General features: G+C 31.1%; 4 protein-coding genes and 1 non-coding gene across 6 annotated transcripts; all 5 read left to right on the top strand.

Moving 5' to 3' along the window:
- The first annotated feature begins 13,291 nt into the window (after positions 1 to 13,291).
- On the top strand, positions 13,292 to 15,381 carry LOC137835706 (high affinity nitrate transporter 2.4-like). The gene is made up of 3 exons (XM_068644322.1): positions 13,292 to 14,243; positions 14,361 to 14,476; positions 14,585 to 15,381. Exons 1-3 carry the CDS (start codon positions 13,434 to 13,436, stop codon positions 15,249 to 15,251), a joined length of 1,593 nt encoding a protein of 530 aa, XP_068500423.1. The 5' UTR covers positions 13,292 to 13,433; the 3' UTR covers positions 15,252 to 15,381.
- Positions 15,382 to 27,037: 11,656 nt separating this feature from the next.
- Positions 27,038 to 27,111, top strand: TRNAN-GUU (transfer RNA asparagine (anticodon GUU)). The gene has a single exon. It is a non-coding gene; the product is annotated as a tRNA-Asn (tRNA).
- A 12,667-nt stretch (positions 27,112 to 39,778) lies between these two features.
- On the top strand, positions 39,779 to 45,937 carry LOC137835705 (ABC transporter G family member 3). Of its 2 annotated transcripts, none has more exons than XM_068644320.1 (12): positions 39,779 to 40,043; positions 40,808 to 41,450; positions 41,552 to 41,631; positions 41,738 to 42,024; positions 42,132 to 42,303; positions 42,558 to 42,671; positions 42,777 to 42,905; positions 43,516 to 43,707; positions 43,847 to 43,933; positions 44,784 to 45,056; positions 45,209 to 45,316; positions 45,553 to 45,937. In XM_068644320.1, the coding sequence occupies exons 2-12, from the start codon at positions 40,979 to 40,981 to the stop codon at positions 45,811 to 45,813; spliced, it is 2,175 nt and encodes a 724-aa protein (XP_068500421.1). In that variant the 5' UTR covers positions 39,779 to 40,043; positions 40,808 to 40,978; the 3' UTR covers positions 45,814 to 45,937. The 2 variants fall into 2 exon arrangements, with proteins under 2 accessions (XP_068500421.1, XP_068500422.1); XM_068644321.1 differs by having other exon boundaries at positions 40,804 to 41,450.
- Positions 45,938 to 47,015: 1,078 nt separating this feature from the next.
- Positions 47,016 to 55,309, top strand: LOC137835704 (dolichol kinase EVAN). The gene is made up of 14 exons (XM_068644319.1): positions 47,016 to 48,051; positions 48,132 to 48,244; positions 48,356 to 48,544; positions 48,803 to 48,907; positions 49,367 to 49,437; positions 49,529 to 49,609; positions 49,683 to 49,897; positions 50,563 to 50,752; positions 51,624 to 51,689; positions 52,624 to 52,712; positions 52,822 to 52,936; positions 53,957 to 54,008; positions 54,088 to 54,188; positions 54,901 to 55,309. Exons 1-14 carry the CDS (start codon positions 47,816 to 47,818, stop codon positions 55,012 to 55,014), a joined length of 1,737 nt encoding a protein of 578 aa, XP_068500420.1. The 5' UTR covers positions 47,016 to 47,815; the 3' UTR covers positions 55,015 to 55,309.
- Positions 55,310 to 70,788: 15,479 nt separating this feature from the next.
- LOC137834408 (auxin-induced protein 6B) lies at positions 70,789 to 71,199 on the top strand. Its single transcript, XM_068642464.1, has one exon. The coding sequence runs from the start codon at positions 70,789 to 70,791 to the stop codon at positions 71,197 to 71,199; it is 411 nt and encodes a 136-aa protein (XP_068498565.1).
- Positions 71,200 to 72,089: the final 890 nt, after the last annotated feature.

Below are 72,089 nucleotides of genomic sequence, written 5' to 3'. Positions count from 1 at the left end.
TATAATTTTTTCATAGGAATGTTTTCTGGAAAAAATTATATAATAAACTATTTATGAATTTCGAATTTTTAACTAACTAATTATTATAAAATTATTTTTCTGTTGAATAAATTCCATATTTAAATAAAAATATTTATCGTGAATTTTTATCCAAAATTGGGAGATTTTGTGTGAAATATAAATTTTGTTACGGTGGCAAAAAACATCCGTCTTCTTAATTGTGAATTGAAAGTTCTTCGTGCACCATATTAATTTCAAAAATTTCAAAATGCAAAAAAATACATTCTAAACAAAAAAATCCAGAATATAAAATCTAAAAACTTATTCTGAAAAAAAAAAATCAGAATTAAAAAATGTATTATGGAAAAAAATCTAAATGCAAAAATGTATTAAAAAAAGAGTTCCAAATTTATTTATTTTTATTCACAACCTCCTTTTATTTATGGTCATTTTTGTCATTTTAGAGAACATTTTTATCATTTGAGTGCGGTTGAAATTGATATGGTGCAGAGAGAATTTGCCTTGTGAATTTAGGTGGTTCTTTCGTTAAGCAATTGCTGCAGTCCAAATGATGAAGCGGGCTCGACGGTCCAATCCAATCATGGTACGGGCTGTATGAATTTGGCTAAAACTGGCTTCTTCTTCCTGCACCCCCACAATTTTAAATATTCCGACATTAACCTTGACCTTCACAAGGGGCTACCGGATATCGGGACCCGGTAATATATTCCGGATTCATAAATTCAAAATTGATTAAATTGTATTTTCCGGATGAGGGGGTGTTCCAGAAGGTAAAATGTCATAAATTGTTGTTTTTCGGAGTGTTGAATCCGAAAGCCTAAATTGCATTATGGATTGGTGGATTCAGAATTGTTTTTTTGTGTTATGGATTCCTGAATCTATAATGCATCACTTGCATTATGGATTTATGAATATGGAATTGTTTTTTTTGTGTTATGGATTCTTAAATCCAGAATGGTCTTTTTGAATTATGGATTGTTTGATCCGGAATAATGTTTTTGACTTATGGATTCATGGATCCGAAATGCAATGATTTTGTTTCATTTTTATTTTATTTGTAGAAGTATGGACAATAGTGATGAATTTGAACAAGAATTATATTATGGGGTTGATTTGTGCGATGATGATGATATTGAGAAGTCATTATCCATGTTCTTCATGTTTTTCATCTTCATTAACATGTCTTCTTCTAACAGAGGTTGTGGGACGTAGACGATCACCTTGTGAACCTCCTCCCCTAGTCTTCACCATTACTGTTCAATTACACCATTAAAGTTAAACCAAATTACAAACTAATGAATAAGATGTTGAACCAATACAAACAAAAACCAGCAAATATAAAATTCTATTGAAACCAAGAGAGAGAAAAAAGCATTGTATAAATTCTACTAAACAAATATAAATAAACTATAGACAAAAAAAAATATTAAAAGAAGAAAAAAAAGAAGCTCATTGCAAATCATATTTGAAGATAGAAAAAATCTTTTGATGAAGTTTTATATGTTGAAGAAAGGATGACCATAAAAACACAAATCCGGATCCACAAATTTGGAAGCTTCTCGGATCCACAAATTCGGAACTTTTTTGGATCCACAAATTCATAATCTCCCTGGAACCACGAATTCGGGATTTTATTGGAAGCGAAAATTCGAGATTTTACCGTATTTTTTTATCCAAAATTCTACGGATTCTATAATCTGGAATGGAAGAAAACAATTACAGAAACAAAAATCCATAAAAAAACGGATGTTTAGATCCAAAAGCAAAGAAATTTACTTACCTTTGTCAAGAGCACTCTAAATCACCAACAAAAAATGTGAGATTGAAGGAGAATGATTTGGAGGTGTCGCACTGCTGCTAGAACATGAAAGCGTGTTGCTGCTCGAACATGAAAGACACGACTGCGCAAGAGAGCATCCTTGCCTGCACCTCTTTAGGGTTTTTTAAGGTTAAAGATATTTCTGGAATTTTAAAAACTAATAAGGGCGATTTAGTCTTTTCATAAGAGTGTGGGGGTGCAGGAAGAAAAAATGGGGGTTGCAGGATGAAACTGCCCTAAAACTTTTAGCCTATAACTGCCTGGATTGAACATGGGCTTAAAATTTGAAGGCTATTAGTGGAAAAGTTAAGGCTTCTTCTTCCTGCACCCCCACAAGTTTCTAAATCCCGAAACTGATCCTGAATTTTTATTTAAAAAAGGCCATCGTGGTTACCAAAAATTGGGATCTGGGAGTGTGCTATGGATTCATCAATCCAAAAATTGAATCATTTTTTTTTCGTATGATGGGGTGTTCTAGAAATAAATTTTACATAAATTATTGATTTTTGGATTGCTGAATTCGGAAGCCTAATTTTACGGTTTGGTGGATCAGAATGCTTTTCTTTTTTAATTATGGATTTCTAAATCCGGAATGCATATTTCTGTTACGGATTGGTGGATCCGGAATGCTTTTTCTGAATGATGGATTTTTTAATGTTTTTTTTTAATCAGCAATAAAGATTTAATTAATAGAAGTACTAGGGGTACTCCAACCCATTTACACAATTCCTTATACTAAAGAAATGAGGTTTCCAGATAACATGCCTAAACATAGATATATTCTACACATATATCTGCTAATCTTAACCTCTTTAAAAACAACAAGATGTCAATAAATAAACCAAATTAGCTATCAAGGAATCCTGCAACTTAGTCCAATTCCAGACTATAAGCGTATCGACTCAAAAGAAAGACTTTGTCTCCTTGCTATCTACTGCATTTTCCAAGCATCCATTATAATTATAGTTGTACCCCAAGGACATTCCTCTCATGCAAACCAAGAATCCAACCAAAAGCAAAGAAAGGGCGTTAATCATCAATGTATTGATTTTAAACATTCATATACATTAATACACCAATCAGAATAAGAGAAATTTGACTTTGGAAATTTATAACTTACCCATGCCCACGCCTTTACTTGGGCCAAAGCAAAAATTTCAACAGGATCCACCACTGCATTATTGAAAATTATCCTATTCCTATGATTCTAAATTCCCCAAATAATAGAAATCCACATACATTTCCAAACACAATTTCCCAAGTAGTTTAGACCCGTAAAACCTATTTGTTCGAAATGTTGAATAGCATTATCACAATGTACAAAAGCTCTACCAGCCCAAGCATCAGACATACACCATACTTTAGAAGTCACTTTACATGTGAAGAAAAGATGATTTACTGTTTCAAGCTCAGACCCACACATGACACACATCCCCCTTCCAACCTGAATTCCTCTATGTACTAAATTATCATATGTTGCAATTTTACCAAATAAAACACGCCAGGCAAAGTAATGTGTTGATGGTAGAGCTTTTAAGCTAAAAAAAAAATCAAAATTGAAAGCAGAGCATGAATGTGACTTCAAATTATTTTGTTGGCAAAGGATTTTATAAGCAGAATTAACAGTAAAACAATTTGAGATATCACCTACCCACATCCACTCATAATTTCTACAAGCATCTATTTTAATAGTCTTCAATTCATCCATAAATTCATTTATAATTTCATTTTCCCATAAAAACCACTCTCTTCTCCATTCTATTTGCCATACCCACTAATTTTCTTGCCATACCCTATATTTATCTATAGAGCCCTCTTTAAGCACTGAGTTTGAAAAAATTCTGGGATATCTGTTTTTCAAAGTACCATTCCCTATCCAATGGTCTGTCCAAAACATAATATTACTCCCTGCACCGACCTTCCACCTTCTCTAATTATCAAACCAAAAATTTGAGTTTCCTCTGCACACCTTCTTGATATCTCTCCACCACCAAGATTCAGTATTTGACACAACACTATCATAACTCTCTCCAAGACCCATATTTAGATTCCAATTTTTGAATGTGAAATGCATATTTTGAATTATGGATTGGTGCATCCAAAATTTTACCGCAAGTGCCAATCCAAATATTTTCCTGATTCCATAATCCAGAATGCAAAAAAATGAATACAGTTTAAGTGCATTTTAGGGTTTTTAAAAAAATGATAGGGACAATTTGGTCTTTCCATAACATTCTGGGGGTGCAGAAAGAAAAATGTAGAGGTGAGGAAGAAATTGCCAAAAGTTAATTGCATCCTTTATATATTTTTTTACATTTTCTTATTTTATTTTCATAGATTGAATTATAGTTTTAGTCATTTTTATTTCTGGTCCGTGATTTTGATATTTTTTCGATATTAATGTTTACATTTTTAATATAATGTAATTTTGACTTAATTATCAATTTTGTATATGTTATATTTATTTTATTTTTACATTTGTACCACCTACTATGGAATTATATGGAGTTGAGCTTATCCGTTCTTGAAGATGATTGTGTAAAATCACTTGCCAATACGAATAATTCGGATTGACATAAAAAATCAATATTGTTATAACAAACTAAATCATTCATACATAGTAAAGACTCATATTTAGATATTAATCTAGGTCCAAAAGTCTATAAATATAGTCTAATTATCTAAGAAGTTCCCACTCAATCTTTTTCATTTACTCACTAAGCACATATAAAAACTTCTCTAACCTTTACTAACTTGATCATCAAAGAATCTTCTACAAGTGGATCTCCACTCGATGTTTTTCTAACAAGCTTGACAACCATCTTTCAAAGGATTTAGGTCGACCAAAGCTCAACTTCCTTAAAACCTCTTCAAATCCACCTCAAATGGTTCTTGCTCAATTTTAATGAGAACATTTGATGTCTATCATGGGGCCTAAGTAAAATTATTCTCATACCACAACTCTTATGGTACTCACCAAAAATAAACTATAACATCAACATCATCATTGTCGTGAGATTGACTCATCTTCCCTTTATGTCCTAAAAGCCCATATATACTTTATTCTCCAGAACAAGGAAGAAAATGTCAAGAATGCCATCAGTGGCATGCAGAACAAATTCATCAAGGACTTGGAACTTCTACGGAATCAACACCGTGATGAGTTGCTATCTCTCCAAGAGCAACTAACCATAATACACATAGATTGGATGGACCACACACCGATCCGAGAAAAATTTGCAATCACAAACTTAACATATAGAGAAGGTCGTTGTGTCTCATCCCATTGTCCCTGATAAACTTGCTAAGCATACAGATAGATCGAAACATGGTACTTGACACAAAGGGTACTCATGGACACCATAGATTCAGACTAGAAGTCAATCTTGAGTTGTTGGTAGAACTGTCAACTTAGCACAACCAGTAGGCCAAATCCAAGGTTTCGCTACTCATAGGAAATCACAAGTATATGATTAGTATATGTCCTTTAAATTCGTCTAGACTCCCCCATTGAATGCAGATATGCGAGCCAACCTGGCTAATTTTCACCCATTCACATCTAAACTCATGAAGGACCATGGAAGTGGTAGTGTATTTAAAATACAACGACTCCTCGGACCTAGAGGCAAATGTTAAGGCCTTTCTCACCAGGTCAACCTCTTTTTTCGAAGACTTGGGAGTACAATTCTGATTGTTCCTCAATTCTCTCAAGGGACCAACATTGAAATGGTATTACTATCTTCCTCAGAATTTGACTCATTCGACATACTCTATGTGAGGTTTTTAGCTCGATTTTTCGGTTGCAGACCAATGCTCACTGCTTCAGCCTCACTCTAACACATTGCTCAAGGAGATGTCGAGCCACTATAACAATATATGACTTAATTCGCCAAAGCATGCACTAATATTCCTATTTGCATCTAGTGGTGGCCATGCATGCTCTTATAGTGGGATATCGTCTAGGTGTTTTCCTAGACTCTTTGTATGATGACCCACCCATCAATATGAATACACTTTGTACCTGCACAACCAAGTATATCAATATTGAGGAGAATTCAAATGCCAGAAAAAAAAGAGCGAAGGCTCCATCCACAACTAATGTTCCCAATACACAAACTTTCAAGAAAATGTGTGTCAATAAATATGAAAATTACACTCCTCTCAATGGTAGCCGAGATGTCATCACCCAAAAAACATTTAATCTTGAGTTAGTTCAGCTACTTCAACTTACACCTTCTCCATTTGTCGATCCAGCCAAATGGTGTAGTTGTCATCAAAATCAAGGGCACACCACAAAAGATGTTATAGAGTATGTGATCTAATTGAGAAGTTTGTATGATACGGGGCCTTGAGACATTTCATCCAGAACGCAAGGTTAGGCGAGATCAAGGACACATAGGATGGCGCGATTGAAGTCGAGGCCGAGGCTTTTGCAGCGATCACCAAGGTCAGGGCATAGAAAATCTTCAAAAGCAGATAACAACACCTTAGCCCAAACAAAAACAGAGAGAACAATCTCAAAAAATTCTAAAGAGGTCAGAGGGACCATCAATACTATTGCAGGGGAATTTGTTGGCGATGGCAGCTTGAACTCGACAAAGGAGAAAGTGGAGTATATGCACTAATTTTGAACAAAGTAAGCCTCAAAGACATGTATCCTCTACCAAGCCTAAAACAAATTGTAGACAACACCTCGAGATATGAGTTGCTTAGTTTTCTTTATGCATATTCTAGATATAATCATATCAAATGTATTCACCTGACGAAGACAAAACTGCATTTATGACATAATGACCCAATTTCTGTTGGATAGTCATGTTATTTGGCCTTAAAAATGTTGGTGCCATGTATCAACGCCATATGGATAAGGTTTTTAAATACCTCATTTGTAACACCATGGACATTTATGTTGCTGATGGTGGTCAAATTAACCAAGACAGAAGATCACCATGCCCATTTGGAAAAAGGTTTTAGCAAAAATCATAGCATATAGCATGGCCATACACCACGAATAACGTTTTTCAGAGTTGGCAAAGGAATGTTTCTAAGGTTTATGATAAACTAAAAAAGAAATAGAGATAAATCCAAACAAATGCAAAATCATCCTAAGCATGAGGAGTTTGAGTAAGATGAAAGAAGTTCAACGCCTTAATGGGAAGCTTGCAACTCTTTCAAGATTTCTCCTCAAAATTGTCTAGAAGGCCAAACATTTTTTCAAGTTTGAAAGGAACAAAGAAATTCGAGTGGGAAAAGTGTGAGAAAATATTTCAAAACATCAAGAAAGATATTTTCTCTTTGTCTTTATTAGTAAGTTTGTCATCACACTCCACACTTATAATGTGCTTAGTAGTATCTCACTCGGCGTTGAGCTTGGTTTTAGTCCACGAGGACGGAAAAAAATAGCATCCTATTTATTTCTCAAGTCGAATCTTACAACCAATGGAAGAAAGATACCAAGTCATTGAAAAGTTTGTATTATCACTTATCTTCTTGGCATGTGGATTCAAACAATATTTCTGAAGCTTCAACATTATTGTACGCACAAATTATCCTATCAAGCAAGTGTTGCAAAAACCAGAGCGCACTAGTAGAATGACTGCATGGTTTGTAGATCTATCCGAATTCAGACTTAAATTCGAGAGTTGAGGTCCAATGAAAGTCATCTTCTTAGGAGACTTTCTCATTGAGTTCTTGCAACTTGGAGAAAGACATGAATGGTGGTCTCTCAGTGTGGATGCATCTTCAAACAAGAAAGGAAACATGGTTGGGGTAATCCTCGAAGGCCTTGATGACATTACTTTTGAGCAAGCAGTTCAATTCAACTTTGATATATCCGATAACTAAGTTCTAATCCTGGAGTAAGGCTTGCATGAGAACTTGGAATGAAACAACTGAAGTGTCAAAGTGATTCACGGTTGGTTATAAGACAAATAAATAGCGAAGATCAAGGAAAAGAGCCTCAACTACAAAAATACTATCATATTGCTAAAAACCTCATGAGACAATTTGACCAAATAAGCGTTACTCATGTCTCAAGAGCAATCAATGATCCCCTCGATGTCCTCTCCTAAATATCTGGAGTTAAGATTACTCGCTTGCAAGAATTGTGTATAAAACACCTGCGAATCCGAACAACTCGAATTGACATGAAAAATTGATTTGTTATAACAAACTAAATTGTCCATACCCAATAATTACTCATCTTTGGATATTAACTTAGGCCCAAAAGCCAATAACAGAGCTTGATTCTCTACGAAGTACTTACTCAATCTTTTTTCATTTACTCGTTAAACACTTGTAAGAACTTCTCTATCTCTTACTAGCTTAAGTGTCCAAGAATCTTCTTCATGTTTTTCAACAAGTTGAAAACATTTATTTGATAATTAAGCTCGACCAAAGTTCAACTTCCTCCAAAACTTCGTGCAGTTTGAATAAGAACAATATCTAATTGAATTTTAAAATAAACAAATTAATTAAGGTATCATTGAGTAATTTTTTTTATTAATTTTCAAAAGTAAAAAATAAATATTCATAATTAAATATTAAACTAAAATTACAAATTATTTTGAATCTCGAAACCAAAATCATTAAAAAATAAAGAAAAAATATCGTAAATTAAATGGTTACCGAAGAATGGGAAGAATATAAATTGTAATTTAGTTTTAAAATATTTAAAGAGAATTTTAATCTTGGTAATTGTACAATTTTAGTGTTTTAGATTTCAATTCCACATATTAAGGAGATATAGCATTAGCTTAATAATAAAAGTGGAAAGGATGGAAGAGATAGGGTGTAGATTTGAATACTCTACTTAAAAGAAATTATATATTAATATTAATATTTGTCAATAAAAATTTGCGTAAAATCTATAAGTTAAGTACTTCAAATTTGTATTTTTTGTTCTTTCAATCTTTTTTTTGTCGATTAGACTTGTGTATTCCATGTGATTAGAGTTTAAGAACAAACCACACTTTAATATTGAATAACTCTGTTGAGACAACTAAAACCATTTTTAAAATATCCATATATTCTCTCTCACAAACTGTGCAAAATACATATTTATTTTTAAAAAAATGTCAACCAACAAATGCATTAAATAAGCGTAAGATGACTCTTATGAAATTATTGGCGAATTATATAACTTATTACTATTACCATTTATCTAATTAAAATATATTGTCATAAAATCCTGAAATTATATACCGTTATAATAACTTTAAGTAATATCCAATTATTTATAATAACTAATAATATTTTCAATAAAACTGTATAAAATCAATCTATATTATTAGTATTATAAGAGAAAGGAGTTGTAATATACCAACAATATTATTAGAGATAGAGTATTAGATAAGAACATTTCACATTATATAAGTGGGTGTAAACCTCATCTCATAAATTTATAAGGTTGAGTTATGTTTAAAGTTTACTTCTTAATATGGTATCAGAGTTATTCAAAGTGTGTCATAGCAAGTTTGTTAGTCTTATTAGGTCATTCGTTATCGAATCATTATTGAACCACTCATAATATATATAGTCTCATACATGAATTGACAGTCTCAACATGAAAAAATATATTAAAGATTTCACATCAATTAAAAATAAAAATATTTAATAATATATAAGTAAATATAAATATCACATTAAATTCCAAAGTTCACTTCTTAATCATCGTGCAGTAATATTTTTTACATTAACATGATAAACACAAGTGCTTATAAAATGTAGAAGCTCTTGTATATTCAACTAATATAAAGACAGAAGCAATTAGATTACTATTATTACAGAAAAGTCTACGCCTATAGTAATTATAATATTGCTGAAACTCTAAGAACTCTTGAAAGGGTAAGTTTAGTGTGTAAGTTATAGTTTGTGTTGCTATCAATTGCTACAAATTTCAATTATAGGGCTAATTAAGATATAGTTCATTACCAATTTGATTATTTGTTCAGACTTTTTCATTTTTATTATACATATCAAAGTCAACCCTGAACACGATGCCGACAATAAAATGGATTGAGACGACAAGTAATACATATGTATACATAACATATTATATATAATAATATCATAATATGAAATGATATTTTCCTAAGAATTATGTATGTGAAATCCACTGTCTATAATTAATTAACCTGCATGTTGTTTTGTCAAATCCCAATTTTAATCAAGTTGACCATGATGAACTGTTGTTTTAACACAAATTGCATGCTAAAAACATGGATTATGGATGTTGCATATAAGGGTCTCTTTTTATATAATGCAGACAAAAACCAGAAATTTGACTTTTTAAAATTAATCATTTCAGAAAGGACGTCATCATACACTGTATATGGAAAGAAAACCTATAATAATCTAGAACATAGAATATGTCCCATTGAAAATTAGAATAAATCTAAGATTTAAAATTAATTATAAAATTAATCATTATGAAAGTTTGGTTTTTAAAACTATAAACTATAATAAGATAGTATTATTAATATAACTTTTAAAACATTTATTATAAAGTCAATAAATATAATGTATACACATAATAATTTTTAATTAAATTATTAGGGAATAAAAAATTTAAATTATATTATAGTGTACTTCAAAGGTTTTAATTCATAGTCGTTTTATAGAGAAAGTATGATTTTTATTCAAAAAATAATCACCACTAGACACCAATTTGTGACAAGCATATATATAACCTATCCAGTCAAATATATATTTTTTCATGTGTACATGTTACCCCATTAATAGTAATATTTAAAAGATTTTTTAATATTTATAGATTGTTAAAAATATGTATAAAACAAATATACTTAACATAATTATTTGGTGAATTTATGACACTCAAACGTGACATATACAATTATGAATTTATTATAATTTAAAGACTTGCAAAAAATATTTATTTTTAACAACATTCTGTGTTTTCTATAAACAAGTTATAATTGTGTAAATATATCAAATAAAAACTATAAATAAGGGTTGCATAACAAAATCTACAAAAGTATATATAACTTTATCGTGAGAACATTTCTCTACCTTCTTTTTCTTTATGTACGGAATAGTATTTTGAGAAAACATTCACAATTTCTTTTTCTTTCTGCAAAGCTTATCCACTTATTATCCGCTCTACATGTCTAATGTTAATTAAAGATAATTAAAGTTAGAAACAAATAATAAGATTATAATTTGGCACAGATATTTATTTCCGTATTTTGGTTCCGTACAAATTATTAGAAAAGGAAATAACAAAATATCATTGGTAGTTGACGATACGATGTAGGGTCTTTTAATACTAAGTGCAAAAATTTGTCTCTGACTTTACATATTAAAAGTCAACGTAATAAAAATGAAAGTGGTTGAGAACAAAGAGAGGAATGTGTTGGCTAATCGGATTCAGGGACTAAAATCTTTATAAAAAAATCATTTACTATAATTTTATTATTGTTTAGGTATTTTTCTAGATTTTAAATATTTAATTTATAAATCTATACTGGTCACCAAATTTTGAAATTTTTTTGTGGTATTTTCTTATGCTAAATAGAAATTTATCAAATATTTACATATTAAAAATATCCTACTTTTATGTTCAAAACTTTTTATTATGTAATTATTATGCTCTTGTCAGTCATTTGTGTATGCAAAACAGTATCGTTATAATTGATATTTTTTATATTTTAGGTTGATGTTTAGTCAAAACCAATTAAATTTTAAAAACACCAAAAATTTACTTTGGACTTACTAAAGTCTAATGTAAATTTATGTTGGACCATTCATTTGTTATCATCTATTTTGTCCAACTCCCTTATCCTATTTGTAATATTAAGTCTTTTTTTGTTCTAAAACATTGTTTTGTTCTATTCTTTTAATCACTTGAAGATCCTCATACGCCCCACTAACCTCTTAATTATGTACATATATTCCACAATCTCATATAGCTTCATTATAATCTTTATTAATCCAAAACACTCTATTATAGTTGATAGTATTGTTATCAGATGTAGAATTGCTTAGTGAAAAGATCGCTAAATTTATGACTTAATCACTAAAAAAATTATTGATTTAACAATAGATTATTTTTATCATTAGTTTTTTAATTATCAACGAGTGAAATTACTGAAAATTTTTATTGACGAGTATGAAAATTAAAAAAAATATATTATATTTTTCATATCTATTGGTAATATTCATGCACTAATATTATTCATCAATAAAATTTGTCCATAAATTTTATAATATTAATAATAATTAAGATAATAATAGTAATAATAAATTTAATTATGACAATAATAATATTTTTCTTAATCTTAATTTTTGATAATAATAATAATATTAATAAAATTATTTTATATAGATATATAAAAAATCCAAATATTAATTTAATAAATTATGTAATAATAATATATAATAGTAACAAAATAATATTATATTATTAAATAAAATTATGATAATAATAATAATAATTTATGAGAATTGTAATATTAATAATTTTCTTTTTGTATTAATGTATATTAAAACAAAAGTATTAATTTAATAAATTGATTTAATAAAAGTAATATGTTCCTTTAGTGGATTTAGATTCAATCCCTAAAAATATTATTAATTATTGACAGATTTTTACTATCAGTAAAATCAGTTTTTTTTTAATTAATTAGTTTTAAATTCCAAATAAATTTGAATATTTTCAACTCAATTTTTATTAAATTGTATGTTCTATTAAGTACTTATATTTAATTTTTAATATGTTTGGATTAAATTTTTCTCGTTTTATATTTTTAATTATAGGAGGACATGGTTGTTATCTTTGATTAGTCATCTTATCTTATTTATTTGTCTTCGTAGATTAAAGATGTGAGATTTTGTGGTTAATATAAAATAATATTAATATTAATATAAAAATCATATATGAGTTTTACTATTTTAATTGAAAATATATTGGATAATAAGATTGTTATGTTTAATTTTTTTTAAGAATAACATACAACGATGGATGAATCATGGTCGTTACCTCACTAATATAAATGACTGTGATAATTTATTGTTATCTAACAGGTTCTCATTAAAAAAATAATGAATGTCACACTTATTATGAATTGAAATATCATTTTATATTAACTATAAAACATCATGACAAGTTGAGACAAATAAAAAAGATGATGGAGTAAGATAACAATCATATCACACGCGGTAAATAAAAATAAATAAACAAGAAAAATTTAATTGAAAAATATATATAAAAAAATTGATTCAATATAGAAAGAACTATTCAAAATATACAAATTTAGAAGTATAAAGTTAATTAAGTGTTTATTTATTTATTGATTCATTGAGAATCATGATGAGATTCTTTGCCTTTGGGATCTACCTTTAGGCATTTCCGCGTTCCATGGTGCAATGCGGCGAAATGGATAACGGAATATTAGTTTTCTTTAGAGCTCCACGCCCCTTGGGAATCCACTTGCCTTCAAAACTCTTACACAGTCAACTCCTTCTTCACTATAAAGCCACACCACACTCCTTCCTTCTTCTTCACAACACCACCACTTCAATTCCTATTCTACCTCTTCAATTGTGGTTAATCTTCCACAGTTGACAATATCAAATGGCAGAGATTGAGGGTTCTCCTGGAAGCTCCATGCATGGAGTCACAGGAAGAGAGCAAACATTTGTAGCCTCGGTTGGTTCCCCAATGGTCCCCACGGACACCACAGCCAAATTTGCTCTCCCTGTAGATTCTGAACACAAGGCCAAGGTTTTCAAACTCTTCTCCCTAGCCAATCCCCACATGAGAACCTTCCACCTTTCTTGGATCTCCTTCTTCACCTGCTTTGTCTCCACCTTCGCAGCAGCCCCTCTTGTCCCCATCATCCGCGACAACCTCAACCTCACCAAAAGCGACATTGGAAACGCCGGGGTTGCTTCTGTGTCGGGAAGCATTTTCTCTAGGCTTGCAATGGGTGCAGTTTGCGACCTCTTGGGTCCACGCTATGGCTGCGCCTTCCTCATCATGCTCTCGGCCCCTACCGTCTTCTGCATGTCCTTTGTGAGTGATGCTTCCGGGTACATAGCGGTTCGGTTCTTGATAGGGTTCTCCTTGGCCACGTTTGTGTCGTGCCAGTACTGGATGAGCACCATGTTCAACAGCAAGATCATAGGGCTTGCCAATGGGACTGCGGCGGGGTGGGGAAACATGGGTGGTGGAGCCACTCAGCTCATAATGCCTTTGATGTATGAAATTATCAGAAGAGCTGGGGCTACTCCCTTCACTGCTTGGAGGATTGCATTCTTTATTCCTGGTTGGATGCATGTCATCATGGGGATCCTGGTCCTAACTTTAGGTCAGGACTTGCCTGATGGAAACCTTGGTGCCTTGCAGAAACAGGGAAATGTAGCTAAAGATAAGTTTTCTAAGGTTAGTGATCCAAGAAGATATATTTTTAATATCATTTTATTATAGGAGATATATGCCTTAACAAATTCCAGTGTTTATACTTTTCCATGAAGTAATGAATTTCAACTATTTGTTCAGGTGCTATGGTATGCCATAACAAATTACAGAACATGGATTTTTGCTCTCCTCTATGGGTACTCAATGGGAGTTGAATTGACAACAGACAATGTCATTGCTGAGTATTTCTATGACAGGTTAGTTAAGCACAAAGGCAATACATTTACATGCATTAACTTAATTGCTATTCTACAAAAATTTGTGTTTCAACCTTACATAAGGAATTAATTAATAATATGAAACAGATTTAATCTCAAGCTGCACACTGCTGGAATCATTGCTGCCTCATTTGGAATGGCAAATTTAGTTGCTCGACCTTTTGGTGGGTATGCTTCTGATGTTGCAGCCAGGGTGTTTGGCATGAGGGGAAGATTGTGGACCCTTTGGATCCTCCAAACCCTAGGAGGGGCTTTCTGTATTTGGCTTGGCCGTGCCAATTCTCTTCCTATTGCTGTCTTGGCTATGATTTTGTTCTCTATAGGAGCTCAAGCTGCATGTGGTGCAACTTTTGGTATCATTCCTTTCATCTCAAGAAGGTCTTTGGGGATTATATCAGGTCTCACTGGTGCAGGTGGAAACTTCGGGTCTGGCCTGACCCAATTGATTTTCTTTTCAACCTCAAAATTCTCCACTTCCACAGGTCTTTCCTTAATGGGGGCCATGATAGTGGCTTGCACTCTTCCTGTGACTCTTGTTCACTTCCCACAGTGGGGTAGCATGTTCCTACCTCCCACAAAAGATGTCAACAAATCCACTGAAGAATTCTATTACACCTCTGAATGGAATGAAGAGGAGAAAAAGAAGGGCTTGCACCAGTCAAGTCTCAAGTTCGCTGAGAATAGCCGATCTGAGAGAGGAAAGCGCGTGGGATCAGCCCCAACACCTCCAAATACAACTCCCACTCATGTCTAGCTTCATCAAGACTTCATCAAAGACAACTACAGAACAGTATTGAACTTCAAAATTCCCATATAAGTGAAGCTTTTTCTAATAATTGTATGAGTTGAATATTCCACAATTGAAATAGAAAATTCCCATATAACTGAAGCTTTTTCTAATAATAGTATCAGTTGAATATTCCACAGTTGAAATGGAATCAATCAAAACAAAGTTGATATTATATATCATATTATCCAACTCAATTATTGTTCAGTTTTTAAAGAGAGTTTGACCTGTCTCATTTGATGACGCATAGAATATTCCACGAAACATTTAATAATCTGGTAAACCAGCATGGCAAAATTTATATGAACTATAAACTCTCTTATAGATCTTTCTGTCATTCTCTTTACTTGTTTTGTACGGTAAGTAATAAGTTTCGTATGAACATAATATAGAAATTATTTATTCAAGTCAGGGGTGACTTGTCTTTGGCTATGGGTGAGGGAAAAGAATGGTGGCCAACTAACAAATGTGTCCTTTGCTGTAAGCTACTTTACGCACCTTTCATTTTCAATGTCCAAATATCTGGCGCAAAAAACAAATATTCGCGTTTGACAACGTTAAAATTTATATAAATCTTAGTGACTTAGAATACATAAATTCATATTTCAACAATTAAAATTAAAATTTTGACAAAGAAAAATTAAAATAAATTTAAAGACTGCAAATATCTTTAAGTTAATGTATGCATGTACGTTTCTTTCCTTGCAAATTCTTCCAGCACCCACTACTTCCAAAAATATCAAAATTACCCTATATTTTTATTGACTTTTTTAAAAATCTAAAATGTGTAATCCGAAGACTTCCTTCCTAGATTATATAATTTGGGAGTTTATATTTATATTTTAGATTGTAAAATCCAAAATCCAAATTTATATTTTAGATTGTACAATTTAGAATACAATTTTTTTAGAAATAATTTTATTTTATTTTGGATTATTTAATTTAAAATTTAAATTTTCTGAAAAACTAACCAAGAAGGGTAACTAATATTTTTCGAAGTATAGAGGTGCAGGAAGAAATGCATGGAGGTGCATGAAGAAACACACTTCTTTCTTTCCCTGATTCAAGCCCAAGTTTAAACTGACATTATTGATCTAACATGATTGCCTGCCCAAAGAAAGAAAACCTACACCCCTGAGTAGGACACGTAACATACATATATTTTTTTAAAGTAAAAAATTATTTAATTTAAATATAAATATAATAATAAATTGATTTAAGTATGATAATAATAATTAATTTGAATATAATATCAGTTATGCTTAAATTTAATTCAATTAAAATAATTTAAATTGGATTGAATGGCTCAATTTTGGTTTATTTTTACTTTTGTTCTGTTAATGTTATGTAAAATATTATCTCAGCTCATACAAATTACCCACAGATAGAAAACATAATACTTTGAACAAACAATTCAGAATTCCAACATAAAAAATATATCATACTTTTTAATTAAATATTTGTTAATATAAAACACAAGAGTCATACAATTTTAAAGCCAACACAAACAATTTCCAAATTAATTCAAAACTAATAAACTATAACAATATTATAATAATAATTTGTGATTTAAACAAGGGTTTAATTTTCAATCGCTTTATATATACAAAAAAAAAATATTTTAAATCAATCAAAACTATTTTAAAGTATTTATTGTAAAATTTAACAAACTTGTTATACTATTAGGCACAGGGCAGAGGAGCTAGAGAGAGAAGATATAAAATGTAACTCAATCAATCTTATTAAAGGTATAGAATATGCTTTATATACAAAGGTTAAGGAGGGGATATATCCCTCTGGTTAACACCCCCCGTTAAACTCATGGCTGGATTAGGAACCACCATGAGTTTATCCCTGACATTAAGAAACATAGTTCCAGATATTGGTTTGGTGAGAGGGTCCGCGACTTGGAAGCGTGCAGGCAGATGAAGAAGAGTAATGTTGCCCTTGCAGATGTGGTCACGAACAAAATGTAGGTCCAACTCAAAATGTTTTGTCTTTGAGTGCATGACAGGATTGGCACTTAGAAGGACAGCACCAAGATTATCAGAGTACAACTTCGGTGTGAGAAAGGGAATACGTAATTCTGATAAAAGAGACTGAGTCCATATAACTTCAGTAAGAAGAGCTGCAACAGCACGGTATTCAGCTTCTGTTGAGCTTCTGGAAACAGATTTTTGCTTGTGAGTAGACCATGATACGAGATTGGAGCCAATATAGATGCAGTAGGCAGTTGTCGATTTCCTGTCATCAACATCAGCTCCCCAATCTGCATCCGAGAAGCCAATGATGGAAGATGAAGACTGACGTTTCAGTAAAAGACCAAAGTTGATGGTTCCAGCTAGATAGCGTAAGATGCGTTTCACAGCTTGCCAGTGGTGTAGTTTAGGGTCATGCATAAAATGACAAACACGGTTAACTGAATAGGATAACTCAGGTCGCGTTATAAGAATATATTGCAAAGCACCAACGACTGACCTGTACATAGATGGATCTTGAAAAGGTTCAGAGGAGTCTTGTTGCAGGCGAGTTGATGAAGTCATAGGGGTAGGTTGGGACTTTGCATGAAGCATATTCGTTCGACGAAGCAAGTCTTTGATATATTGAGCCTGAGATAAATGCATATTACCATGTCGTGTAGTTGATACCTGAATCCCAAGAAAATGATGGAGAGGGCCTAAATCTTTAAGAGCAAAGAAAGAGCTAAGAGTGGAAATAAGATCAGTGACAGCAGTAGATGAAGAGCCAGTGATAATTATATCATCAACATAAACAAGCACAAATAAAGTGAAGGAAGTAGTGAATTTGGTGAAAACAGAGGAATCACTGACAGTAGATTGAAAACCAAGATGAATCAAAGTTTGACTAAGTTTAGAAAACCAGGACCTGGGAGCTTGTTTGAGACCATAAATGGCCTTGTGTAATCTGCAGACAAGAGTTGAATCACGAGATACAAACCCAGGAGGTTGTTGCATGTAGACATGCTCAATCAAGTCACCATGAAGGAAGGCGTTATTAATATCAATTTGACGCACAGGCCATTGTTGAGTGACAGCATGAGAGAGCACAATACGGATGGTGTTATGTTTCACCACTGGGCTAAAAGTCTCTGTGTAGTCCACACCTTCAGTTTGATTGAATCCCTTTGCAACCAGTCGGGCCTTACACCGTTGAAAAGTACCATCTGCATGTAGCTTGGTTTTGAAAACCCACTTACAGCCAACAAGAGAGGCTCCCGGTGGAAGTGTGGTAAGAGTCCAAGTTTTGTTGGAGAGGAGAGCATGATATTCATCATTCATTGCTTGAAACCACATAGGTGAAGAAATTGCTTCCTTGACAGACGTAGGAGCAGTAGGTATAGAAATTATGGCATTATATGTCTTAGGTTTGAAAATACCTACCTTGGCACGAGTAACCATGGGATGAGAATTGATAGGGTGAATCTCAGAGCCAGTATTATGATGCATATCAGTGCTGTTATCTAGAGGGACAAGAGCAGAAGAACTATGAATAGGCATATTAGTATTAGCATTAGAATGAATAACAGTAAGTGGAGGAGTTGTAGTCACAGGGGAAGGCACTGGAACAGATGAAATAGGAAAAGAATTTAATTGTTCATGATATGGAAACTCAGTTTCATTAAAGTGCACATGTCTGGAAACAATTGTCTTACCAGAGGGAGTTAGACATATATAACCTTTGTTGGTAACACTATACCCAAGAAACAAGCACTGTTGTGAACGAAAATCAAACTTATTTTTGTTGTAAGGACGTAATAAAGGAAAACAAGCACAACCAAAAACTTTGAAAATAGCGTAATTAGGATTTTTGTTAAACAACATAGTATAAGGATTAGAGTTATGCAATACAGGAGTGGGAAGCACATTGATAATATGAGTTGAGGTAAGAAAGGCTTCAGCCCAGAAACGCCTAGGCAAAGAAGCAGTGGCCAAGAGAGTTAATCCCATGTCAACTATGTGCCTATGCTTACGCTCAACAGCACCATTATGCTCATGAGTGTGAGGACAAATGAGCCTGTGTTGTATACCATGCTGATCAAGAACCTGTTTAAGACAAAGGAATTCACGGGCATTGTCGGTTTGTAAAGAACGCAATTTAGAACACGTTTGATTTTCAGCAAAAGATTTAAATTTGTGAAAAGCAGCAGGAACCTGTGACTTAGCATGAAGAAAATATATCCATGTATACTTACTAAAAGCATCAACAAACGAAATGTAATAACGGGCACCATTGGAAGCTGGTATAGGAGAAGGTCCCCACACATCAGCAAACACAAGTTCTAAAGGTTTTGTGTAAACAGTAGCAGAAGAATGAAAAGGCAATTGCATATGTTTACCAAGCAGACAACTAGAACAGAAACTAATATTATTGGAACATCTGATATCATTATTGTGAAAAATCTGTTTGAGAATATCCATATTACAATGACCCAGTCTTTGATGCCAAACATTAGCAGTCAGTGTATTACGAGTAAAAGAAATATTGTGAACAGAGGATGAAGGAAAATGATTATGAAGCATTGGGAAACTGTATAACCCATCTTTAAGGGTGCCTTGAAGAAGAATCTTTTTCGTAGCCTGATCAACAACATAACAATTGTTAGCAGTAAAAGTAAACAAGACATTGTTATCACGAGCAAAGGAAGACACACTGAGAAGATTTTTTGTAATTAAAGGAACATGTAGAAGATTTTTTAAAACTAAACTTTTATGAGTAGAAGGAGAAGAAAAAGATGTGGAACCAATATTGGCAATAGACAAACCTGATCCATTACCCATTTTGACAGTTTCAGTGCCATGGTAAGGTTGTTTTGAAGAATAGACAGTGGAGTCCTTTGTGACGTGATGAGTGGCGCCACTATCAGGGTACCAGAGAGGATCGTCCATACTGGATTGAACGCCCAACAGAGGTGCCTCATTCGATGCAGGATCAGAATCTGAAAAATGAGAGACATGGGCATGTGGAGGAGGTTGCGGTTGATAATCATACCAGCGCCAGCAATGAAGAGCAGTGTGACCGGGTTTGCCACACACTTGACAAAATATCTTGGAGTTATTCCAAGCACCACGATTGGAAGAGCGAGCCACACGAGCACCGCGACTAAAATTGTTGTTTCTGCCAGAGCCACGGGTACCACGGGAACCAGAAAAATTGTTCTTGTATTTTTCTTGAGATGGATTTGCAGGATGCCAGGACGTGTATGCAGCAGTGGCAGGAAACGTTAATGGATCGACTTGATTGTGCCGCTCAAGACGCTCTTCTTGAACCAGAAGAAGGGCTTCGATCTCAGCAACAGTATAGGGATCCCTTCGTGACAAAACAGAGGCAACAAATGGATCATAATCAGACGAAAGACCATCCAAGATGGCTTCGATATGATCTTCGACGGATATGGGCGCACCGACTGACGCAAGAGCATCCACAGTTCTTTTGATGCCGAGAACATACGTTGAGACAGAGTTATCTTTCTTGAGTTGTTTGAGAGTGAGTTTAAGTTTCTTGACCTGAGATCGAGTATGAGACAAGAAATACGTGTGCAGCGTGGTCCAGATCTGGGTTGCAGAATGGAGACCAACCATTTGCGTTAGCAATGGTGTCGTCATTGACGCCAAAAGCCACGCCACCACCAGATTGTCCTGTTGTTTGTACAGACGATAAGTAGGAGATGCTGGGACAGTGCCATCCGCGGAGGTGGAAGGCGATTCAGGAACGCAAGAACCATCAAGAAAATGCGAGAGCATAAGACCATCAAGCGTGGCCAACACCTGTTGTTTCCATAGAAGAAAGTTTTCTTCATCAAGCTTGAGAAGAATCGGAGTGTGGAAATGGTGTAAAGAAACAGAGGCGGATGCGGTGGAAGAGGTGGAAGAGGTGGAAGCGGTGGAAAAGGTGGAGGAGGTGGGGCCAGAGGCTGCAGAAGTCATGGGTACTCAAAAAAAGAAAAGAAAAGCGAAAAAGCTAATAGCTCTGGATACCATATTAGGCACAGGGCAGAGGAGCTAGAGAGAGAAGATATAAAATGTAACTCAATCAATCTTATTAAAGGTATAGAATATGCTTTATATACAAAGGTTAAGGAGGGGATATATCCCTCTGGTTAACATATACATGACAATATATATTATTATTGGATGATAGTTCAAAAAGCATTTTCATTGTTAATGCATTCTAGTCAGATTCATTAAATAAGAAGACCATAAAAAACTATTACATTAGAATTTCATAAATATACATTTATACGAGTACTATATATATTAAATGGATTGGAATTATGAGAACTACTCAGAAAAGAACTTTCTCAAATAACGTGAGGAAGTAAACAAAGCATCAGTTGATAAATTTAATAAGACATGTCTCTACACAACAACGTTTATAATTGTAGTGGTTGGAAATAATTAAATAGCAATAATAGAAAATTGAGCATAAATTGGAGTTAATTATGTTGGATTTACTTTGGTTACTGGAACCAATGTAAATGGAAAAAAGTGGATGAAAGCTTGAAGTATTACGCCATAAAGATTGCAATGAATTTGCAAGGTGCTTCACCCAACACAACAGAACAACCCTCCAAAAATTACACCCATTTATCCAATTCCCTGTTATTTATTATGTTGCTTTTACAAAGTTTTGGTTGGCATACCTATCATATATACTCGATAAGAATTTTTCATTTAATAATGAAATCAATAAAATTAAATATGTATAAAAAATGTTATTTAAAGTGAAGAGTGTTGCATTGATGAAAGTAGTGACACTTAGAATTGAAGAAGAAGATGAAAGATGCAGTGCATTTGTTGAATGTGATAACTGTCGTGTATATTCTCTGCCCTCAAGCCATGAATTCTTCATTTAATTTTTTTTGGATTCTATCATATTAGATTATTATTAAGAAGAAGAATATAAATTTAACTAATCCTAAAAAAAAATAATATATGAACTCATTTATATATTATAAAATAAGATTTTATAATGAGTAGTTTGATAGTGATCTGAGAGCTAATAAAATAAGATTTAATAAACTTTCACTATAATAGGTTTAATATAAAATCATATTTTTCATATATGGTTTATGCATAAATTTATTTTTGAAAAATTATCTTTATAATATAAAAGTTTTTAATTAAAAACATATTAAAAATACAATTTTTGTATAAATTATTTCGATCTTATTTATATTAAATTCGTATTTGTCAAATATAACTTATGTAAAATTTTACAAAAATTATATAGTTTATTGACAATTTCTTTAAAATTAAATCATATTTTAAATGTACGATTTATCTAATTTTAAATTAAAAAAATATCTACCCACTAAAAATTCGAATTAAAATTACATCACGAACTGACTATTATATGGTATAATGTATACGTGTTGCTAACTTATTTTAACTTTTATATTCACATGAAAAATTGTGAGAACCACAACATGGAAATAAAAAAATTTATGCAAAACTTAAAAAAAAACACTATAAACTCTATGTTTATATAGAAGTATCCTGGATTCTAAAGAAAAATAAAACAAACAAAAACCATAACAACTACCATTGTTAAACCTATCAAGAGAATAGGTTGGAGATCCCATATCTCTAGAACCTATCAAGAAAATAGGTCGGAGATATCGAGTAGAGATGAGAATATTTTATTATGTATAAGTGGTCGCAAATCTTAGGCGATTTTATGAGATTGAATAAGGCTTAAAATTTATTTTGTCACATGATAATAGAGACATTTAAAATTTATCGTAACGAGTGTTTGTTGGGCTTATCGTATCACCCGTTATCGGATCGTTATCGGACCACACATAATATAGTCTCACACACAAGCTGTCACTCTCGATGTGAGGAATGTGAAACCACCCATAATATATTGTCTCACATTTACAAGTGTGTTGGAAAATACACACATGTGTGTGAAAACTATTCCCACAATCCCCCATTTAATGACTATTATAAATTTTTACGAACTATCAATGTTTTTCAGTTGGCACATGCTTCTGGGCTTTTCTGCACCATTCCAGAAAGAAGAAGAATCCATCCTCCAAAATCATGTAAGACGTTTTTTGTTTTCTTTTCACAAAAGAGTGTAAATAAATATGACTGGGTAGAAAAAAAGGGGAAAAGAAAAAGAAAAAGAAAAGTGTAATTAAAGACGACAAAGATTCGTTGAGGTTATTAGATTCGGAGAGGGAGAGGGAGCGGAAGCAATGACATGTTTCGCGTGAGGAAAGTAATTTGGGTTCTGAATATTTCTGAACCATTTGTCGCTTTTACGCAATAACGAACCCGTGGGGGTGCCCATTTCATAATAAATATGTAACCTCTAATATACATTTTTCAAATTTTATATCACCTTTTTCTATATTTAATAAATAAGTCTCAGCCTTTTATTTTCAAGGGATTATTTTGTTTAAACTAAATTAAAATTTTATTATAAATAATATAAAGTTTTCTTCAAATATTTAACATATTCAAATTACTTATAAAGTTAAAATAGCTTCGTTTTCAATCGCCTCAAGTGGAAACTGATTCTGTTCCATCCATTTAACCGGTTGATAAATTTATTGAGTTTTCGAATAATAAATAAGAAAGATTTTTGTGAAGGACCATGTATATTCTGTGTGGTAGAATATTAATTCCATTTCTTTTTACTTTTGGATAAAGTAGTTAAAGTACAGGAGCAGCACGTAACCATGTCTATTATGTTTCAAACCAAACATCACCAATTGTTCTCACTCTTTCAATTAATTCATTTTTTTCTGATAAAAAAAAATAAAAATTGGTCTCACTTGTTAGTAGGAAAGTTAGATATTTCACACATATATTTTGGGTTGGAATCATTATATGCATCTCATGTATCATCGTTTTGTTGTTGTTATTCTTCACTCAGAAATCAAATTCAACTTAATGTTATTTTTCTTTGTAAAACTATTACAAAACTTTAATTGAAAAATAACATTAAAGATACAATAACAGGATGTTTAGTCTTATTTTCATTTGAGTAATAATGTTTTGGGAGTTATTTGAATTTATTAAAAATTAGAATATTGCTGATTTGTTGACAATCGTATACCTAATTACAACTAAAAAAAATGTTTTTGTTGAAATTGGGTAATTTTTAAATTATATCATTACAAGAAAATCATTAAATACTAACAAAATTTAGAAAAAAAAATAACTAGTCATTATATTAACTAAATTATTATAAAATGATTTTTAAATTAGTATCTAAATTAACTACCAAAGTTTTAGCTATTTATATTTTTTATTCTAAATTAGTCTCTAAAAGACTAATAGATGCTAATTTAGAACATAAATAGTTAGTAGTTAAAATCTTGATAACTAATAATTAGATATCAATTTAGAAACTATTTTATAAATTTTTATTAATAATAAAAGCTATTTTATATACCATTTTAGTTAATAAAGTGGTATCTAGTTTAGTCAATATAGTGACTAATTATTTTATTCTCTAAAATTAGTTTATATTTAATAATTTTATTTTGTAGTATATCACAGTTATAAACTATCATAGTTGACAAAACTATATCAGATTACAACTAGAGAAAAAATATGTTTTTTTGAAATTGGATAATTTTAAAACTATATGTGATTAAACTCTAAATTTTAAATCATAAACTATCACAATAATAAACTATAAGAGTTTGTAAATTAATGTATTTTAATGTGTAATTGTGAAAGTAAATTCTCTTAAAAATTAAATGAAAATTATATTAACGGGTGTAAGAGAACGTTTAATGTGTAGAAATCATCAGTTTTTCATCTAAAATTGGTGGAATTCATGTATCATTTTCTTGATTCATTTAATTATAAGATGACTTATTCACAAATGGTTTGTAGATAGGGGGCAAACGGCCAACCCAAAAGAAGATTGTTTTGGGTTTCTTAATATATACCAACCAATTTAATGGGAGCTACGACTAACTTTCTTAATCGTCTTCAATTCTTACTGTAACTCATCAACCGCCATGAAGAAAACGCAAGAAACTTTTTAACTACATTATTATGCAACCATTAATGTTCCTTAAATGCGTTTCCCAATTCATTGACAAACCCTGCATTATTTTACTGCTTTTCATCTCACAATCGCGAAAGGTTGGGTAAATAAATAAGTTGGAATTATCATAAACTAGTAATAATAGGGGAAAAAATGGTTTGGTGCAATAACATGAACTCACGAGCTTCCTCACTTGCTGCAAAGACCAAACGTGCACCCACCTCGCCAACTCATGACAGCCCCAAATAATAGCACACCAATGAGCTATTCACGTGCCTATTTAAGGCCCTTAGATTGCAACCCTTTGCACCAATTCAACCACAAAACCTCTTCTTTTCTTCACAGTCTCAAATCAGAGAGTGAGTATCAAGCTACACAACTTCAAAAAAATTCAAATGTCTACTACACAGTTTTCCCTTCTTGCCATTTACCTTCTCCTTTCACTAAACTCTCTTGGCACAGCCATGGGTGGAAGAATAATTCCCCCCAGTGCTCCAAGCACAGTTACGAGGCCACTAGTTTCCTCAGAAGTTGAAAACTATGTGAAGCCGCAGCTGATCAACCACAAGCAGAAAGCCTTGGAAGGAAGAGAAGTGAAGGGTTGCTTGCCGAAAGGTTCAAGGCATAACTCGGCTCCTAGCAGATTCGTTAACTACAAGACTCTTGGCTCTGGTGGCTGCTCCAGAATGCATTCTGGGAAGCATTGAATTCAAGATTTTCTTGAGCATATTGGGAGAACATTTTTGTATATGGGTTTTCAAGAGTGGTTGAAACATGAAGATGAGAGAGGAGAAAATCACTTATGGTTTCACTTTGCTTTTTATGATGGATATATTCTAAGGGTTGCAATTTTGAACGATGTGCATGGGAAGGTGAAGATGTTATATATCGTCCTTTTCCTTGCTCTGATATGATCTGATGCGTGTATACATAGGTGAGACATTACCCAAACTGGAGAAAGAATTATGATATTTGTTTCTTACTGTGAAATGCTTAGGATGTGATGTTGAGTGATTAGTTTGGTTGGTTGGAAGCATAAAATGAAAGTAGGAGATAGCAAGTATAGTGATATGGCTATGGTGGTGGTGTAGTTTTGTAGAAACAGAAAAACATCTACGTTTAGTGTGATATGTAGTTAAATTTTGTATTATGAATGGATATATAATGTCCTTTCGATTTTCTGCTACTGCTTGAATTTCATTTCCTGCTTCTATTCAAACATCATCTAAACAACTATAAAAATCTTGATACCAAAAAGGAGTATTCACTATGGGAAGTCTTATATTTATTTTCTAAAATTTTCTCAAGTTGCATCATTAATTAATTAATTAATTAATTAAATTATGTAAATGAAAGTTAATATTTAAAAATATAAAAATTTATAACATTAAAAAAAATGATAACATTAAAAAACAAAATTGATAATATTAAAAAAATGGATAACATTAAATAAAACAAAATTTATAATATTAAAAAAATGGATAACATTAAATAAAACAAAATTTATAATATTAAAAAAATGGATAACATTAAATAAAACAAAATTTATAATATTAAAAAAATGGATAACATTAAATAAAACAAAATTTATAATATTAAAAAAATGGATAACATTAAATAAAACAAAATTTATAATATTAAAAAAATGGATAACATTAAATAAAACAAAATTTATAACATTAAAAAATATTACTATAAAATATTATATTGACATGTAAGCTGGAATAGCTCAGTTGGTTAGAGCGTGTGGCTGTTAACCACAAGGTCGGAGGTTCGACCCCTCCTTCTAGCGTTTTCTCACAATTTTTATTTTGTTAAAATTTTTAATTGCCTAAGTTTTTTAAAAAATAACTCTTATTTTCAAGAACGATTTAAAAGAGAATCAGGTATTGAAATACACTTTAGCTAAACAAAGTTATTTAAAGTACTATTTAAAAATAATAAAACATAGAAGTCATGTTTTGAGAAAAAACATTATTTATCCACGTTTAGCCTTTAACTTAAATTCGTGTTTGTAAATATAATTTTATTTATTTTAAAGTTTTACATACAAAAACAATTTGCCTATGTTAAATTTATCGATTTTAATAAACTTAATGTAAAATTGCATTTTTTTTGGATAAATTTTCCCAGTAGTAGGTAAATATAACCCGTATTGAATAATAAATTATAAAGGCAATAGAATCAACTCCCAAAAAAATAAGGATTTGTTTGTTTTGAGAAAACATTTTTTGCTTTCATTTCCTGTTTAAAAAAAAAACTAAAAAAAGTTTATATTCTTTTGATAAATATATTATTTATTCCTTACCTGATACTTACAGATGATTGAGAAATCATTATACACTTTTAAGAAGCCATTTTTGTCTATGTCTCTACCCACCTCATAGCTTTAGGAGTATTCATAGTATTAGGTTTTATAAAATTTTAATTATAACTGTAAACAGTTTTATAATGAGTTAGCTAAAATTTGTTATGAAAACAATTTTAAGTTAATCAGTTAATTAAAATTGGTTAGAAAACCTATGTAGGACCATTTTCATCCTTAATTGTTGATTTGAGAATTGAGTGAAACCCACAAAAGTCAAAATGAAGAATTCAGAGTCTCCAAATGTTTAATTAAGGTTGCTCTCTATTTCAATAAAAAACATGTCGTGTTTGACAAGGTGATTTGATATGGGCCGTTTCTTCCTTAAACTCCATAGTTTTCCTGACACCTCATAAATCAGAAGAAAAAAATATTTTATTTTTAAAAAATAAATTTTAGATTTCATAATTTGAAGATGTATTTTTTTATATTTTTTCAAATTGTATAATCTAGAAAGTATTTTCAGATGTAGAAATAATTTTTGAATTCTAATTTAGAATATTTAAAAAAAATATAAAAAAATATATATATATGTTAGATTAGAGAATTAAGAAGGTATTTCCAAATCCATAAATAATTTATGGATTTCATAATATAAAAATACTTTCTAGATTTCATAATTTATAATATTTTTAGAAAAAAATCATTATAAATTTTATAGATTATGAAATCTGAAAGATATTGAAAATACCTTTTCTTTTGGGATCAGTCATTTTGAAATGAAAAATATCAATAGAATAAAGGCAGTTTCTTCCTGCACCCCCAAAATTTTATAAATTATGTATGAGGGGTGTTCCAAAAACAAAGTTTGCATAAATTGTTGATTTCCAGATTGCTGAATTTGGAAGCCTAATTTCTATTACGGATTGGCAGATCTTGAATGATTTTTTCAATTATGAATTTCTGAATCCGAAATGTATATTTTGAATTACGGATTGACAGATCCGGAATAAGCGTACAGTTTTATGTAGGGAAAGTTTTGTCTATGTACAACCTTGTGGGATACAGTAAGAAGAATATAGGAGTGCAGAAAGAAACATAATATTTTTAATATTTTGTAAAGTACGGAATCCACAAGAAGTATAGAGGTGCAGCCTTGAGCATGTGGGCCTTTAATTTTAGAAGCCCAAACCGTGTATACTGCTGGACTCGGTCTGTCTTACTCCATGGATCAGCACCGCAAAACTAAAAAAGGAAACAAAAAAGAGCTTTTGTTGAATACAAATAATTAAAAAGGTTATACCATAATACCATTATCAAGAAAAGCATTTAAATTGAAATAGGTTTAAATCTTGTGCTACTAAAAAAATAGGTTTAAGTTCATAACATTTAATTAATCTTAGTATAATAAAATTGGTAATTTTGTTATTTTAAAAACTAAAAATAAGAAGAAATGCCATAAAAAAACAAAACTAAATGAAGGAAGATCAAAATATATTTACACATTTAAATTCTACACACATTTTGTTATGATAAGTGATTATTATCATGTACTGCAATGATTGCTATGGTGTCATAACTTTGCTTAAAATATAAGTTTGTTCCCATAAAAAGCTTAGGGAATAAGGTAGAAATACTTTGCGAAAAAAAGAAAGAAATGAACTCGTCCAACAAATTATGACTATGATAATGATTCATGGATATAATTAACGTCTCATATGTCACGGATTCAATGTTTTATCTTATAGCTGTCATAGTTTATATTCCTTTTTTCTCAAGAAAATTTTCTCCCAAAGAATTTTTAAGAAAAATATAAATTTTGAAATAAGAACTAATTTAGGTAAAGACTAAAATAAATAAATAAAATTATATGAAGGTATTTCAATAAATTACTTTTTACATACACTAATTCTAACCAAAGAAAAGTTTAGTTTCATTTTTTTTTTCTCTACTAAGTCTTTATAAAAAAGAGTTTATTTAAATATGTTTGAATCTAATCCATCTCTTTCACATATGAAAACTTTAAAAAAAAAAATATGTTTGAATGTGCCTGAATTTTAGAATGATTTTAGTCAAAATCAATATAAAAAATAATGTAATTTTTGCTTGAATTAAAATCAGCTTATATATAAATTAAAAGAATTAGATAAATTATATGAAAATAAATTAAGTAATATATAAATTAATTTGAACTTATGAAAAAAATGATTTTTTTATAAATATTTATGAAAAAAAATTATTCACTTTATATTTATATTCTTGCCTTATTTACACTCATCAATATATCTTTTCAAACTAGACATTTTAAATAAGCATAACTAATTAATATATATATATATATAATTTTATGTAAGGACAATATTAATTTTTACTCTCAATAGGTAAAAATAGATAATTGTAGTATTTTTTATTTTAAATTTCAATGAAAAGTTAAGTAATTATTAAGAAGTAAATTTTAAGTTTAATTTAATCATATAAAACAGGTTTATAAGGTGAGATTTGTACTCACTTATATAGTATGAAAGGTTTCTATTTCTGGTTGGTATAAGATTTCCAACACACTTCCTTCACGTTGAGGTTTGTCAACTTGTACATGAGTCTATATATTATGGATAATCTGATGGTGGTCTGATAGCAGGTGACTTAATATCCCCAATAAACTTTCGCTAAGATGAACTCTAAATGAGTTTGATATCATATTAAGTGGATTTTAAGTCTAACTAAACCTTATAAAATCATGTGAGATTTACAGTCATTTATATACTATGAAATGTTTTTATCTCTAGTTGGTGGGATCTCCAATAGTTATATGTAATCACATGTCTTTTTTCCATTTAGTTCAATAAAATTTAAAGGGGGAAGACAAACACTACTAGAAAATCACTAAATAACAACCACATTTTAAAACAAAAAATAATTAATCACTATATTGACTAAATTATAAATAATTTTATAAATTAAAAAAATTATTGGTATCTGAAATAGTTTTTATTATTAATAAAAATTTAAAAATTTATTTCTAAATTGATATTTAAACTAGCTATCAATTTAGAAATTATTTTTTAATTTTTTATTAATAATAAAAACTACTTTAAATATTAATAATTTTTTTTTTGAGATACACTTAAATTATTAAATTATGGAATTGTAGTTTTTTTCTTTATTTGCAGCAAATTTTGAATGTAATTTCATAACTTCTTCTGCTAGAATCTGAACTAATGAAATAAATAAAATTGAATATTTTTAATATATATAATAATAATAACGTTATAGAAATATAGATATAAATTTCAACTAATATATAAATTTCTTAATAAAATTATATTTGACCATTAATCCTATGTTCTTTTATAAGTGTACCGTCTTAAATATGGGGAGTCCATAATTGATTAAGTGTAAAGATGTTTCATGATAGTGCTAAGAAATTAAAAGTCTAAGTGTCAGTTATTTAGGTGTTGAGTTTTTTTGTCAAATACATTCTTTGGGAAACTACTACATCGATTTTCATGGGATTGTCGTACCCAAATCTAGTGTAATTAGCAAGAATGACAATTTTACTATCAAAATTTTGAAAGATTCAGCAATAATTAAATATTTAAATTTTCAAAAAAATATTTGATTATCAAAAGATTAAGGATTTAATAGAGTGAGAGGAGTTTTTTTTATGGTACTCCAAATCTTTAACCTCAATAATTAGTTTTCTAATATCTGAAAATTTATTCTCAAGAGGATAATATAATACAACTTTTTCTGAACTATGTTCAACATAGAAATGGAGCCACACGTTGCGTAATTCTGTGATTCATATTCTTTTGGTGCAGTAGTTCACTATGCAGGGTTTGTTGATTCAATTTGGATTAATACGTGGCTAGAACTTGTTCGGTGCCAATTAGTTGGTTAATTCAGAAATTGGAATCAACCATTGCTTTGCTTTATTAATTTTGGTGAACCCTAAACCCTAAATAATGAAATTTTCTAATTGAAATTTTCTAATAAGTTAATAATCAATATTTATAAAGCCAAATTGTGCTCCCTTTACAAGATTTATCTTACAAGTGTTAATTTTTTTTGTTTTGTTCTGAATTGGAGGTGGCGCAAATTAAAACATCCAATGCCTTGTGTAACCTTTTTTTATACCAACGGAAAACAACATCCACACAATTAGTTTGCCTTAAATATATTGTAAATTTATTTATATATTTATTTTTTTTAAATATTTATAAATAGTGAGTATTCATAAATTCCAACATATATTATCAAAAAATGTTTCTTCGGATCTATTCTTTTTAAGTTTAAGTTTACTATTTGGTAGAAGAGATAACATTGATATACTCGCACGATAATATGCGGTTTGAGGTTGTGTATTATTTGAAGGCTAGTTAGTCCGAGTTCATGGTGAAGACTTTGTTGGTGGTCCACATAAGTAGCTATATAGATAGAAACTTCTCCCTGACTGGAGTGTTGATTGATCAGCCTCAATCTTGGTATTGTCAGTCGACTATTCATTGGTTGATTGTTCTGCCTACATTTTGACGCTTACAGTAAGCTATTAACAGGCTCACTAGTGCAGAAACATAAAACAAATGCGGCTATTTCGAATTTATAAATGCGGCTTTATAGCCGTATTTGATCAACACGCACTTGTAAATCAAGAAATATAAATGCGGCTATATAGCCGCATTTATAAACACCATTTACAAGTGCGGTTATTTGCTTTAACCGCACTTGTATATGCCAAATCATTAAAAAAAATAAAAATTTTAAAACATCGTCAATCTTGTGTGAAGCTAACGTTGATGAAGAGTCACGGGAGCGCCAACAACGGTGGTGGCAGCAGAAGCGACGGCGGACAGGGAAGCAGCAACGGAGCAAACCAAAAAATCCACAAGAAACCACGAAGACAATGAAAGAGTACTGAGCAATGCGAGAAACCAAACAATGTAAGAAAAACGAATTTCAGCCAACGAAACAGTGTTTCGAGACCACCAATGCAAGGAAAAAAACATATATAAGAAAAACGAAAAACATTTATGCATATATTTGTGAAGATGAAGAGGAAGAAAGAGAGTTCAAGAAACTTACATTGCACAAATGGAATGCAGATGCAGTAGAAGGAGACAAACTCAGAGTGCGAATGCGAAACGAAGCCAAAGACGAGAAATAAAGTTTGAAATTGTGTGTGGCGCGCTTCAAAATTTAGGGTAAAAAAGGATTTACGAATGCGGTTAAAGGTAAAACCGCATTCGTAAATCAAAATAATTTCAAAAATATCATCGCGTTTTTAACGAAAGCGGGTAGCGCAAAAGCCACACTAAATAAAGCGTATCATTTTCTTTTTGCACTAGTGGCTTGACCGTTTATTAATAGGTTTAACCGTTTAACATGAATCACAACACTATCGGTTGACTATTAACAAACTTTTGACTATTCGACCTAAATTCTAACATTGCCAATCAACTATTCTTAGGCTTGACCGCTTAGTCTCGAACCTAACATTGTCGGTTGATTATTAAGAGATTGGTCGATCAACCTTAACCCCAACATGTTGGTTAAGTATTAAAAGATTGATTGATCAACCTCAACCATTGAAAATTTAAATAAGTGGAGCATCATAAAATAGAATTGAGCAGTTTCTCAATGAATACACAATTTTAAACATTATCATATATTAGACTCAACTTATGAAAATGGGTGATCTAATATTTTCATTTCATGCACTACCATGATAGAGTAGGCACAACTTACATCACAATTTATTTCTAGGTTTTTCACTGTATTTTGCTTACTTGACTCCAGGCTGGAGCTATGTATTGTTCCGAACTTGGGGAATCATCCATAGTTGATCAAACATCTAGTGTAGGTGAAGGCAAGTCGACCTCTACCCGATTAAGTTGGCAACTAATGGACTCCCTTTAGTGGTTGGGTTTTTTGGTTAGAAGAGACTATTTATGGGATCCTCATATCCAAACCTAGTGTCGTTGACAAGAACAACAAATATGTTACCGAAATTCTAGAAGGTTGAGCAACAACTAAATCCCATAAAGATATTTGATTATCAAAATATTAAAGATTTAATAGAGTCAAAAGAAGAGTTTATTTACTCCAAATCTTTAACCTCAATAGTTTGATTGATAGTACCCGAGATTTATTCTCAAGAGAATCTAATCCTATAAATATAATACAACTCTAACCTAGAAGATGACACTTTCACTAACTCATGGTCATTACTTTGAACTAGAACCATAAAAAAGAAAAAAAAATTAAAGAAAAAGAAACCAAAGGAAAAAAAAAAGACGAGATTGAGTGGAAAATATGATTATTGATTTTTAAAAAAGTGAAAAAAAGTATCATTTAAAAATAAATAAATTGATCAAATCAAATAAAGTAATTTTATAACTATAAAATCATCTATGCATATACATGTGTTATAAATAGATTTAAAATATACACAATTTAGAGAAATATAAGTTTCCTTTAGGGAATTTTTATACTTGTATTTGAGTAAAAAATAAAATATGTACAATGAAAAAGTTTCCTTAATATAGAAAATGTAAAAGAATTACATTTCAATAGGATACATCCAACGATAATGTACAGATCCAACAATTTTAGTCTCATACGCTAGATGTATGGATATATGAACCATTATGATAAAAAAAGATTGAGAAAAAAATCCTCTCCAATTTACATATAATTAAGGCAATTTCAGCATCCAATGATTCAAACTCCTCAATTATGATGACTTTAGAGCATAAAATTTTGAAAAAAGAACTTAACTTCATTAAAACTCTCGCAACTTCTTTTGGCAACACTTTTCAAATTGCTACTTTTAGCAAATCTTGCGTCAATATATGGAAATCATGACTTTTTAGTCCAACAAAATTTTGTTGTTCAAGATTAACACATCTAGAAACATTGGAACCATAACTTTCTGAAACTTTCACTCCTTTTAGAACACGACAAAAGATGTCTTTTTCTTTTACCGAAAGTGAAAACCTTGCATATAGAAGGAATACCTTGTTTGGTCCTATATTTATAGGATGAAGGTCTTTCCTTACACCTATCTCTACCAAGTCAAGGCGGGTTCTCAAATGCTCCTTTGGTTTCCTCTTTATATTCAATAATGTTTTTATTACATTTTCACATATATTATTTTCAATATGCATGATATTAACATTGTGACGAAGCAAATTATTCTCACAATATGGCAAGTTAAAGAATATACTTTTTTTTGTCCATGGATCATGTTTCTTTCTTTTCTTTTTCTAAGCATTTCTGATACAATCCAAGTAGACATGAAGATGACCAAGGATTCAAGAGGCAATTCACACTGTGAGCAGTCATCTCAACAATCAAGTTAAGACCCCACCAAAGATCAGACGGACCTCACCATAAGAAGAACTGGGCATAGACCAGAACACCAAATGTTCTTTCTTTTGGTCTTTTTAAAAGACAAAAACATGTTTATAAATAATTTTGGCTCCAAATAGCAAAATAGGATAGAGTAGGTTCACATAACATAAAAGGGAGTGTACTTAGCGAAACGGGCTTGTAGCAAACCCATTTTTTCAAGACAAGACACCTAGAATTAGGATTTTTAACCTACCTTCTAGAAAATGTGCCTAAAGGTGCGGTTTTAACCACAGTCAAAACCCTAGGCAACCCCTCTCCCTTTGTCCATTTTACCCTTCCCCATCTTGCCCACAAAGGCACTCATTCCTATAAATAGGGTGCCTTGCCTCATGTATTAACAACTTGAATTTGAATAGTAAAGAAAATCCACATGAGTGATTTTGTGAGACTTGTGAGCTCATGTTGGGTCTTATCTTGGGTGGGTAATATCTCAAATGGCGGCTCAAGTTATCTGGGTCTTATCTTGGATGGGTAATATCTTAAGTGACGGCTCTTGCATCACTCATCTTGGAGTCCCTCTACTCCAAGTGGCGTGACTTCCTTTCTTCCCATAAGATCTCTTCATCCCTTCCTCTTTTATCTTTTATTTACGCATCCTTCCATTCCATACATGTCTTCTTCTAATATTTAATTTTGTTCTTTACTCTGTTCTTCTTCTTTAATTGTTCCTTGTCTCTAATTTTGTTGCATCATTTGTCACCTTATAATTGTCTTTCCTCATTGTCCTTCTAAAGTGAACCTTCACACTTACTTAACCACTTGGTTAAGTTCGTGTCCAGTGGGAATCTTCTTAGGGTTCTCACCATAATTGCTAAATAAAAAATATTAAACAAAGAGCAACCAATAAAATGTGCAATCCTAAAATCAACTCACATCAATTTCCAAATACCTTTTTTCTATCACCTAATATATCCAATATGTTAGACCATGTTAATGGAGTAGGTATTCCTCTTGGGTACCATCAAAACACTTCTTATCTTTTCGCACTTATATTTTGAGTTTTACCATCTTCAATGACACATATAACACATCTTTTTACTATTGTTTAAGTACATAGAGCATGTGTGGTAGTTACATACCGGACATGCCAATTTTCCACTTGTACTTCAACCTAATAACATAATATAAGGAGACAAGTCACTAATAGTCCAAAGTAATGCAACATGTGCCTGAAAAAAATGTTTGCTAGAAGCATCATAAGTTTCAAACCCTTTCTCCCACAACTCTTTCAACTCATCAATAAGAGGTTCCAAATAAATATCAATACTACTTGTAGGGGAAGAAGGACCATGAATTACTAATGACAACATTAAGTAAGGTTATTTCATACAATTCCATGGAGCTAAATTATAAGTCATTAAAACTACATACCAAATACTATGTCCTTTGCCTATCATCCTTTGCGATATATACTATGACACCACAATCTGTATATAATCCAATATCATCCATGAATTATTACAAACCCACAATATCTTCCCATCATGGTACTCAAGATGACGAGGACAACGAAAATGAAGATAATAACAATGATTGAGTTAAAACCGATATACAAACATGAAGACCTAAGAGATAGACTATAAGACTAATTTGTGGTACCAACTTCCATAAATGATATATCTTACTACCTTACCTTATGTATAACTATTCAAAATTAATTATTGCGTTATTCAATTTCCTTTTATTACACTTCAACCATTTTCACTTATTTTTTACAATTTTTTTTCCAGAAACTACATAAAAAAAAATACAATTTAATTTCAAATTAAAGTCTAAATATTTATTTAAATAAATCACGCAAATACTTAATTCGAAAACAAAATCTACATTAAATAAAATACAATTTATAAAATAAAAATACCAAAAATATAAAATATATTTTTTCAAAGAAAATAACACCATAAACAAAACATAAAAATACCTATGTACTAAATTCGTGTTGTAGCCCACAACTTCTATTAAAAATTTTAAAATCTCCAAAATGGTGGCCAACCTACCCACTTATAAAAAAAATAAATAATCTATGTCCTATCCTAACCCACATTTTTTTAAAAGAAATTAAAAAATTGAAGTCGTGCCACAACTCATTACTTTCTATATTAAAAATTATTAAATAAAAAATAATTTTAGAAAAAAATAATTAATTATTAGGTTAACTAAATTAGATATTATTTTAAAAATTAAAAAAATATTAATATTTAAATTAAATTTTACTATTAATATATAATATATAATTTATAAATTAATATTTAATTAATTAACTAATTTAATCAATATAAAAATTAATTATTTTTGTTTTGTGACTTTTATTTAATGATTATTTTATAATATTTTATTAATAAATAATAAAAACAATTAAAAAAAATCATAATCGTGATTGTAAGGAGGACTTCTCTACAAAACTAAAAAAATATAAATACTGAAATCATGCTCTCTATAACGACTTAAAAAAAATAAATATTTATATAAAGTTGTGACTTTGAGCACACTTCAGTAGTATAAAAATAAAAGAAAAAATCTCCAATTAAATTATAAAGTTGTGTTCTGATGTACGATTTTTGTATTTCATTTTTTTTAAAAAAATTACCCATTTTAATAAAAAAATAAAGAAAACTATATTGTTTTCATAAAAAAAACACCACATCCACCATAAATGTTTAGTAAATTTTGAATGTTTTATTTATTTATTAATATGTTATTTTATTTTACGTTAGTATTCGGATAATAGTATCAGATTTAATGATCATGGGTTTGAAACTAGTTAGATTTATTATAACTTTATCAATTATTTTAATAAATATAAAGAAAATGATGTATATAAAGTATCTTAACATTAATTCCTAATTAATGTGACACTTATGGAAGTATAGAACAAGTTATTTCCATGAATTTTGTTGTTTGGAAACGATTTCTTTAAGTAAATAAATAAAACACTTTAATTGCAATTATAAAAAAAATTATACTCTACGTACATACATGTATAAATGAAATGTAGAGATTATTTTAAAAGAGTTTGATAGAAGATAAAATTTGACATATAATTTGTAGAATTTAATCTCGGTAATTATTATTAACATAAATAATTAAATTTTTTTATTTGGTGAAAAGCATTATTGAGAGTAATTTTTTTTTCTTAGAAATGAACAGGTAATGTGTTTGTCTAAACCACTACTACGTCAAATGATTTAATAAAAATTAATATGGTATTTTAAAAATATTTTTTATATTTAATTTGAGACAATTAGTTTCTTTTCTCTATGATTTTTTTTTTCTGTGTTTTAAAATTTGTTTAAAATTCATTTTCCAAAAACTTTGTTTCTTGAAAATGTTATTTTTAATAAATATATAAAATATTCTAATTACAGGCGTTAAGAAATAAAACTATCATCTACGTACATACACGTCTAAATTGAAGGTGGAGATTCTTTTAGAAGAGTTTGATAGAAATATATATTTTTTTCCATATATGAGAGTGATTTTTGTTTTTAAAGTCGTGAATTCTGATAACTGTGATTAATAGAAATGATTAATATCTTTTTGGTGAAAAAATATTGTTGATAATATTTATAAAAAATATAAATAAATAAATAGTGAGTTTGTTTTACCATATTTTTTAATTAATTGAATTAGGTCAAAGAATCACAATTTGAATCTTTGATCAAACTAATCTACCATATTTTAACTCCGAGAAAGAAAAAAGAAAAAGAAAAAAAGGCTAGTTGGTATGATATTTATGTATTATAAATAGTCAATTACACCTTTTATTTTTTAAAAGTGCAGGGCATAAAAAAAGTATTTTATAAAAACAAAAGGTACGAACAAGGGGTATTATATATTTTATTTTAGTACTATTATTTGGTGAAGACAAATGGCCTCACTCTTAATTGCCTCATCAAATACGAGAATAAAAGTCCCATGTCTGCAAAACAAGTATTTAATTCCTATACAATTTATAGTACAGTATTAAAATCAAATATAATCAATATAAAATAATATTAGAAGTTACATAGTATAATGTTTACATTGTTAGTCTTATAACCTATGAAAATTGTTAGTATTATTTTGAGTTAGTTATAAACATATCTGTTTATATACAATATAATGACATTATTTTACACATTTTTAAAAACTTACTGTCTTTTTTTTTCTTCTATCAAATAGCTAATAAATTATTAAAATTTATATTAGTTACAATAGATAGATATGAAAAATTGAGGAAATAAAAATAGTTATGAATTAAGCAATAAAACTTCCATAAGTTTTTTTTGAAGGGGTAAACTTCCTTATATATAAGTAAAAAAAGTTAAATTATAAAAATTTAGTGAATTAATGGTCTAGAAACAGGATTTTGTTTGCAATGCTGTGTCTCTATTACTGTAATTAGTTGTAATTAGTTATTAACTAATTACAACACTAGGAAAATTCTCTATATTATTGTAATTAATGTGATTAACTACAATACAGTTAAAAAAAGGTACAATAAATTTACATAAGTTTGTAGTTTCATAGAAATGACGTTATTATTATCGAATCAATAGTGATGGGTTCACTTGAAAAGGGTCGGAGTTAACAGGTGGCACGCACTTATTGGCTGTTAGCAAAGTGGTAACCTAGAATTGTCGCGCTGGCACTTGGAAGCCAACATCATTAGACACAACACTTGTCTCGACGAAAAGGAAAAAGAAAGACTAAATATGTGCAAGCCACACTATAAAAGAAAAGACAAGAATGGGAGAAAAATAGTAAAAAGAAAAATAAAAAATGAAAGAAGATAAAAAAGAAGTGTGTTTGTGAGAGAGAGAGAGAGAGTGAGAGACACTGAGATGCGAAATGCAAAGAAAAGAAAGAAGCAAAGCAAACAAAATACAAAAAAACCGGGTTCGGTGGGTCAAACCATATTCTTTCTCTCATATAAGCTACGAGGAGTGTTGTAGTTCATTCCGCTTCTTCACTCTCTTTCTCGCTTTCACATTCACTATCTCAGCACATGCTCTGCCTAGATCCGGGTATGTACAATGTTGTTTCCTCTATATCTGTTTTTTTAAGCAAGTTTGTGCGTGTTGGTCTCCATTAAGGTTGAAGCTTTTGTGGGGTTTTGTTGGTTGGTCGGTTTACCTTAGCAGTAAGTGAGGACTCTTTCTTGTTTTTTTTTCCTTACCTTCTTTGTTTTTTTGGGTTTTTATGTTTAGTGTGTTATGTGAAGTTTGTTTTCTTGTTGTGCTAAATGGTAAATGAATAATGTGAAAAGAGGTGTCTATGTTGGGAGGAGGGGTTGTCTTAAACGGAAATACAGGGTAAAAGGTTTGATTTTGAGGTTTCTTGTCTCAATTTTCTTGGAAAACAGATGTGGGTTTTGTGTCTATGGAGAGGAGGATTAGGGCATGCTTGCATTCTTTGCATCCCCCAATGGCCCTTTTACTGGTTATGGTTCTGTCATTTTTTCTGTTAAGATTTTTTAATCTCATTTTTCCCATGTTCCCCTACTATTTCATTTTGCCTTGAATTATTAATCATTGTCTTTATCTTTTCTTTTCTGTTTCCCTTTTGCTTCGTTTTGTTTTGCATTATTAATCATTATAGCGAGTTTCTATTCCATGAAAATAGCCAGACACTTTAGTTCATTGCATTATCCAGGCTGTCATTGTGGTGGTGTCTGCTTTTTGTTCTGTATATGAGATTAGACGAGAACTGTGATGTGATTTGCCCTCAAACTTTTGTCCATTTTTTTTTCTCGATTTAATTTTTATCTATGATTTGCAAAATAAGGCAGGTTGCTGGTAGACAGTGTTCCGTGTGTACAGAAAAATGTTGTGTATGAGAGTTGTGTATTGGTAACAGCTTGAATGCACGGTTGAATGAGTATGACGCTAAGAGAATTCTGCTGCTTTGTGAGTTATGCTTAAAATTTGATGTAAGGTTAAGGTAAAAGTAACTGGAAATCATGGAAGAAATACAGTCTCAATCAGATAATTATAGATCTTCATCGTCATCGGCAAGCAGCCCGGCGAGTAGGGTGCCGTCAAGCAACTTCTTCTACCTGCGTAAGCCTGGTTCACTCAGGCAGCCCATCTCCTTTGAGGACTCACCAGAGTGGGATGATACTGATATTGATGTTAGAGTTGAGGAAGGAGGTGACTCTATTAATATTGCAACAACACCAGCTTCTCCTTCTCTTTCGAAGCTCAACAGTGGGTCCCTGCCATCACCACGTCTACCGGAGGGTGCAGTAATTCCTCGAAAAATTGCTGGCGCTTCTGTTGCCTGGAAAGATTTGACCATTACAATAAAGGGTAAACGGAAGTACTCTGATAAGGTTATTAAGAGTTCAACTGGTTATGCATTACCTGGGACTATGACCGTAATTATGGGGCCTGCTAAATCAGGGAAATCTACCTTATTGCGAGCCATTGCAGGTCTTGAAGCACGCTTCCTTTGTCCTCCTTTCTCAAGCATTTCATGATTGTACAATGTATTCTAAATTGTCAAGCTAAAATGGATTTTCTCTTTACTTCAGGAAGATTGGACTCTTCTTCCAGGATGTATGGTGAAGTGTTCGTGAATGGAGCAAAATCACAAATGCCCTACGGGTCTTATGTGAGTTCAGTATCTCGTTGATCGTTTAATTTTGAATATTCAATCTCCATTGTGTTTATAGTAGTCAATCTGATTGAACTTATCTGCCTATCCACCTTACTTTCAGGGTTATGTGGAGAGAGAAACCACTCTGATTGGATCCCTCACTGTACGGGAGTTTTTGTATTATTCAGCCCTTCTTCAGCTACCCGGTTTCTTTTGTCAGAAAAAAAGTGTGGTAGAGGATGCTATACATGCAATGTCTTTAGGTGATCATGCAAATAAACTTATAGGTGGACATTGTTATATGAAAGGACTTCCTAGCGGGGAGAGAAGGCTTGTTAGCATTGCCAGGGAGCTTGTGATGAGACCACGTATTTTATTTATAGATGAACCTCTTTATCATTTGGACAGGTGTCTATATTAATTCATTTAATTCCTTTTATTGTAATAATTCTCAGTTGCTTGATTGTGTTCTATATTTTAAAGCCATTTTTATTAACTTTTTCTGTTTGGTCAAGTGTCTCGGCACTTTTAATGATGGTTACATTGAAGAGACTAGCAAGCACTGGCTACACTCTCATCTTGACCATATATCAGAGCAGTACAGAAGTATTTGGCCTTTTTGACCGTATATGTCTACTTTCAAATGGAAACACACTCTTCTTTGGAGAAACACTAGCTTGCTTGCAGGTAATTTCTGTACATTCTCAAATCTTGCACATGTAATTTGATTAATTATGAGTTAGTAATCCTTTTTGTACACAAAAATATTTAAGGGGCTTTATTTTAATTTTTATGTTTTGTATAGATTCTAATTTATTAATGTAATTTGATAAAAGATGAGTTTTGCAAGATTGTCAAAAACTTTGTTTTTTTTCCTAATCTTCTGTCTGTACATGGAATGCATATATTTTACTGACTTTTATAATTTTATGTTGATGAAGCATTTCTCAAATGCTGGATTTCCTTGCCCAATCATGCAAAGTCCTTCTGATCACTTTCTACGTGCAATTAATACAGATTTTGACAGGATAATCGCAATGTGTAAAAACTGGCAGGTGAATGTTTCTGGTGAATTGATGATTGATGTGCTCAATGCATTTTGGATGTCTCATATTAGACTTTTTATGATACGTTATTAACATTATCACATCATATAATAGGATGACAACGGGGATTTTTCTTCTGTAAACATGGACACTGCTGTTGCTATACGCACGCTTGAAGCTACTTATAAGTCATCAGCGGATGCAGCTGCTGTTGAAACTATGATTCTGAAACTCACTGAGAAGGTATATTGTAACTTCTGAGATAGAAAACATTATACAAGTTAGATCTTCTGTTAATTTGGGCTGGGAGCTTCGCCATAGGTCCCTCCCTTTATACATAACATAGTACAATGCCAATTTATAGATTTTAATACATAATTTATACTTATAGTTTGAACAATAGAGGTTAGTGATGGATTGAAAGTTTCAGTTGCAATTAGTTACAATAATGTACTTATAAGCCAATATATTTTGAACAGAGTGAAAGATTTACAGTTTAGGCAAATATCGTCAGTTTGGAACTAATAGAGAAGGACACTGAGCTTCCCTTGAGGGGCATTATTACAACAAATACTTAAGGTTCTGGAAATATGTAATCTGAGGCTTTCTGCATATGCTAATGGATAATTGGAGACTGTGTTTCATTGAAGACCATTTAAAAGGGCTCACAGATGGTTTTGTTGAAGTATGGAACTTGCATTTCTTATGATAGCCTATGTTAATTTATTGTGAACTGCCAACATACTTGAAATTTTGTTTCAGGCTTTATTCTGCTCTACTGCATTTAAAGAGCAGTTGTTTGTCGTTGGATGTTTTGTTTTGGAGTCATTTTAAAGCTTGCTTGATATTGCAGGAAGGTCCAGTTCTCAAAAGCAAGGGTAAAGCTAGCAATGCTACTCGGATAGCAGTTTTGACATGGAGATCTTTACTAGTTGTGTCAAGGGAGTGGAAATATTACTGGCTTCATCTTATTCTTTACATGCTTCTCACACTGTGTATTGGAACTGTATTTTCTGGTCTTGGGCATTCTCTGTCTTCTGTTGGGGTGAGGCTTGACATGACTACGGAATTTTATTTTTCATTGTGAATCTCTTAGAGCTTATATCTGCATTTATATATTCCAGAAGTTCTACACGAAGTTATGATACATTGGAACTAAATTTTAACATCTCTCAAAATTGCAGACAAGAGTTGCGGCAATTTTTGTATTTGTATCATTCTGTTCCCTTCTAAGCATTGCCAGGGTGCCTGCACTAATGAAAGAAATAAAGGTAATTTTGTGCTTGTTTCACTTTAATATGCATACAATAATGATGGTATTGGTCTATACAAACATTAACTATACACAATAATGCCTTAGTTTGATGATTCTAACTAACTCGTGAGAAGTTTATATAAAATTACAGGCTTTGAAATATGGATAACCTAGTTTTAATAACATACACAAAAGTCGTATAATGTCATGGTATAAACCATGTAGTATTGTATTTGTATGATTGTGAGAATATTGTACTGACCGATTGTATTATAGGAAGTTGTGCATTTTTCCTTGCAGTACAGTTAATTGCTAGTATTTATTTTAGTAGCTCTTGTATGTTTAGTAAATCAAGCACTTCATACTCCCATAACTTCAAATTTAACTAAGTAAAATCCAGGAACACATTCTGCAATACGAACATGTTTGGGATAGCTTAAATTATTGATTTCCCTACAACCTTTTTCTCTTTCAGCTTTATACAAACTCCATTTTGTAATTTACTATGTAAAAGCTGATTTTTTTGATGAAATTAATCATCTTAAAATGCTTTTCAGGAAATTTATTCAAACAAAAGCTAATTCTGATTACAAATGATTATTGAAATAATCCAAATTTTGCAGTTATCTCAAAGAACCTAAGTAGTAAGAATTGGAACAAATCTTTGAAGTAGAATTAGGTGCTAGTATTTGTGCTGTCCCTTCAGTGTGTTTGGCAGAACTAACTCTTCGTAGTTGACTCCAGAGAGAAAAGGTGAAAAAGACGATACATTTACATGATTATTTTGTTGGTCGACAAGACATGTCTGCTTTAAGGATTGAAATATGGATTCTCTACAGTTTCACTCAGTAATTCTTTTTTTGCAGATATATTCCTGTGAAGAATCAAACCAACACTCCAGTACATTGGTTTTTTTACTTGCGCAGCTCTTGTCCAGCATTCCGTTTCTTTTTCTCATCTCCATTTCATCAAGTCTAGTCTTCTACTTCCTCGTTGGGCTGGAAGATCAATTTAGCTTGTTAATGTACTTTGTGCTCAATTTTTTCATGACTTTGCTGCTGAATGAAGGAATTATGTTAGTTGTGGCTACTTTGTGGCAAGATGTATTTTGGAGTGTCTTGACACTGTTGTGCATTCATGTGAGTTCCATTGTCTTCTATTATGTAAAACAAAAGTTAGATGCTACTCAACTACCAGTCTACTGGTCTATATTTCCACCCAAGGGCATGATTACACAAGAACTTTAGCTGTTTCCTAAACTAGCTACTGATGCATATGTATGCCATTTCAGGTGGTCATGATGCTTTCAGCAGGCTATTTTAGAATTCGAAATGCTTTGCCTGGACCAGTGTGGATGTATCCAGTGTCATATATATCCTTTCACACATACTCTATTCAGGTAAATACTTTTTGGGATTCAACTTCTAAAACTACGAGGGAAAACCAGAATGAAAACTAGAAATTGAAAGATACCAGTTTACAAATGTGATTTGACCAATACAATTTTATAATTATTTCATTTCAGCAAAAAGTTGCATAGTTGTTAACATATCAGAATATAATAGATTCAAATGATCCAATCTTTTCCCTTATATGGGTATTTATTGAATTACTTGTGTTGTGACTATTTGGTAGGGGCTATTGGAGAACGAGTACCTAGGCAACTCCTTTGCAGTGGGGCAGGTAAGGACCATATCTGGGTTTCAAGCTCTCCTAAGTGTGTACAATATCTCCCCCGACAGTAATTCGAAGTGGAAAAATTTGTTGGTTTTGTTTCTTATGGCAATTGGTTATCGTATTTTTGTGTTCATTTTATTATGTTTGTTCATTGGGAGAAAAATATCCCTGCGTAAATGTTTCAAGTGTAATAGGGATACAACAGATCATACAAGTTGATGGGAACGGAACGATGTTCAGCCATTTACATTGTATAATTCCTTTTGATCCAGTTCTGCTTGTCAACTCTAGTTTTGTGAATTTACCTTTGACTAATGAAGAGAAAATGTGATATTATTATTAACCTACTCTTCAACTCTAGTTATATAATATTTTCCTAACTTATGTTTCTTTATTTTTCTCTGTTTATAGTTTTATAGTTATCTTCAGTATCGAGTTGTACGACATTAGAGCATAGGATGTTTTTGTTGATTTCAGTCACGCTGACATCGGAGGCCACTAAATAATTTGGTTTTTGACGTAGCCAATTCAACATGCATAGAAATTTGAGTTGCAGGAGCGACGCTGATGGATGGGGCACGCTCTTCTATATAATTTGTCCACATTCCGTTGACGTGCCTCTCTTTCATCCATCTTTGTTTATGTCTGCATAACGTGTTATTCAACCCTGGTTTTGTCACTGGAGTGGGAGATAAGGTTACTTTATGCAAACGTCATAACGTTTTTTTATTTTTTCGTTTGAATTTTTTTCAATAATAGGAATAAAATTCTCAAGTTGTTCTTTATTATTTCCTAGGGTTCCATATGTAAACATAATAAATACTTGTTTCTTTAATCAGTATTTAAGAATAACGGTGTAGGTTCACAGCCATATGACTCCTGCACCTCTATATCTTCTTCTTCTCTTACCTCATGCACAATATGAAAATACATTTTTGTCATTTTCTATCACCTCTATATACTAGTTTCCAGATTATGTAATTCGGAACACATTTAAAAAAAGACTTTCAGATTATATAATCTAGAAACTAAATAAGACTTTCAAATTATGTAATCTATAAAGTAATTATGCATCTGAGAAAAGATTTTTTGATTATATAATTCAGATTATGTAATCCGGAATATTATAGAGAACATTTTTAGAAATTCAAAAATATATGGAGGTTAGAGAAGAAACTTTTCTATCACCTTTATAGACTAGTTTCCAGATTATGTAATTCGGAACACATTTAGAAAAAGACTTTCAGATTATATAATCTAGAAATTAAATAAGACTTTCAAATTATGTAATTTATAAAGTAATTATGCATCTGAGAAAAAGTAATTATGCATCTAAGAAAAGATTTTCAGATTATGGAATCGAAATATTAAAGAGAGACATTTTTAGAAATTCGAAAATATATGGAGGTTAGGGAAGAAGTGTGGAGGTCCAGGAAGAAGCAGTCATACTTCAACATTTTTCATTTATTAAAAGAAAGTACTGATTTATCCAAAGCAAATTCTTCCTAGGCAGATTCTCCATGCACCTCCCTTCGTTCTTCCTGCACCTGGGTTTTGGTTTTGTGAGTGACTTCTTCATTTTGAAGGGTGCTGGTTCATGCGGTGGTTGTTTACGGATGAGTGTGGTTGGCGGTGGTTCATGCGGTGGTGGTGTCGTATTTCTTGTTTTTTATTTTATTTTATGTGTATATTGGATCGCACAATCTAAAATCTAAAAAAAAAAATCAAAATTTCATTTAGAAAAGAAATTTCAGAAACAAAATCTAAAAATATATTAAAAAATCAGAAAAGTATTATGGAAATCTAAATCTGAAAACGTGTTTTATAAAGAAAAAAAATGTATTTTACGTAATTTCCTTTTATTTATTTAAGATATTTTTGTTATTTTACTAAATAAACGGTGGAGGTCAAAATTTGATTCGGTGCGAAAGTAATTGCTTGGATCCAAAGCCAAAGTTGCACAGCATATTCGCAATTCGAAGTTCCTCAATGGTAATCTAATAATCTGTGATCAACATAAAAATTGCAACCTAACATTTGAAAATTAGAAAGTTGGTTGGTTTACGCGGACGATTAATGAATTAGGAAAATGAATATTTGAAACCGCGTAAATTGACCGTGACGAATGCGTTTTGGAGAGAGGGGAAGAGAAAAGGATTAGGAACTAGAATTGGGAATTTTTCTTGTGCGGGGGTTGTTCTGTGTTTCATTCTTCTCCTGTATGCGTGATCTCATTCTTTTCCCGCGTAAAACTCGATTCTGGTGGCGTCCCTCCATGGCGACGTCGTTTCTGAACGGCGAGAGGGCGGTGGTGGTGTTTTTCATCGGCATACTTTTCTATTCCCTCCCTCCCTCTCTCCTCTTCCATGGCGTTGCTCTCTCTCTCCTCACCCTCGCCTCCTTCTCCCTCGAAATCTCTTTCGACTCTTCCAATTCTCCTTCTCTTTTCCGCACCAGGTACCTTCCTATCCCTAATTCCTCTCTCTCTCTCTCTCTCTTTCCTCTCTTCATTCACCGCTTAATTAATTCCCTTTCAGGCCAGGTGCTTCTTCCGGAATTTTGCTTGGCGCGGTTACTCTCCCTTCTCTTCTTCTCTCTAAGTTGGTACAGCTATCGCGGGGATTCTCACTTGATCAGCTTCAACTTCAAGGTTTTCATTCTAATTTCTTTATCGTGATCCATACCTGTTGCTTGCTTATTTGCCACTACTAGGTAGGAGTTGCAGTTTGCAATTTCGTGATGTGTAAATTTTAATTTATAGAGATTCAATATCTGACATTGCAATACTGGGCCACCTCTGCCAGCGCCTGTAGCGTCGTTTTGTTCCTCGCCTTCGCACGACGCCGTTCTTCACTATCCCCTTCACACTGGGGTGCGAGGTTTAGCTTATGCTCCATTTTCCTTGGAATTCTCATTTCTGTTGCTGCCCTTGCTACCACCTCTCAAATTGGTATGTTATTGTTTGGAACTTTCGTGAACTGCGAAATCAATATTTCCTGTTATATTGTATAGGTTGGACCATACTACTTTGAAGTTAGCAGCTCGCGTAGGAGAGTAAAATTATTTTAGTTGTTATCGAGGAAATTAACAGTTAATATTACATGCACGTGTTAAACAAATGAGAATATTTTTTTAACTTAGAGTAGCCAATCATTATAGATTACGAATGCACCTTCTGCTTAAACTTTCATTGCCTTTTACTTTTCAGGGATGCATCCGGCACTAAAGCTGGCTTGGGTCTTTTGTCATGGATTGGCGTCTGTGAAGCTAATTCAGCATTTCCTCAAGACTTTCCCCTCTTGTGCTTCCATTGGTATTTTTATTCTAACTCACGGTCTTAGTCACCTTTTCTTCTTTGGTGTTTGGGATTTTACTTTTGTCACAACAGAACTAATATGGGATTTAAAGCTCCATCGAAAAATGAAGAAAAAGCTAGACTAGCAATTGATTTCTTTTTATAGTTAATTGATTCTTTCATGTAACTATGGAAATATTTTGCCAAATATGATCCATGTAGACCTGGCATATCAAATGAAATTGGAAAATAATCATTACAAATAAACATGTTAATGCAAAAGTTAGTCTGATCTTTGCTTTGTTTGTCCTTTGTTCAACAGCTGGGTTCATTTTTCACCCTTATGTGGGATATGTATAAATGTTTCATTACTGTGACTATGTGTTCACATCTCAGCCTAATTGCCTAGTTGATTAGAAAGAGTGTGTGTTTATTTTGTCTGCCCTTTTAATAATCGTATTTTCCCCTTAATACCAGGGGAAGCATTTTTGGTGACTTCCGGCATTGTTCTCTATTTTTTTGACATGTTGTTGCTTACTACTAAAAAGGTTAGTGCTTCTTAGCGTGATATGTTCTTAGCTGACCGACACATGCATGTATGTATGTGCATAATTATTGGTGATTACATTGTTTGAACAGCTACATGGGCTATTGGTCTCATCGGAGTCTGTTACTGCAGAATATGAAACAAGTAGAAGTGAGATAAGCATTATAATTCAGGTATTGGTTCATAAATTATAAATTTATTATTAATAGTATAACCGATCTGTTAAAGTTGTCTATTTTCTTGTAGGGGCTTGTGCTTGGTCTTCTGCTATATCCAATAGCTTTGAAATATTTTCTCCAAATATGGGAGTGGTCTATAAATACATCTCCTGCTGGAGCAAGACGATACCATGAGATTGGGAGAACTGTTATTTTTCTTGCTTCCCTTGGGTTTGTCCTGATTGTGATTGTACCATCATGGATGCAGTTCGTGAAGGGGTTTCATGTGCATCCTTTTTTCTGGTATCACTTCAATATCTGATACAAGTGGATTATTTAGTTAGCTTAGCTTCCTGTTACTGATGTTTACAGATGTCATCTGATATAACATGGAAGTGATAATAATAGGACTCTTAGAAAGTAGTTTTATTAATGCTACAAATTGAGAATGATTAGGATATAGTTAATGTCATGCTGGCAGCTCTGGGATACTTAATGTGGGTGATAAGGAAATCTAAGCTGCTAATTCCTCCATAAACTGTGGAATGATGAATGTTGTCATATTATTTGGTTCCACTGCATCCGCTCTCAGTTAAGCACACACATTTCCACCTTTTATCTACTACGTTTTTTTATATGAAAGTATGCTAAAAATCAGATTGCAATACTCTGAAAATGTGGTTTGCTATAAAAGTAGCCTAAATTTTATGCCTTCCTATATCATATCCACGTCAGATTGTTTGGAGAAAAGTTAGTGATAGCAGAAACTGAATCTAAGTGAACTAGATTTAATGTTCCAGACGGTTCAAAAGTAGAGGCTTATGCAGGCTTGTTAAAATTCAATTACGACTTTGATGGTAGTTTCATGTTCAAATTATTTTGTATGAAACAACTGATCTTCACTTTCTTATGATACAAGTTACTTTGTTAGTGTACAATATTTTCACTTTTGAAACATGTCATTGCAGGGTGATTTCCTTTGTTTTCTCGGAGCCATCTAAAAGACTGTCCATGTGTATTTATTGGATGTGTATAATTTGTGTTTCTGTTTTGCGATTCTATAACATCTCCAAGAACAGTAAGATTGAGAGAATTCTCTTGAGGAAATACTACCATTTGATGGCTGTCTTGATGTTTTTGCCCGCCCTTATCTTCCAGGTGATTTTTGGGACTAGAGAAAAAGGGATTTTTTCACTTAGTATCTATTATCCATTTCCTTTGTAAACTTCACTTGAAAGTACTGGGAAAATGTACTACGACAAAAACTCCCCAGACTTTTTACCTTATTTCCAAATAGCCACCCTTAACCTTCAAATCTGGATGAAAGGCCTTTATCTCTCTGAAGCTTGTAATAGATCCTTCCATATCTTACACAAAAGCTGTTCATTATGACTTTTTCTTTTTGATTAATACATACGATGGTCTTTAATTTGTCCACGTTATTTTTTTTTTAAAAAATCCCCATTTTAGTTTTTAAAAAAAAATTTATTATAGTTTTTATTTTTAGCATGTAAGAAATAGATAAAAAGGAGTAATTTTCTATATTTTTTATTAAATAATATGGACAAATTAGAGATTGTAATAAGTATTAGCATACAAAAGGATCTTTTAGTAAGTTTTAGAACACTCAAGAGCCTCTCACCTGATGTTAAGTTTAAGGTGATTCCCTCAAAATAAGTGCCAGGTGGTGTGAATGTATTTTCTCACTTGAAATATCTAACCGACCAAAATATATATTATTCTCAAATTTATCATATAGGTTCCCTTATTCTTCTTCCAAGAATTTTCTTAAATAATTCTCTTACACGTAATATTAGTGTTAGTTTTTATTTTACGGTTGAGAATATGACGGCAAATAATGATCATTCCACAATATAATTAAAAAAAGTTCATATTTTTTTTATCATTACACCTGCATTATGGGGGCCACCACTAATTTGGGTATATATATTTTGTCTTCTTGGTCATTGGTACTACTGTTTTTGATGAGTTCATTGGTACTAATGTTTGTCTGTTCTGTTTCTTTCAGCCAAAATTTCTTGATCTAGCTTTTGGTGCAGCTTTGGCAATTTTCCTAATGTTAGAAATTATTCGAGTAAGTAACTTGATATACACACAACTTAGCACTAGGAGTGGCAATTTCATATTTTGAAAAGAATGATGTGTGTTCATTGTTTATTGTTGATTATGTGAATAATGGACTAAAAAACTGAATTCAAATACTTAAAATTTGAAGAACTACTATGAAAGAGCACCGCTGTTTAAGGAGTAGCTTTATGTGGCAAAGGGTTTATTTTGGTGGGTCCTGTGAGATGTATGAGCAGTAGTCCTTGTTTTCATGATAGAAAAGAATGGGTGAGAATATGTAGTTACTAATTAGGAGACATTTTGCAAGAACGAATTTTCCAAAAAATGTTGTGAACACTTGAGCTCAGAGCTTCAGATTTCATGAAAACTTACTGCACCAATTTTATATTATGACTAAATGAATGTGAATGAACTCAAGAATAGGATTTTGTCATGGTGGCAAAGAATTGCAACATTTGGAGGCTGTGGTACATATAACACATATTATTTCTTCTCTGTTCTGACTTATGGCAATATTAGGTAGTTCATGGTTGTTAGAATATAGGAAAATATCGTATCATATCCCAGGATTAGTTATCATATTTCCTTGTCTTATCATGGTTTATTTATCTAATTATTTAGGATTATGATTGATATAAATAAGTATTAGTGTACTAAGCTTTTATGAGCATGTCAACACACTGTAATATTTAAATTTAGTATTTCATTCTCTCTCCCTCCATATCTGAAACCTGTAATTTTGACAACGTATAATCAGGGCAATGCCATTCTCTATGATTTACCCTATGAATGTCTCCCTAAACTCTGATAAATTGCCTATAAATTGTGTATTTGTTTTCTTAAGTGTTTCAAAGCAGGCTGATTGGTATAAAACTTTTATTTAGATAGATAGAGAGATAGACATTTCTTGGTTGCTTTTATATTAACTGTGTTTGACCTAGGTATGGAGAATCTGGCCTTTGGGACAACCAATAAATCAATTTATGAATGCATTCACTGATCACCGTGACTCTGATCTTCTCATTGTCAGGTATCATCCCCTTTTTCATTGGAACTCAAATTGTAGAGCATACTGTTTATGATGCACATGAGCTACATTTAGTTCCCTTTCAAGATTATATCTTCTGTTCTTTGTGCAGCCATTTCTCACTCTTACTGGGATGTGCGCTTCCTATTTGGATGTCTACTGGGTACAATGACCGACCTCTAGCTCCTTTTGCTGGAATATTAAGTCTGGGAATTGGAGACACGATGGTAAGTTTGAGTTTATTTTTTAGGGGGTTTGTATACACACTCCCTGAACTTCTGAGCCTTTGCAAGTAACCATCACGAACTTCCAAATTAAAATGTTCTAAAAAGGTGAATTCTTTTTTCTATTAAAAAAGGGAAAAATTGAATTTGTATCACAGTGTATATGGTCAAATGTGGTACATACATGCAGCTTTTTTGGACCACTCAACAATGTTTCAAGTAACATAAACGCAAGAACCTGAATCAATTTATGGACAAGGAAGTTACTCATATTTTCAGGAGTCGTGATGATTTTTCATAAATGACTAATTATGAATTTTTTAATGAGGAATTTGAATACTTAAAAAATAATTGTATAAAATGCTTTTCAGCTGTCTGAGGGTTGATGATTGTGTGGATACCATTTCATGTGATGGAAAAGTCATAGACTGAGAAAAGCATTAGAAAATATGTTTTCTTCCTATACATTTTATTTACGCAAACACAAAAAGGGAGTTATTCTCTTAGTGGTTAATTTTCTCTGTAGTTTGTTGGTTATTTTAATCTACTTCTATGTATTAAATTTTTACTCTCAGAGTCACATTACATCTTCTTTATTGTAATGCCACACGTCTTCCTTACATTATACTCATTTTTGTCCTTTTTATAAGAAACAAATGGAAATGTTAAAAACAGTTATTTGCTTCTTGTAAAAAGGATTAGAGGTAGTAACACGTTTTCTCAGGTTTCATATTAAGGGTCTGATTGGACAATCTTTTCCATAATGACTTTTATAGGGAGAAAAAAATAAAATAAAAAAATAAAATTGATTTCTGTGTATGCGTAAACTAATTTGTTGAAGTTCTCCCATAGTTTTTTCAAAATTCTCCAAATTTTTATTTTTAAATTATGCATAAGTTAATGATAACTTATAGAGAAATTAATTTCATTTTCTTTATATTTTTTCTCTCGTAGAAGTCTTTTTGGAGAAACTCATTTAAACATACTTTTACTAGTTTATAATCGATTCTCTGATTTGTTTAGGCATCAATGGTTGGTCACAAGTATGGTGTTTTGAGATGGAGTAAAACTGGAAGTAAGTATTTTCATTGTTAATTATTTTTATCAGAGTCTTCCATTACGAGATGTGAATGTGTAGCTTTCTCACTTGACAGAGAAAACAGTTGAAGGTACTGCAGCTGGTATAACTTCTGTACTAGCTGCTTGCTCTTTGCTCCTTCCACTCTTAGCATCAACTGGATATATTCTCACTCAGGTGACTCTCTCTCTCTCTCTCTCTCTCTCTCTCTCTCTCTCTCTCTCATATATATATTTTGGAGGCAGGTTGGGTTTGCTTAAGTTTGGATATGTAAGTAAACTCCTTAATAGTAAATTTGACGACCTTTAACTGTTGTAGAAAAAACTCGATTTGCTTCTCATAGTTTTTCCTTGATAAGATGAGGTATCTCAGTTCGGTACTCCCGGTCTATGGCACTCTGTGTAGATGATGTGTCCCACATCATTCTTATTTCACATGGCCCTGGTACTTATAAGCACCAATGCTCTACTTAGTACGTTTTGTTACCACTGGTTGACAATTTCTTGCATCAATTAGTTAGGAATCTAGTGGCCGAACATTATTCACGCGTATAATCCAATTGCTGTATGTGGAGTTAGGTCGGAATTCAGGTACCACGTACAGAAGGCCTTAAGGGAGTACTTGCTCTCCTTGCCTAACTCTATTTTCTCACCCCAGGCAACAACCCCACATATAAAGGGAGGGAAAGTCATCAAACTATACTAGAGGGTAGTTTCATCGTGTAGTGCCCCCATTTGATACGGAACAAGTACACGAAATTGTCATTTATAGAGCAGAAAATGAAATGAATAAAGCTAAGTGAGGGAGACCTACTTTTCTAGAATAATATTTTAGTTATTTTGGATTGTTGGTTTATCTTTGATGTATTTTTCTTACTAACTTTTTGCAGCATTGGTTCTCTCTTCTTCTAGCTGTGACTGTAAGTGGTTTGTTAGAGGCCTACACAGCACAACTCGACAACGCATTTATACCACTTTTTTTCTATAGTCTTCTCTGTTTGTAGGCATGAGCAACGGCGGGGTTCTGCACATATATGTTGTGTCTGGGCACAGTGTTTTGGCTGAGGTCAGATAAGTATCAACCAATGTAATTGTACTTGATAGTTTAGGGTCGTGGATACATAGTTAGGATTGTATGTCTGAACAGAAGGGATAGGTATACGTGTTCTTTTAAAGGGTTTATACCCAACACACATAACAAAATGTATGCAGGAGGAGGCACTTTCACATTTTTTATGAAATCATTTGGAGGCCACGTCGAGAGGACTTATTAAGTGTCTCTCATCATTCATACCTGTATACCGTTTTATTCCTTTTATTCTTCTAATAACTAAAATCTTAAGACTACTCTAAACATATATTTTAATTATTTTAAGGATCCAAAATCAAGTTTACTTATTTTTAAACAATCATACCTTACTTTTTACGGTTATGTTGCACGCTCGGTTTGAGCCACGCACATGCCTTTCATTTACGAGTAACAAAAGGAAACTGTTGAAGCTTTATGTCTACTTTGTTCATTTTACATTCTTACTTTTTGCAAGTATTTTTAGAGAAAATACTCTTCAGTCTGCACAACATTCTCTGTAATGAAATCGCCCGTCAATATCAAAATATAAGCTTGAGCAAAACGTTGCAACTGAACATTATCACTGATGTTATCTTCAACATTTGAAAATAACACCCATATAAGCATAACATCTTACCTCTACTTGCATTGTGCCCCTTAAGTAGGTGAATAATGTTTTTAACTATTTGAGCGTAATAATCAGTGGTGCATCTACTGCATATATTTGAGCGTAACAATAAACGATAGATAATTTTAAAAATCAGATTAAAAAATTATAATTAACATTGAATCAAAGATTTTTTTACCAATTGTAGTAAATGCAACACATTTTATTAAGAATGTTTTCCTTACCAAGTTTTATATGTATCATGTAATTAACTTTTTACACCATTGAACTCTAAATGACTAACATGCAGATTTTTAATTACCCTTTACATTTTTTTATGGGCACCCTTCACATATTACTACGAATAGTAAAGAATACGAATTAATCAATTAAAAAAATATTGTACTATAAATGATTGAAAAATGTAGATTGTTACGGAATGTAATCTATAATTTATTTAGAGGCGTACTTGTATAATTAGATTTCAGTCGGATAAGTATTTAACCATTCATTATTATTCCTGTAGAATAAGTTGGTTGATGATAGTGGTGGTATGGGTAGCATAATTGGGATGATAATGGTGGTTGTTATGGAGATGACATTTTGTTAGGTGAGATTGTATGTTGGTTAAGGTGGGTGTTTGGTAGAAAGGTTGTCTGAGAATCAGACTTCACCAAAGTGTGATAACTAAATATTTTCATATACTATTAATTTGTTTTCTAGTATTAATATCCCTAAACATCTTTTTATTCCAAGTTTTCAGATCTTCCTTCAACATTTTCAACTTCTCTTTTTCAAAATAAACATTCTACTTCTCTTGATCACATAGTTGTCCAAAAATTATTTCCTTAAAACCAATCTCCTTTTGCCATTTATCTAAAGTTATAAAGGGTTTTGCCCCCAATTTATCACTCAGTTCTTCAAAATAATTGCATAATGGTATGACATTTTTCCACCATTCACGTGAAACTAACAACCATTTAACCTACTTTTTAGTTGTTTAATTTGCTTTATACCATGTATATTTTTGCGATTCTAGGTTTTCCACGAGGGAATTGAATTATTTTGTGTCTCTCCTATAGTTGTCATCTTCACTAATTTCTTTTCTTTCTTGTGTACTCTTAATCAAATTAAAATCTCATAGCATGCATCATATTTTATTTCTATTTCCCTTTCTTATCCTAATTAGATATTCTTTACTTTCCTCTTTTCATTGAGTGCACAAGGTGCATATATGTTTACTATTATTATATATTGTTGTTCAGGAGCGTAAGGTGAGAGAGGTTAGGATATGGGAAGATTCAGAATGACAATGGAGGTTAAGCTGGAGACGTAATCGGTTTGTATAGGAACATTCACCAGAATAAGAATTGATAAGGAACCTTTTAAATGTAAAGTTGAATAGGGAGGTACAAGATAAAAAGGTTTGGAGGGGAGATGGATTAAGTTGTTTTTCGGTCAAAACAACTTATGAATGCTTATCTAATTATGTCATAGGTACTTATAATGGAGCATTTAAACATCTTTGGATGTCAAAGGCACTACCAAAGGTACTAACTACGACTTGGAGGGTTCTACTGCCAACTAGAGTGAATCTGTCTAGGAGAGGGGTCATGGTTAGTGCTTCCAATTGTGCTCTTTGCCATGGCTGGGAAGAATCAAACCAACACTTGTGTTTGGAGTGTAAAACAACCTATCAGGTTTGGAACTATTGCTTCAGGTGGACTGACTTATTGTTCGTTTAACACAATGATTTGAAATACCATTTTGAGAATTTTCATTTGGCTCATATGATTACTAAACAAAATTTGGTCTGGAAAGGTGTTTGGGCTGCTGTTGTTTGGAGTATTTGGAACCACAAGAATATAGTTACTTTTAATCAAGGGAAATTGATGCGATTTTTTTTCACATGACACAACTTATGGTTATGCTTAAAATATAGAATGAAATCCTTTAACTATTTTTTTTTCCGGATTGGCTACTTAGTTTTTTGCAGGATGCATTGGCCTTCAAACTTTGCTGCATAATTTTGCAGTAAGCTTAGGCATCCAAAAGCTTTGGTCTTGTTAGCTTTTCTTTAAGATTGTTATGTTTATGGTTTTGTAAGTAAGATGATTAGGATTTTGTATAAGGGTTGAAACACCTATGAAGTGTCCCCTTTAATTAATTAATTAATTCTTTACTGATAATTTTTTTTATTATATGTTTTATTTTCCCCATTTTCACTCTAGGTTGTGTTTGGATTAGGGAGAGGATGTGCGAGAATTTGAGGGAGTGGATGTGTGAAGATTTGAGAGGAAAGTGTGAAGAAAATGAGTGTGTTTGGATTGATATATGTTAGACTAAATTTGTGAGGAAAGTTTATTGGAGTTTGTAAGTGATGTGACGATGATTGTGAGTTTTTTTTTTAATTTTTTTCAAAAGTATAAAATGTAAGTTTACAAATTTACCCTTGTATTTAAAAATATTTAAATAATGAAATACGATGTATTTTTTGTGTGTATATTTGAGTTAATTGAAATATTTTAAATTATTTTCAGTACAACTGAATAATTTATTTCGATACTGTTAAATAATTACTTTCGAAAAAACATACGAGTTACTTAATATTATCGAAACATGAAAATAATCATAAAAATAATATTATCTAAGCATATACAAATTTATTGTTATATTTATTTATACATTTTAAAAGTTTTTTATATCCGTTGATTTATATTGTATGTAGATACATAACCATGTAGATATTTTAGAGGACATTTTATAATAAAAAAATATTATATATAGAGTGAATTGTACAATAAATTTATTTATAAAGAAGAGAAAATATATAGAATAAAGCATGAAATATCACAATATGATAATTATGATGAAAAAAATAACGAAAATAAAAACTATTATTATATATATATTATTCATGAATGACAAAGCAAAAAAGAAGATCAAAAAGGGAAAACACCACCAGTTTAGGTGACTTTTCCCTCAAATCTTTGCAGATGAGGATGAGAGAAATCACTGCTCATCTTAAAGCAAACCGAACCTAAAGACAAAATTCTCATAAGCCAGAATCCTCTTACATATGTTATAATTTTAAAAAATGATTTGGTTGTGTGGAGCTTATCCCCTCTCATTTTCCATTAAACGAGAGAGAGCTAATTGTTTTGTTGGCCCTATATTGGACATATTTTTAGATTTGGCCACGCCCACTCGCGTGTCTGAAGAAATCTGAAAAGCAATTTAGGATGTTTTACTTTTCCATAGATGACCCAATCACAATGCCAATACTTTCATCCTCCTCTCCCGTTAATAGCATAGTATTATCCTCTAGCTGCCTTACCTGTATTTCTATTTAATGAATTTTTTGTATTTTTTTTATCAGCATTCTCCTTCGTAGGTTTATTATCTCTTTTCCTTATGCTTTTGGTATTTTGACACGTTAACATGAATCTTCATGCTATACCTATCCTAATCATGTCTAGTTGTTTCTCTAGCACTTTCTGTTCTCATACTTCTATGAATCTCACTAAACTGAACCTTTTACTTTCTTAAGATTCTCTGCATATCATATTTGCCATAGTTGAAAATATGAGAAGAAGAAAAATATTCTTGATTGATTCATCTTGTATGAGAGATTTTAAGTGGAAGTAAATAATGTGTCACAATGGAGAGAAAACAGTTGACGTGAAAGAGAGTATGGTGTTAATGGTGTCATGCATAATGCATAGTGGTGGTGGTTGTACAAATTCATAATTTCTGACATTGTTTTGGTAGTTTTCATGATCAGGGGCTTATTTTCGACCTGTTGCTACTTGCCGTAGATTATATATGTGTACGTAGCCAATGTCTTTTTCTTCTTTAATTGTCTCTTCCTCCCACTTCATGTCTTCATCACCTTTCCTATAATTTATTTAGTTTAAACACACACTCAAAATAACGGTATTAGAAGATTTGGAATCATACGAATAAGAATAAAGTCAGTTTTAAAGACAGAGTGGTGGATCATTTTTTTTTCTTTGACCCAATTGAAGGTTTGGTCTTAGGTTACCTCTAAAATCTCATTTTTTTTGTTTTTCTTTTTCAGATTGGTGCCTTGAACTCTTGATTTGTCTGAATTCGATCTAGTTTGTCCGTTTTCGTTTTAGGTGGGTGAGTTGTTGTTTTTAGGCTGGGTATTTTGTTTGGATTGTGTTGTTTATGTGTTGATTCCTTTTATGAGTTTGGATTTGTTGGGTGGAACATAGTTTTTATGTTTTGTATAAGGGTTGAATCACTTTAGAAGTAATTTTTATTTATTTATTTTTTCTTGTTGATAAAAAAAATTATCATAAATATTGTCTTCTCCGTATTAAATAAAAGATAATATTAAATAATATTAATATATTTTTTTTTCAAGTTTATATAGAAGATAACTAGAATATTAATCTGTGAAAATAGAGCTATTAAATCTTTCAATTGCACATTTTTCATCGACATTTTAAAGGTTTTCAATTTTTAAATTGGTAGTGAGTCGCTTTCTCCTAATAAATAAGAAATCATATACAAAATAGTTTTGAAAGTGACATGACTTCTACCATAGTAACGACTGTCGAAAAGGTTATATAATCTAATTTTTGAGAAAACAAAATATATCATTCATAGAAAGAAAGCAAATAAATAAGATTAATGAAACTATACATTTTCTTAAGAATTATTTCTTATACATAGTAAACCAAGTGGTTCTCTTCAAAGTAAATTGTAGTGTACGAGAATACTTTACATAAAGAAATTAAAGTCATTAGTATCGAGAGAAAATTTAAAAGAAAATTATTTCAACCTTGAAAATTCTTTAAAACATGATAACTGCTATATTAATAAATTATATTTTTAAATGAAATTTGTCATTAAACTGTATAAATAAATAAAAATTAACATACACAATAAAAAAAATAACACACATAATCAATAAAAAAAATCATTAAATAAGAACCAAGAGAAAAATAATAATTAGTTACTAGATATTATTTTAGATACTAACAAATTTATTAACATTTAAAATAATTTTTATTATTAATAAAATAATTTTTAAATAGATATCTAATTAATTACCAAATATTTTATATTTTAAAATTGATAGTGAATCATATAATAAATTTTTATTAATTTTTAAAGTTACTATTCATAAAATAATATCAATAGTTAAAAACAACTTAAAAGTGAAATTACACTACAAGGAAATTATGAAATAGAAATCAATTTTAAAGACAAAAAATAATTAGTTGTTATAGTGACTAATTACATACCATTTTACAGACTACAACAAACTTTTGATTTCTAATGTTAAATAGTTTCTAAATTGGTATCTAATTAGCTATTATTTAGATTCTAAATTTGTTAGCAAAAACCTTAGCAGCTAATTAGATACTAATTTAGAAACCATTTCGTAATAGAAACTAATTTAGTTATTATAGTAACTAATTATTTTTTGTCTCTAAAATTGATTTTTATTTTATGATTTTGTTGTAGTGTTAGTAAAATTGATTAAGATCACCAATTTTGAAAAGTTGATAATTAATATATACATTGTAGCTATTATCGCTTTCAAAATGTTTAAAAGAGAAAATGATTTCATCAATTATAGAAAAAGAGTGAGTTGGTGATAAAAGTATTTTGAGTCCAGATAAAGGTTACGAGGGAAATGATTGGCATGGAGTTATTCTGATGGAACTGTTAAGAACGTGAAGAAGATTATAGCCAGCTAAATCCATTGACAGTCACAGGTGTAGCAATGCAAAATATCTGTCACACAGCTATAGTTAATGGCTTTGGATAGCATAAAACAATTCACAAACTCACTTATTTTGATGATGATGAGTGAGGGAACTCTCTTTGTAGGGTAGAGAACGTACGTGAATGTGGGCATGCAACGTATTAAAGAAACCAAAATATATCAGTGTCCGTGTCTGGGGCATCTCCACTATGCATGCATCATCACAACCTCACTATGATTATTCTCATTTTCATAATTTTAACTTTTAAATTACCTAAAACTCATCCTATTTTAACAAGCTTCTAAATACCTAACCAAGAGACAAATAAAACTCTCCAAGCCTTCCAAAAACCTCCGATTCCAGAAAAACATCTCAAACCTTTATCTTTCGGTTTTTTACCATGGAGTTATTTTTTTTTTGTTTTTTACCAAAATAGGTCTGTTTAAAAAAAATTATAAAATTGAGACTTCATATGCACAACTCGTCCCAATTTGACACGACTCTGTCATGTCATATTGAAGTCGTGCCAACTTGGCACGACTTCTGTCATGTCATACTGAAGTCGTGCCAACTTAGCACGACTTCTGTCACGTCATAATTTTTTTTTTTTTAAAAAAATTTTATTGTTTATATATTGGGTAGTAAGTTATGTAATGTTAAAAATTAATTTGATAAAAAATAAATTTTATTAATTTGTAGTAAGTTATATTGGATAATAAGTTATTGGATAGTAAATTATGCATCAAATTAATTTTTAACATTACATAACTTATTACCCAATATATAAACAATAAAATTTTAAAAAATAAAATAAAAATATGACGTGGCAGAAGTTGGCACGACTTCAGTTTGACATGGCAAAAGTCGTGCCAAGTTGGCACGACTTCAGTATGACATGGCAGAATCGTGTCAAAGTGGAATGAGTTATTTATATGAAGTCGTGCCAAATTGGCACGACTTGCCCCAAATTTGTAATTTTTTTTAAACGGATCCCATTTTAGTCAAAAGAAAAAAAATAGCCCCAGGATAGTGAAAAACCCTTATCTTTCACATTAATTAGGATTGCAAATATAAGACGTTTTAGTTCTTTATCTATTTAATAATTTTTTGGCAATCAATTTTGAGTCACCATAATAATTTTTTATAGACTAAAGTGGTGTAGTTTTATGTTTTTAAAGACTAATAATGCATTAAAAGTTGAAGAAAAAATATGAACTATGATTACTAATCAAAATGGGCCATGAACTATGATTACTACTTAAATTTTCATAGGGATTCATCCCATCAATTGTCAATCTAAGTCTTTAGTTTCTTGATTCTTTTCCAAATTTAGGAAATTCTTTATCAATGTTCTTCCACTGCAACGAATCAGTTGGATGACGAAGTAGTCCATCACATTTTCTATTATCTCATGCCACCTAAGATTTTAGCGTCATCTGTATTTGCAAACAAACGCTTAAGCATTGGAATTATTGGAAGATACCAAACAACCTTAGCATGAAGACCTTCCTTTGTGAATCATCAATTTCATCATTCTGACCAACTTTAACCTTATAACGTGGCAAACCACACTTGAGACATCTTAAATCTTCATACTCATTGTTGTATAAAATACAATCGTTAAGACATAAATGTATTTTTTTATATTCCATACCCATCGAACAAAGAATTTATTTTTGTCTTGTAATTTTGATTGGGTAATATATTTCCTTCTGGAAGCATGTCCTTCAGCAATTGGAGGAATTCTGTAAAGCTTTTGTCAATCCATCCATTCATTACCTTAAAATTCATCAAACTTAACACTGCTGATATTCGTGTGAAGTTAGTTGAACCAGGATATAAAGGAGTCTCTACATCATTAGACATATTTTTGAAATCTGCATTAGCAAAAGATTTTGCTCCCGCATCATGAATCATGTCCTTTAATCTATCATCCATTGTCCTTTAATCTATCATCCATTGAGAAATCAACAAACTCCGAAGCTCCGCGCACACTTGGCAAGTCTAACAATTCACCATGCCAAGTACATGTTGTATAATTTTTCAAAAATCCATCACACAAAAGATGTTCTCTACTTTCGGAAATACTTAATATCCTTCCATTCAAATAATTGACACACTGACACCTTATTCTTACTCCATTATGATTATTACTGACATTATGTTGTGCAAAATGTAAGAATTCTTCGACCCCTTTTTCGTAAGCATCACTTATCTGTGGTGTATTAATCCAACTCTGATCCATAAAATGGTAAACTAAAAAAATCTAAATCAAAATTGTCAAGGGTCGGACACCCCAAACTCAGAATCAACGTGTTCAATATAAATAAATACTATAATTAAATCAAAATTGTCGAGGGTCGGGTACCTCAGACTCAGAATCAACGTCCTAAATAAATACAAATACTATAATTAAATCAAATGTGTCGAGGTCGAATATCCTCAGACTCAGAATTGTCTTAAATAAATACAAATACTATAATTAAATCAAATATGCCGAGGATCGAATATCCCCGAACTCAGAATCAACGTGTTTAATTTTGACATATACTAATCAACTCATATATGCAAATATTTGTTATAAAATTAATTAAATAAATTAGCATACTAATTACTATAAATATAAATGAAAATAAGGATTGATGGGTGCGTGTGATTTTAAAAAAATGAACATTAACGACAGTTCCCATTCAAATTGTCGTCATATTTCCTTGAATTTCAAGAGAAGAAAAATAATTTATCGGTGCCTAGGAGATTACTGCATAAAAATCCGTGACCTCCAAACAACAGTAAAATTCAAGTCATTTGTAAACATGTGGCTTAAGCACCAAATAGGGTATGTGAAAACAAATTTTTTATTCAAATTTGTGCTCCATACCCACCCTTTCATTTGTGCTCCTCCTCATCACATATTGTATTTTTAAACATAACACTATTTTTGTGTTCTCAAATTTATGATAGCATGATTATCCGCATAGTCTTCCAGACCAAATTTTGTTTATTACATAAACATGGACAATTAAATTGGTAAAATTTCCAAAAATAGAGTTATACATAACATTTGAAATTTTAATCCACCTGAAGCATGGATTCCAAACTTAACAGGAGATTTTTGCATTCAAATAACAAGTGTTTGGTAGTCTCTATCTCTTGCCGTTTAAGGGAGCAAAAATTCAGCCTTGTTTGAATTCTATACAAGCCTAGCCTCCATATTAGAGTTTTAGCATTTGGAATCGCATATGTTTTCCATATTTCACTTAAGTATTTCTTCTGATAACCTAGATTATTGTTATGCAAGAGATCATAAACAAACTTTATCGAATAAGTATATGAATTTCCTCCTTTCCACTGCCACCCATCTAGTTTGTTTTTTTAGGAATTACTTTTGTTAAGTCTAACCTAAAGGATGTAACAAATAAATAAGAGTAAGTTCTGTATCAAATAATTAACCTATTTATTATTTGTAATTTTGAAATCAGATTTGGAAAGTTAAGTGGATAGTTATAGTGAGGGATATTTGGCCACAAAGAGATGACATCATGTATAGGAATAATAATGTAGATGTATTTTTGTTCTGACACAGATTAGGGCTTGAAATTAGATCACAAGCAAAATTCAGGGAGTTAACTTCTCTTAACTTATTGGTATTTTTGTGCTAAATCCTGCCTATTACCATCCCAAAAATAGTGCATTTCTACAAGATTGGGGTTGAATACAAGGGTATAAATGCATGCTATATGATTTACCAATTAGTGAAGCAAGTTTTATAGCTGGCCCAATTAAGATGTTACAATTTTGCAGCCCTTTTGTTAGCATAATGTCAATTCAATTAAAGTTAAGTGGGAAGTAAAGTCTCTTTCTAATCTAGAAGCTAGTATATAAAGATAGTATAAGATTCAACATCTTCATATTTTTCTATAGCCTAAGAATCTTAGCTATTTAGTGCAGTACAAATGCTTGTTGGAGATTTATAGTTTTGTATTAGTTTGTGAAAGAGATTTGCAAGGGTTTATATTGATGCTTGAATTATAAGTGTCTTGAATCATCACCCTCTAGTAAGGTTTTGAAAATATAATAGTTTTAATTGATTTTGCCATAGAATTCACATGTGTGTTTTTATTATCTGTTATACGAGTTAGAACATTTTTCAAATATTTCACTTAACTTAATTCATTCTTTGTTAATAAAAAGAAAAAACAGGTATACATGTTAAATTTAAATAATTTGAATGTTTTAATTTGAAACTATTTAAACTTACAATCATAATAATAATTTAATATTAATTGATTCTAGACTCAATTATTTGTAGATAATATGTTTACCCAATCTAGCCATACTATTGAGTAGTGTAGTTACAGCCACAAACTTTCAAATTGTACCCATTCAACTTCTGCATATTTTGTCCACGAATCAAAATTTTGCCATCTCCTTGTACCATACCACAATAGATTTATATAAATAAAATTTAAATATAACTCAACATTATAGATTAACTTTTATATATATATATATATATTGTTTTTTTCTTTCAAAAAAATTACGATTAGTTTTTTCAAAAACAATATTTAGATTGTCAAATATTCAAAATATACTAAAAGTGGAAGCTTCTATTAAAAATATCACTAATATATTCCATTATGATTTTAATATCTTAATTTCCCATAATTAATTAATTTCCCATAATTAATTAATTAAATGGTACCTTAGATATATTTTTCAATCATTAATTATGATGACATGTGATTTGCCAGATTTAACATTCTACAATGTTTTAGGATTTTTATGAAACGGTAATAAAGTCATGTTTTTTGGCTGGTCCAATTAAAACTAGTCAAATTGATTAGTCTTTGGTGTCATATTTAATGCATCATGAGTATGGCTGAAAGAGGATTGAGTGTGAACAAAAGGATTAGTGACAAAAAAAAAGTCATGCATTTTTTGTATTTAAAGAGTACTTATATTTGTACTAGCAAATATGATTAATTAAATATGTAAATAAGGTTAATTTTTGTTTACAATTATCATTAAACAATAACTTTAACATATTATTAGCACGACTGAGATAAAGTTAATCGTTATTAGACATTTTAATAATTTCATTTCATTGCTAATCACATTTCAATATCCAATCACATTCATGTACTCTTAATTATTTAGGAAATAAAACTAATCATATATAATCGAGTGCAACAATTAATAATCATTTATGATACTGAAGTAATCATTTTATAGTATACAGTTAATACATTCCGTGGTTGTGGCATTATTAAGTATTTGTAAAATAAAATTAGTTAAACATTTTAATAAGTTGGTATCTTATATATAAGTTAATCACATTCATTTTTAGTCATTTGTAAAATAAAATTAATCACATTTGTATATAATTAGTCATGTTATTAGGAAGATAATGGATGTACAAAATCTATATTTACAATGATCTTTTTCTTAAGTTAAAATAAATTTAAAAAATTAGTAGCCATAGATTTAAAAGTGTACCGATATGAGTATCAGGCTTTTAAATCGTACCACGTGCCATGTACCATCAATAAGACAAATAAGTAATATGCCCATTTTTAGTTATTATGATTTTATTTATTATATATATGATTGTATCTTAGAATTACCCAAAAAAATATATATCTACAATAATATACAATGAGAATTTTCTTTTGACCATTCTTTTGTGTACATAATTTTTTTTTTCAATTTTATTACTGAAAAAATAATAATTAATTTAATATATCACTTTCATAACTTTTTTTTTCAATTTTATCTTTAACTGAAAAAATAATGAATGTTTCAAGCTTCACTTCCTTTTTTTCATTTCTTTATTATTTATTTAAGAAACATATTTTCATTCTTATTTACATAGTTAGCCAGTGTTATTTCTCTTTCTCTTTCTATGTTTTTTTATTAATTTATGAAAAAATATTGTTTTTATTGAATTTAAGTTCAATTTCTTTTAGTTTTTTTAAAAATGTTGTTTGTACATAAATTATAATATTACAGTATAAATTTATAATAATATTTTAAAAAATACGGATATTGTTGAAAATCTCACATCAATTAGAGATTAAAGTATTTTATAGTATATAAGTAAGGGCAAACCTCACCTTGTAAGCCGGTTTTATGAGGTTGAGTTAGGTTTAAAGTTCATTTCTTAATATAGTATCAGAATTATTTTCGAGTTTATCCTAACGAATGTTTGTTGGGCTTATCAGGCCATTCGTTATCGAGTTGTTATCGGACCACCCATAGTATGTTATCCCACGCACAAGCTGTCATTCTCGATGTGAGGAGGCGTGAGTGAATGTAAATCTCATCTTGTAAGCTGATTTTATGAGATTGAGTTAGACAATCCAATTGTTAATAAATATACAAACTTATGCGTCATATAAAGTTATGTAAATTTATTTTAATTATTGTATTTTTTTGTTTTATTTTTCATGTCTCTAGTGTAAATTATTATTTTGTATTCTGGTGTTAGAAGTGAAGATGAATTTAAATATTATTTATAAACAAATATAAACCTGGAAAATAAACCAAATCCAAGTTTTAGAAGCTCCACATAGTGACAAACAAGGTTGGCGCGAGTGATGAATAACAGCTGGATGCAGTTCTTGTGATTTGGCAAAACAGTTCCTTAAGAATGGTTTGTGTCATTTCTCTGGAAGCTTCCTAGTCATAGCTGCACACATTCCATGCACATATATGCTCAATAGAAATACAAATTCTCATTTACGGATGAAATTAAAATCCCAGTACAAAAACAGAACCACAGATGTAACATGAGCACATGGAATTCGTACGTTAATATGACCAGAAACATCTGAGGATATGAGGAAGAAGAAGAAGGTGAGTGAAAATAGGGCAGATGAAGAGAATCAATTGGTTCATACCCGTGCCCAGCATTCACAGATAGATGCACAGCCGCGTTATCAAAAACATAATCATCAAAGAACTGTCCTTTGGTCAATTGCCAAGGTAATAAAGATAAAAAAATAAATAAATAGAAGATACTACTATTCAATGTTCTTCATAAAATTAAGTAAGACAAAACTTAATGCTTTACTACAAGAAAAAATAATATAACTTTCAAAATTTGAACTCTGTCGAAATATTATTAAAATAGGTTAAATGTTATACACAATACTTTTTTTTTTATAATTTTTGTAATGATATATAATGTATAAAATTATTATAAATTTTAATGTCATTTTATATGAAAAAGTTATTCATAGTTATATAAATATATATATATATATATATTAAACATATTTTATTCATTGAGTTATTATTGATTTGATATATATATATATATATATATTATGATATTATTATTTTTAACTATCACTGTAATTGATACTATATAATATTGTATTATTATTTTTAATTTTTATAAAAAAATATGTGTTAGATACTTTGTGTATCATTCAAGTTTCTTTATAAACTATATTTGAATTCTAATATATCATTCCACTTCATTTTTTCTATTTATATTATCCATTTTGAGTTGATTATTAGAGTTATATTAAACATTTTTATGTCTTTAATCTTCAATCTACTCTTCATTTGTTTTGTATAGCTTGTTCCATTTAACTCATGTTATTTTTTTGTCCTTCCATCTCCACCTCTACAACATTTCATTTTCCTAATCTCTTCATTAACACAAGAAGACGTCTTAAAAAGACATAAAATATAAAGGTAAAGTTGTAATGAAAAATTTAACTAGGTTGTATACTCTACCTACAACAAAAGATAAAGATATTTTTTTTATCGGCAAAAAACGAATAAATAAAGTGAGGTATTTTAGGGATACCTCAACCCTTATACAAAGTCCACCTAAATCAATTAACAAATTTCTAAAACAAAACAAACACATATCACCTATCATTTCCTAATAGATCTTATCCAAATAAAAGGATCAAGACATCAATCAAAATACGAAAAACTTATTTCAAAGGCTTTGAAATTTACCCATGACCAAACATTCAATTGCACAATAGTAAAAATTTCAATATGATCTATCCTACCATTATTAAAGATCTTCTTATTCCTGTGTTTTCACAACTCATCTACCATCGCTACCCACACATAACCCAAAATCTGATTAACTTTTTTATTCATCCCACTTACCTTAAAATTAAGAAAGTGCACTTTTGTCTCACAATGCTCCATCGATGCCATCCTTAATCACTCATTACACTTGGACCATACTAGCTAGACGACTCTGCAAGTGCAGAAAAGGTGAGACTCAGCCGCAAAAACGGTAAAACATGTCAATACTTCTTCTTGCCAAATTTGCTTTTGTCGCTATCTTATCATTTGTTGTTTTATGGCCTCCCAATGCTTCTTTATGAATCTAAAATTAAACTCATCCGACTTAATTAAGACTCTTTATATTTTCACATTTCCAAACAACTTCTTTGATACTAGACTCTAGATACTAGAATCTAATACTAGACTCTATGATAAAACATGTTAACATCCAATTGTCTTCTAAAGATAAGATTGGGGATTCAATATTACCTTATTTTTATAAGGGTTTGAAAAATTCTCAAATTTTTAAATTAATTGATTTATTTTTTAATGATAAAAGAAATTACTAATATAAATCTTTATATTATTGGGTAAGTATGGTTTTGAACTAAATAAAACTTGCTGACTCATTTATCAAAATAGTTTTGAACAAAGCTGAACTTTATATGATGCATTAGATCATAGACTCGAACTCTCAAACTGCAGTGTTGTCTATTTTCTTATCCAAATGTACGTAGTGGAAGGTTTTGTTATCAATTTAAAGATAATGATAACTGATAAGGATTTGTCATCGAAAAAGCCCTAGTGAACGTGGTCGTCGTGGTTGCTAAAAGAAATAATTGACATTATTTTCACAGTTTCTCAATCAAATGTTTAAAAATGGAAAGATACTTTATAACAGTTAAGAAACAGAAGGGAAAGTTAAAAGTAGGCAAAAAATAGAAAGGGTTACCATTATGATAGAGAGAGTAATAGTAAAAGAATTATGGAGAGAAAATGGTTAATAATTACGTAGTTGGAATCCGACACGACCAGCGAAAAGGGACGTTGCATGGTATGAAAAGTCCTTCAACACTGCACCCACATGCGCTGTCTCCCCTTCACCAATTTAACACTCTTCACATTTTTTCAATCTTCATCTTCAGCTACCATCCAAATAACCTTATCTACACTTTCATTACACCTATAAATAACCATCACTCTTGCTTCAAACACTCCAACACGCTCAAACAAGTCATCAACAACAACCATCACCAACACAACACACTTTATTCCAAGTTACTATACTATTAACAACCAGCAAACACTTGTCAACATGGCCAAGCTCAGTGTAAGAAGCAGCAAGAGAAGTGTAAGTGGCATTGTGAAGTTCAAATTCGTGGAGAAGCTCCAGAAGAGACTCTTGCCAGGGAGAAGCAAAGAAGGGTCCGTTTCAAACTCAACGTGCTGCGTGCCAGAGGACGTGAAGGAAGGACACTTCGCTGTGATTGCTGAGGGTGGAGAGGAACAAAAGAGGTTCGTGCTGCCACTAAGTTGTTTATCCAACCCTACTTTTTTGAAGCTTTTGGAGCAAGCAGAAGAAGAGTACGGTTTTGATCATGAAGGTGCAGTCACCATTCCTTGCAGGCCTAGTGAGCTTGAGAGGATACTGGCTCACCAATGGCATCAAGAAGGAACTCAAACTTCTGGTCTAAGAAAACCTTATTCAAAATCCATGCTCTTTTAACCAAACTATATTATTCAAAAATGAACTATGTATACTGTGCTGGAATATTTAGTTAACTTTCTTTCCTCACCTCTGGTCAAATTCATTTGACTGTCTAATTAATTCTTTCACCAAGACCTAATAAAAAGTTCCGGCTCCAGATTACTCGCATAATGATCCTTTGTTTATCTTCATTTTTTTAAATTAATTTAACCTCTGTTTTCAGAAGAATATCTTATTACTGGTTTTATTTCACTCACCACCTTATGCAGTGAGGATTAGACTTCACTATAAGAATGTTCCACATACTAATATCATTTAGTTTGTCTTCATTGATCCTATCTTTATGAAACTTACACTAATTAATGTATATGGTGCACGGTTAATGTATAACGTTTTCTATTTTTTACAAGATATTTGAATTAAAACCGGAAGAGTTCTGAACCATTTTATTTTAAAAACAGTAGTTTTTTCAGTTATGTATTTAGAACATGTAGTTTTTTTTTTTTTACATTAAAATTTGTTGTAATATTTGTGTAACTTTTAAACTAAGCATAACTGTATTTGTTTGTAAAACGTACAAGTCCCTGGAACTCGAACATAAATGGACATTGGTACAAAACGATACAGTGTGTATTTGTTTCTCCATTGTCACACACGCTTAGGCACCCAAACGTGACTAAGTCAAAATCTTCAATTCGCGTTCAAAGGGTTTTGAAAAGGAAAAACAAAAAACACTGCACCAGTCTTAATTACTTCGATATTTTGTCCTTCAAACGTGTGAACTTCCAACCAAGAGTTGGGTGTGTTCATTACTTTGTTCACGGCCAAATAAACGCACCACAATTATTATAATAATATGATGATGATTAGTAGAACAGTAACTAGAATTGAAAACAAGATATGACGTC

This window comes from Phaseolus vulgaris, chromosome 5, assembly GCF_000499845.2.
Source record: "Phaseolus vulgaris cultivar G19833 chromosome 5, P. vulgaris v2.0, whole genome shotgun sequence".
NCBI classification, from domain to species: domain Eukaryota; kingdom Viridiplantae; phylum Streptophyta; class Magnoliopsida; order Fabales; family Fabaceae; genus Phaseolus; species Phaseolus vulgaris.
The sequence above is the reverse complement of the archived record's forward strand: the minus strand, read 5'-3'. Positions and strand labels throughout refer to the sequence as shown.

Excerpts from the sequence above, each read along its gene's own strand:
- LOC137835706 (XM_068644322.1), top strand. The coding sequence starts at position 13,434 with ATGGCAGAGATTGAGGGTTCTCCTGGAAGCTCCATGCATGGAGTCACA. Across the intron at positions 14,244-14,360 it reads CTAAAGATAAGTTTTCTAAG|GTGCTATGGTATGCCATAAC; the intron begins GTTAGTGATCCA and ends CTATTTGTTCAG. Across the intron at positions 14,477-14,584 it reads GCTGAGTATTTCTATGACAG|ATTTAATCTCAAGCTGCACA; the intron begins GTTAGTTAAGCA and ends AATATGAAACAG.
- LOC137835705 (XM_068644320.1), top strand. The coding sequence starts at position 40,979 with ATGGAAGAAATACAGTCTCAATCAGATAATTATAGATCTTCATCGTCA. Across the intron at positions 42,672-42,776 it reads CAATGTGTAAAAACTGGCAG|GATGACAACGGGGATTTTTC; the intron begins GTGAATGTTTCT and ends ATCATATAATAG. Across the intron at positions 42,906-43,515 it reads TTCTGAAACTCACTGAGAAG|GAAGGTCCAGTTCTCAAAAG; the intron begins GTATATTGTAAC and ends TTGATATTGCAG.
- LOC137835704 (XM_068644319.1), top strand. The coding sequence starts at position 47,816 with ATGCGTGATCTCATTCTTTTCCCGCGTAAAACTCGATTCTGGTGGCGT. Across the intron at positions 48,545-48,802 it reads TGCTACCACCTCTCAAATTG|GGATGCATCCGGCACTAAAG; the intron begins GTATGTTATTGT and ends TTTACTTTTCAG. Across the intron at positions 49,438-49,528 it reads TGTTGCTTACTACTAAAAAG|CTACATGGGCTATTGGTCTC; the intron begins GTTAGTGCTTCT and ends TTGTTTGAACAG.
- LOC137834408 (XM_068642464.1), top strand. The coding sequence starts at position 70,789 with ATGGCCAAGCTCAGTGTAAGAAGCAGCAAGAGAAGTGTAAGTGGCATT.